This window comes from Pangasianodon hypophthalmus, chromosome 15 (genome assembly GCF_027358585.1).
Source record: "Pangasianodon hypophthalmus isolate fPanHyp1 chromosome 15, fPanHyp1.pri, whole genome shotgun sequence".
Lineage (NCBI taxonomy): Eukaryota > Metazoa > Chordata > Actinopteri > Siluriformes > Pangasiidae > Pangasianodon > Pangasianodon hypophthalmus.
This window is the reverse complement of record NC_069724.1, coordinates 1252308-1324396: the sequence shown is the minus strand read 5'-3', so window position 1 is coordinate 1324396 and position 72089 is coordinate 1252308. Positions and strand designations below refer to the sequence as shown.

Below are 72089 nucleotides of genomic sequence, written 5' to 3'. Positions count from 1 at the left end.
ACTACAAAAAATGTACAAAAAAAATCCCCAAAACTAAAACTTTTTATGGATCAGCCATACACTTTATGCTATACATTATTTTTAATACACTGTTCCACTATAAGCTGAAAAACTATCCTTTTCAAATTCAGTTAGCACCAAATTTTCCAATAATAAATATATATTTTTAAATTAATGCTAATACTATTAATGCAAATATGTTTTATTTTATTAATTCGAATGCTTCTAAGGTGAGCAGTTTTCCAAATATATTAAAGAGCATTGAAAAGTAATAATAAAACCAGAGGAATAGTTAAATTTACAGCACTGTGATAAAAAGTGTACCATGCATTTCTTAAGATGGTTATAATCCAATATAAGATACAAAAAAATAATAATAATAATAATAATAATAAAATAAAAAAAACAATGGTAATGCACAAAATTTACACCGCAAGCTCAAAGTCATTATGCGTTCAAAATGTGAAGTTTTATTATTTTTATTTTTATTATTTTTTTATTATTTTTTTTACAACTCTTTTGTTGGTGTAAATCACTACAATTGCTTGTGTGAGTAAAATGTTGAATAAAAGAACACAACATTTCCGTCCAGGCTTAACGCTTCTAAACCTACTTCACAGGTTAGTTTCAGAGCAAAAATTTGGAACTGATCTTAAATTTGTAAGAGAAAATTACATTTTATTGTAACAGAAAACACTGGATTTTAGTAAAAACATTATGTTATCAGCCTAATTCACAAATGTTGCCTTCTTGAAACGCCTCATTATATACGATGACAGGATTTTACGAGAAACCAAAAAAAACAACCAACAAAAAACACAAAAAACCAAACACAACAATGAAAAAAAGAATAACATCACAAATACTTTAGATTTAATTGGTCCAGGTTCCTACAATGTCCAGTTCATGTTGCTGAAATATTATATGCTTCAAACAAAAAAATATAATATTATAATTGCAATAATTTGATGAGAAATTACTCACCTACAATACTTAACAACATGACAATAGTCCCGAGTGGTGACATGTTTCGATGTTTTGAAGATGTTAAGAGCAGTTTTTTAGGGAAAAAAAAAACTGTAGGAAACTATTACGAACTCACAGGTTCCTCGCTCTGTAACAATGATTTTCTTTTTTGAAACAAACTTATCTTTCCAAGCCCTGAAAAGCCAACACCCTCAGAAACTCCAACGAACAAATCAACAGTTGCTGTTACTGTTTGAGTTTGCTTTCCCATTGCCCATGCACGCCTGCTGACGTTTGCCCTACTCGATTTTCTGTCTGACCAGAAAAAGATTAACGTCATTTTCCTTATTGTTTTAGACATTATTATTTACTTATTATTATTATTATTATTTACCCATGATGCTGACATGAATGTGACATGTGACAAACTCTGGTTAGAAGTGAATTAATTGCCAACTTTATGCAAAGTGTTTTTTTTTTCTTGTCAACATATCAATAGGAGTTTCTGCCACATCACTGTAGTAAGCATCTCCACACCGCTTCACTCATGAATTCATAAAAGATCTAAAATTTAGAGTTCTCTAAATAAAAAACAATGGATACATATACAATTTCAAATTACAATACTGAAAGAGGGAGAGATACAAACTCTTAATTTACATTATGAAAACTAGAAACACTTATCTAATTGTGAGTAATGACGCACGCCCAAATACACTCATTCTAATGTGGTGAGAGCTGATTAAACACACACACACCACCGGTTAATGGTTAACTCAGATCACTGAAGCAAATCTGAATCATTTCAGCAGCTGCATGTTACAACTTGGACATTGAAAACTAAACTATTATGTCTTACACGGTTTGCAAAAATGAAACGTGAAATGGAGAGAGCCGTTTAAAACCACTGAGTTCGTCTTATGCGCCAAGATAAAAAATATTTTTAGTGTAGGAATGCTTGATCTGGTTCTGGAGATCAGTACTGCTATAGCCATGCTCCTATACACTGCACACACAGTGTGTGCTTATCTCACTTTCCCAGTTTTCTGTGAAAAATAATTATAAAAGTATACCATTTCAAGGACATTCGCTTTTACCATGCTACATAAAGTCTGAATTAAGTGTTCATTAGTGCGTTGTTGAAAATACACTTCGAAAATGCTTTTTACTGGCAATTTTAAAACATAAGGGTGTAGAAGACATTTGGACATGGGGATGGGGGTCACTATTCATCTCCAGAAACTGCTTTATCCTGACGGTGGATCCGGAGCCAATCCCGGTCAAAATTCACCAACAAAAATGAAAATTAGTGAACACAGGAAGTATACATGGGGCTTGGGAATACCAGCTTCAGTGGAGACAGTAAGATGATCACAATAATGTTGTTAACGTGATTAAATAAATGGTCTTTTTTGCACAGTTTATACAGTTAGAATATTTCTATTTCTATTTTAATACTATAATGTCTCTATGTATATTTTTCCCAAATTTATTTATTGTTGTCTTCACTGTTTTTTTGTATTGTCTTGAGCATCTGGCACAAAAATTTCCTTCGGGATCAATATATCTTATCTTATCTTATCTTATCTTATCTTATCTTAAAACCCACTCTAAGTGAAATGTACATTTCAGTATTAATATGCATATACACACGGTCATTTTGTGCAAGAACAGGACAATTTGTGTGTTTTCAAGTAAGTGTTTCCTCCTAGATATAATCTCTTGAGCATTGCCTGACTCATGGTGAATCTTAGACAACAGAAAAACTCTCCCTCTGTGGAAAAAAACCCTAAAATAAGACTATAACCAACCTCAACAATATTTTAACCTGACTGAATAAAATACTGGAGCTCTTAGCCTTTGAATAATCTTTGCAGCTTGTTGTAGGAGTCTCTGATGGAAACCTTGCAGTGGTTTGGAGATTGTTCAGAGCAAATAACCCATCATCAGATTAAGATAACATGAGAGCTGACTCCGCCCAATCCCAAAATGGCGTCCTAAGCCCTGCAGTCCTCTTCTGTGTTTTCAATCAAATGTCTTAAGAATTCAAAAACAGCCATTTAAAACACAGTGTAAGTTTCCTGCTGCGGTAGAGATGGCATAGTTTGTTTTCCATACATGAGGATAAAAAAAAGAAGTGCTTCTTCCGGGTTTCCTTCCATCTAATCGCTTTTTAAGGAGTTCATGAAACATGCCTCAGTGGAGAGGGCGATGCTTTTCTAGAAAACTTTATGGCTTGCTAGAGACACGCCGGATTCATGAACAGTGCCATAGTAACTAAAGTAAAAAAAAAATTGTTAATTAATTGTTTGCAAGAAAAATCTGCCCATAATTCTGTTGAGAATAATGACAGGGCAGGACATTTGGCATGTAGAGTTTCTCCAAATCTTTCTCTCTCTCTCTCTGTCTCTCTCTCGCGCTCTCTCTAAGTGGGCATGAGGCATTTTTTCTCTTTGTCCAGTGACATAAAAAAAGGAAAAAATTCAGCAAGTTCTGTCTGTTAAAAGCTGGACTATTAAAGTTTAACATGCTGTTGTGAGACCAGAATTTTTGTTACCAAAAATAACCCAAAAATGAAACAAATAAACCAACTAAACTACTCAATATGTGTAATCCAGCAGCTGGATTAAAAAGAACAATTTAACGTCGCTGCTGATGAATTCAAGTGCTGGCCAATCTTCTGCTTTCTTCCTCTGACTATCCATAACACTTTTTAAATGTCTACAATAAAGTGAACGTGTGTATGTTTTAAGTTTACTTTTTATTCTTTTTGTTTCAACATGTCTATGGAATGAATGTATTCCTGCGTTACAGCTCGACACTCTCAGTGACTGTGCATTAGCAATCTACACCATCTGTAAATAAAGATAAATAAAGATAAAAAACTTCAATTATCACGTTGGCAGTTAGATATTTGCTGAACTGCATGTCACCTGGTACTTCCAGTTCTTCTCAGTTCCACCTTGTCCCTGCGTCTATTCTGTCTCAGTTCTGTAGTTATACTGTTGTTTAATCATGTCTTTGCTAGGTCTTGTGTGTGTTTATGTAATTCTAAGTGATGAATCTGATTTATTGTCACTTACTTTGCTGAGTTCCTAGTTTTCTACTTTTCTTTCCAAACCATCTTGTTGTTTTGATCATATCCTACATATGATTATGTGGATTTTAAAATATTTAACATATTTTAAAATATTTAACATACCCAAATATTCAAGATTCAAGACAAAACCAGTAAATATGCCTAATGTGTGCTACTGGAATAAATTTATTTCACTACTATGCAAATGTACCAAGAGTGAATAATGTAGATTTTACCCTCCAACCTACATGAACCTTGCAGTGCTGATCTTTTGTTTTGCTACCAGGGTGTGTCCAGTGCTACTACAAGTAAATAAAGCCTAGTGTGTTTCAGTAAGATGTGAGTTTGGCCAGGAAGTAGGGAATGGTAGCGGAAATTCTGCAATAATTCTGTAGTGATACACTGCAAAATCTCTGTCTGAAACTGTGATAATACATACAAGGAGCTGGCACATATAGTTACTGTAAAGAAGACTTCACTGTGATGTTTCGACTGCAGGCTCTGATACGAATTTTCACCACGTTCAACCCTGTTTGTCGACCAAAACGCCGCTCTAGAGGTGATTATTCAAAAAGTTTAACGAGGACAGGATGAGCTGTTGAGCAGATTTGTTGTAGGCTGTAACTTAGAAAGCTATGCTCTCAAAGTAACAGTAAAACAGACATAAAATACACTCAGCAACCACTTTATTAGGAACACCTGTACACCTGCTCAACAGCCAATCATGTGGCAGCAGCGCAACGCAACGCAACGCATAAAAACAGATCAAGAGCTTCAGTTAATGTTCACGTCAAACATCAGAATGAGGAGAAATGTGATCTCAGTGACTGAGCGTGGCATGGTTGTTCATGTCAGACGGCCTGGTTTAAATATTTCGGAAACTGCTGATCTCCTGAGAGACAAAAGTACACAAAGGTTGCAAGAATTACCACAGAATGGTGAGAAAAACAAAAAACATTCAGCAGAGGTCAGAGGAGAATCGCCAAACTCAACTGAGCTTACAGGAAGTCGATGGTAACTCAAATAACCACTCTTTACAATCATGGTGAGCAGAAAACCATCTCAAAACATGCAACATGTCAAACCTTGAGGCAGATCACAGCAGACAACAACATCAGGAATCTGAGGTTGGAGTGGGAACAGACTGGACAGGTGAAGATTGGAAAATAGATCATCAGGTGCCAGATGATTATTTCATCTGTATCTTAAATACATGAGAGTTCTAAGCAGCTACATGATGTTAAATCACAATTCACTTAGAAATCATGAATACCATCACATTTTTTTGTTGTCAGTCAGTTGCAATAATTTAATGTAGCTTAAAAGAAAGAAGGTTTAGACCTCATAATCTGTATAATATACAAATGAGAAAAAGGCAAGTAATAGAATAAACACTCATTATTAGCCTAATGATTGCAAATAACACAATCATAAAGAAATCTCGCATGCTTCTAGCCGAGGAGTCGTGTTTGGAAGCTCACAACGCCAACTTAAACCGCTGCATCTCTCGTTCTGTTTGCAGATTTGCGTGCATTTTTCAAACTACTGTCCCTCCTACAGTGTGGAACTTCATGATCCAACACTGTTGAGTAAATATTGGCCAGAACACATGCTGGGTTAGTTTAACCTGACTGGTTAGGTTACACAATTGAACCATTCTGCTGAGTTATTACAACACAACGTCCTATTTTACACACATTTACTATAATAGATGAATATAGGGGTCAGGTAACAGGCATGCAATGGACAGCTTTAGCTCTTTGGAATGAAACCTGGCTTTGGGAACGTGGAATGTCACTTCGCTGGAGAGAAAAGAGAGCGTTAGTGTATGAGATGGAAATTTATGGACTAGATATAGTCAGCACACACGGATCAGTGGTGGCCTCTTTCCTACTCTGGAGTTCCCGCAGGAGATAGACCTCAGATGGGTGTGAGAATACTCACCAGAGTTTTTCCCAGGGGACAACACAGTTACTGCTATGAGATTTCAAGTCTCAGGAAGGAAAACTCAGATTGTTTTTGCATATGCAATCTTGGAGAAGGTGGAGCAGGCACTTGAAACGGTACCTGCTACTGACTTCAGTGCAAAGCTGTCTCAAACCTCATAAATATGCATTACGTAGTACGGGAAAAGATTAATGACACCAACAGCCAACTGACAAAATGGCCCAAATATTTACGACTCTATTAGTATTTAGTACCCAAGCTGTTGTTGTTTGTGTATTTTATTATCTAATCTATGTTTTTTTCTTCAGAAATCCTTTCAAAAATCAGCCAGAATGAGCTGGATAATGTTGCCACAGAAGAAAGCAAAAGGAGAAAGATCAGTGAAAAATATATACACAGAGGGCGAGCAGACACACTGACTGATCTCACCTGATAGATCGTCTCATATAATACAGAAAACCTTAGCAGCTACTAACATTAGCCTATATTCCCGACTAGCATTCTCTAGCTTCCCATCAAATTAGAGAACAAACAAATTCATTACCTGTTCAGCAAGAAAAATAAATAAATAAATAAAAACTCCATCACTCCTGGATCGCTTTTCCTCTTATACTATAATATTGGACTCTCTCACTCTCTTGCTCCATGTGTTGTCGTTTATTCAGACTTCTTTTAGGATATACTGGATTTTGTCCTCATTTCCCAATGAGATCTATGAGTCAGCCCCTGAACCTAAATTCACCCAAATAAATCCGACTTTATCGCAAATGAAACATCATTATCTTGCACTAGCATTTAACTTCTAACCTAAGAAGCTTTGGATGGGGATGTGTTTTGGGCATGAACACTGAAGACGCAGAATGTCATTTATTTTGAATTTCAAAACACCTAGCTTGAACTAGCGTCTGTTAAAAATGCTGACTGTGGCGCAACAGGAAGCTGCTTGCACTATTGCTGGTAGATTGCGAGTTTGAATCCTGAAGATGCCACAGCCATCTGTGGCCAGGAGCCCATAGTGGACATTTGTGAGTTTGTGTATGCAAAAGAGGGCAAATAGCGCTTTCCTCTGTGTGCATTACTCTGCCCTGTGACGGAGCACGAGTTGGTTGGCTTCATGAGTCTTGGAGAAAGCGTGTATCAGCCTTTACCCTCCCCAGTTTTAGCTGCTGTATGATAGAGAAGAGCTGTACACTGTTATGTGACCAAATAGAGAAGAAAATGGGAAAAGAATTGCTGACTATACCTTCAAGTTCTCTTTGTGTGCTCAATTTTGTGCCCTTGAGTCTACAGTGTGCAGCGACCATGCCTCTGAAATATACGAACTTTTCGAGGATGGAATAGAGACAATGAGCAGTTTATAACCAAATTTCACAATCATATGTCTAATTTGTTATTCTCTTCTGTGGCCCTGATAGTCAACCTGTTTTCAACAGTGAGTACCCTGTCTATTTCTTGAATCTAGAGCACTGGACACTGAATCACGATTGTCATGGAAATGCGCTTGACCTTTCCACTGTCCATCCTTAGAAAGCCTTTGATATCTCTGATCTTTGTGAAGCTGTTCAAAAAAAAAAAAAAGCTCCTACACTAGATATTTTCTCATTCCTCTTTCTAGGATTCACAGGAAAATGAATTCGACAGATTTCACAGCCCTGCACCCGCCTTCAGTTTCAGGTATTGTCTTCAATTTCAGATATTGTCTTCAATTTCAGGTACTGAAATTGCAGCTAACAAGTAATAAAAGCCCACAGCTACCAGACGAGCACAGTGCAAATCATCACACACTCATGTCAAAAGGTATACTTTGATTCAGCTTTAACCATTTTAGCCATGCTTTATAGATAACAGTGTGTCATACAGTGTGAGGAACCACATGAACAAGATTTTTGAGATAACTCAACAGCTTGCACAAGCACAATGTCAAACCAGTAGCTATAAGCTATAAGTTTCTCCTAATTATTAACAACATTATCCTTGGAGATGGAGTGCAAAAATCCAAAGGCAAACTTACGACGCTGGGTTAAGTTTTTCCCCTTTTTTAAATGCAATTTTATTTCTAGGCTTTTATTACTTGTTTCCTACAAACACCAAACATATTGTTTTGGCTCATTAGTTACATTCATGGAAAGGGGAAGATTGTATTAATTTTATTTTTTTTTTTACTAAACTGCCATAGTTTCTTGCAATACTGCAATAGTTAGCTTTACATTTCACAAGTACATGAGTTGGTCTTTTCATATCATGACATTTCTGCAGTTTGAACTGCATCTTACACCTGCGTAACATAGACTCGAGTCCAGTCTCAAGACGTTTTCTTCATCGACTTGGACTTAGAATTATTGGTATGTGTACTTGGTTCTTATAACCTTTTAAAATATAACCTGATCATTAGCGCAATGTACGATGAAGCTAACTAGTGGAAGTAAAAGCTCAGCCTTGAACGTGATCTGATGATGAATGATTTCAGTCCTGATCTCAATTTCATTTGGACTCGATCTTAACTTGGCCTCGATCCCCTTAAGACTCGGCTAGTCCTGGTATTGGACTTGTCTTGTACTTGACAATTGGCGATCTCGACTGTAGCCCTAGTGTGTTGTGTTACATAAGTGTAACTTAAAATGCTTAAACAACGGTTGAACAGTGACTCTTTTGGCTTTGAAAAAACTTGAGGCCATATAACCTTTCCTTGTGAAGCATGTAGAGCATTGGGAAGACCACTTTTTTAATGAAACTAGCTCACTGTTTAAAAAAAAAAATCTGATATTTCCTGTTTTATTCTGCTCCAGTGAGACAATGAAACCCTTTCCCCACGTCAAAATAAAATTACAGTACAGAAATTTTGGATCATCTCTCGACCGGCTCAGAATAACCCTGCACCCTCAGACCTTGGAGCAGACTTTTACCCTCACTGGAACTACTGCCATCTTAGGAGGCAGCTGATGAAATAGCGGCACCTGCTGGCGAAGGAGAAAAAGGAGATCGTGTCTTCCTTGAAGCTACATGCTGCTTATCAAGATAAATGCACTTACAGATCTGTATCAGTGAGATTAGAACTAATTAATGATAATGAAGTCAAAGATATTAACTGAAAAGAGCCTGATAATCAGAAAACTTGCACAAAAATATAAAAGAAGAGATTTATCTCCATTTTGAAAGGTTTTATGTTGCCGTGATTTTCAGTAGAAGCTAATAGGGGAATGGCTCTTGGAAACTGTCAAAGTATTTCAGTTTTTTCATATATGTGATATATATACATACACGTCACATTGAATCTATGGTGTATTTAATAAATCTACATTTTATTTACCAATTTATATTCTTTGTTTTGAACTAGCTAGGGATCAGACTTGCCTTTAGAAATGTATCATTTAAAATTATGAGTTAGAGATTTTAGCTGTAGATTTTTTTTTGGTTGACATTTTAAAAAAATTCAGAAAAAATAATTCAGATATTAAAAAAAATACACATTTTATGTAAATTCGGCCTACAGTGAAGCATCCGAGATTCCCAGGAAAAAGTAGACGCTTTCCAAGTTGTCCAACATATAAATAAATAAACTTTATGTTCTACTCAGATATCTAGTTTTCTACAGTGATGTTAAACACTCAATGCTAAAGTTCTAGCTATGTATTTAGGCTATGCTAACATTAGCTGGCTGTCACTCATTAGCCGCTAACAGCCGTATTTAGCTGCATAACAGGCATTTAGCTATTTCAGTAGAATGTAAAGCTTTAGTAGAAATTTAGATGCGCTTAGCTCATTACGGTTCATATCTTCAGTTTTGATTCCACTTAACTCTACTCCGTGTCACTTCACTTCACTTCATGGGCACGAGCGTGAGAGACGACTGCGATCTTTCCTGGGAAGAGATTGAAATTTTTGAGATTTCTCTTTAGGGTTCTGATATTTTAAAATCATCCTGATAATTTATCAGATCTACACAAATCTATCCATAAGTCTCTCAAGTAAAGATGATGGCAGTAAATGTGCCGTGACCAAATAGAGCATGAATTTCTTCCCCTAAATGATTTTTACACTCTCTTTAAATTATCATGTCGAGCACTAGCAACAATATATAAATGCACACTTTCTTTTGCCTTAAGAAAGATGCAAATTTCACCACTTCCATATAGACCATTAAATAATAAGGACAGTAAATTGCCTAATGAGATGAGAACACATTTTCTTGGCTCAGTTTAAAAAAAAAAAAAAATCATGCTAATAGATTTCAGTGGTTATTATTGCTTATTTTAGCCACAGTGCTGACCCGTGTCCCAGCAGAGGGCAGTGTTGTCTAAAGGAAACCATCCATCCTTCTTTTCTGAAACTGCAGGAAGCTGGAGGCAAAAGCTGACAACAAAGATGAGTGTGTCTCTGTTAAGAACATGGCTCAGATCTCTCATCCTCCTGAGGAAATAGGCCAGTTTCCTTCCACCTCCCAAAAACAGGCTGGTAGGTGGATTGACTACTCTAAATTGCCCCTAAGTGAAGATGAATGAATAAATGAACGATTTGCTATGATTATATTCCCAACCTTTCACATTACGTCCTCTCATGCTACAGCAAAGACAGAAACCATGGACTATCTTCTGGACATTGCTTCGAACCAAGGTTCTTTTACAGAAAATAGATACTGACATCAAGCAGAGTGAGAATGGGACCCAAGCAGCCATTTTAGTTCTGTATAATAAACGGAAAGAAATATGTCTGAGAAAGAGAGAGACAGAACTGGATTGAAGTGGTCATGTGGTATCAGGAAACACAATATTATCAGATGCATTGCTGTTTTCTTCAGAGATAGAAGGAGAGTCACACTAAAGGCTTGTCACATCATTGACAGTAGTTAAACACAACGATCTAAAGTCTGGATGCATTGTCACCTCATGCGGTTTTGCTGAAAGGTCTCCTTTAACCTGTGAAATCAAAATCAAGGTTTCAGAGATCTTCTCATAGTTCCTCACTTCTGGGAAAACAATAAAAAAAATGATGATTCATATTGAAACAAAACCGTGATTGTCCAATTAAATGTTCTCCAGAACTGTATATGTCCTGCCCCCTGGAGGCGTGACTCGCTCTACAGTAGCAGCTCGTTAGCAGTAAACATTAGTTCATCAGTGTTTTTCTTGCCACACACAATTCCCTTTTCTAACCTTCGCTTAGAAAAAGTGGTTGTTATTTATTTCATTTTGAAGAGGAAGGAATTCGTATGAGGTGGTGGTTGTGTGACTGGAGATTTTCTGAGGTGTTTTAACTCCTCAGAATGAGTGCGTGATTCCGTCTTTATACACGTTATACAGAGTCAGTTTCAGACTCTTGTAAATCTCGTCACTGTTCTCCATATTTAGCTAGCTCACTAAGCTACTGTCAGGTTTGTTTAGATTGGAAGGAGCTTGCCGTATCTCGAATGCTATCCGGCATTGTGACTTCAGTCAAGCACTTCAACATGACGTCACTCTGACTTCCTGTTTAAGAAGGAAATACACCAACATACAGAATAAAATCACAGCTATGATGCCATTTCATGGGGTCTTTAAAGTGATTTAACCTCAACCCTGTAGGAATTCATTTAACTCCGGTTATATGCCATCATTGATTGCCATCATGACGGCATATAACTGCTGACTGCAAGCAACACACTGTGTCTTGTGAGTCTTATGGCTACTTCTGATCAAGACCACTCATAAAATAAATATTATATAGACATAATAAAAACCTTCTGCAGAGAAATACTTTCATGTTCATGGCCACAAGATGACACTTCACAGTTTTCACATATTTTCATGGCACTGCTATTAACCTTCTTTTTTTAAAAAAAAAAAAAATGATAAGTACATTATGAGATATCCGACTCACTGCTAGGGTTTTATTGAATTATTTCTGAAAACTTTGCACAGCAAACGTCACCATTGGGGATAAGTAAGGAATAACACATTACATGAAAATAATCCACGCCAGGGTGGAGTGATACGGCCTGACACGAAGTTGATTGTTCTTGTATAAAAGCATGGCCTGAAATATGTTATTCCTCTTACACCACAGTTTTCTGCCAATGATTAACATTTTTAAATTATCAACGAACCACACATCATGCTTTTTAACCATTTACCATGTTATAGCAGCTATAATCATCATTCGGTCACCAGACTTTCCTGAAATTATAGAAACGCTAACGTATTAGAATTAGTGCTTTGCTGTAATGTTTCATCCTTGTTAAAACAGAAAAACCGAACTCTACACATGTAAACCAGGGTTGTTGTGGAGATCTCACAGATCAAATCGTGAGCTTAAAATGGACTGAAATAGACCAGAAACCTTTTAAGCTACAAGCAGCGTAATGAAATATTAACGATGGAGTTTTCAGCTTATTCTCCAGCTCGGAATTTTCTTGAAAGAATGCTTTTCATTTGGCAATCTGGCCAGGAGACCCAATGTTGGAGTCCCAATGTTGGAAGGGGTGCACCATAAAATCTGTCTTTAAAGAATAAAATATTTCTTGAAGAGGCCATGGCTATCTGCTTTCATTATTGCCCACTCTAAGACACACACACACACACACACACGCACAGTAGAAAAGCCATCAATTTCTGGCCCATGTTAATGCACCCTTTCAATATTTGATGTTTCTTTATGGAGTGCTGACAATAGAACAAGAAAATGGCAGGCACATTTTGCTGATCTAGTTCAATGGCTTCTGCATCCATCTTCCTAACAGAGCTCTAAGTATGCGTCTCCTCTGCTGGGAGCTTTTTCAAAGTTCACCAAGGCAAGACAGGGGAAAAACAAGAACGGTTTTCTTGTTTGTCGTCACCGACTTTTACTTTTCCAGCGCCACACCAATCTAACATTGAACACATGACTGTTTCTGCAAGTTTTCTATTCTGTTCTTATCACCTGAAATATTTGACCTTGGGTCAGGACAGTAGTTTGACTTTAGGGTAAATAAAATCACTACCTATTCATATACTACTGCTTATCCATGTATGAACCAGTTTCCTTCTTTTATGGGTTTATCTCAACAAATAATGAAACAGCACACCAAAAATACACATGTATATTATTTATACAGATGACATTCAGAGTAGAAAAAGTACTGAGAAATTCTAGTTAAGTGAAAGTATATATATAGTGTGTCAAATTTTACTCAGTTCATTGTAGAGGTATCCAGTCAAAAATGTATTCAAATGTATTTAAGTAAAAAAATTGCTCCTTTTAAATGTGCTCAAGTAAAAAGAAAATATTTTTAACTGATGAAATGAAGCTAATGTCATACTTTTATGTGAAAAGTAACTTTAATTGATGAAGTTTGCATACATGACTAGTGCTAATAGTTTGCTAACAAATTAATCAGAAGTAAAATAACCAAAATTTACCATTAGCTAGAATTTGACTTAGACAATTTACGTTAGGAATCGATGCTAATCTACGCTGGCATTAGCAAAGGAAACAGGCTAATTTAGTTCAATATATAGTCATTGTTAGCAAATGAATGAAACTTACCTCAATATGCTTTTAGATGGAGTTCATGCCTTCTAGGGAGGTTAAAGGAGACGCCTCATTTTATACGAGTCTTTGTTTACTCCAGCGTACTGAAATATTTTACTGAGGTAGGGCCTGGACGCTCATCCTCAACTCCCACACTGCAGTGCGGTGGATTATCCACTGTCTTCAGACGCACACGGATAGCTATAGCGCTAACTACACTGTGTAGCATGAGAAGGTGGAACGATTCTTGATAGTTCTTATGTTGGTGAAAATGTGTGGATGCGAGACTAAGCCCATGTAAATGATGTGTATCGTACAGTTATTGACTGAATGAGAGAAGAAGAGACTTTGAGATTTGTATAAGATTGAGATTTTGAGATTAACTAAGAGTCTTCAATTTCAATAACACGATCAAGTAAAGTATAAATACGCCAAAATAATACTTAAGTATAGTAATGAAGTACATTTACTCAAGCATTTTCCACCCATTTTGGTTTTCATATCACACTGTGTCATGTCATGAGGAAAATGGCCAGAATTCAGTACAGGGCAAAGATAACACTCTTCCAGCAGGGATTCTGTTGGTTCTTTATTCAGGACCAAGGGTTGGGAGGGAGGTATATCCTTATTAATGTATCATGACTTTAATCAAATTCAGATTAATTATACAAGACAATGCTATGGCCGTTTCTTGCTTCTGCTCCTTTTCTTAGTTTTTAACATATTAAATTATTTTTCCTTGCTTCCCAGCAGCCATTACAAAAAAACAAAACAAAACAAAAGAAAACAAAGAAAATTAAAGAGATGCATCAGAGTGTTTCATAGTCCATGTCAAAAAGAGTCACTCCTTATAACGTTTTCTAATAAAGTTTATGATTTACCATTTGAGGACTAATCAGTTCAAAGGAGTACATCAAGCTTAAAGAAATCAAACGGAACCATTAGTCCACAAATGGCAAATGAAAAGACGTCTGCGTTATGGTTCTTTACTGTATAAGCCTTTATTTGTAAAAAGTCAGTCGGTTAAGTATAACCCTTTTTTTTGTACCACATACTGTTACAGTTTGTATTAGTAAAAAACACATTTTGCTCAAACACCTAGAAAAGCTGACGGACACCATTACATTAAATTGGCACTGACAAAAGAAATGGAAATACAACTTTATATTGTACAAATGTTGATTTCATGAAGACAAATCATACCCAAAAATGAATCATAACACCTATATATTAACAGAATAAATAATAATAATAATTTAAAAAAAAAAAAGTGAACTGAACCAGTACAACACAAAACGCATTTTTTTTACTCTCAGGGCATAATGTAAAGTAGAAATATATTTCCTTTTCTATGAGAAAAACAACAGCAACAATAAGAATTAACGACTTGTTTAAAATACAACAAATACAGGCAATTAGAAAGGAAACAAAACGATACTGAAGAAGGATTTAATTTTAGATCAGTGAAGGATTGGTTTCTTTAAAAATAATAATAATAAATTTGGAATCATAATTTTCTGCGTGGTTGTAATTTTTTGGGATAATTGAAATATCCTTCTGAGCCAGACTTTTTTTTTTTTTTTTTTTTTTTTACACAAACTCAGATGGCCTCTAATCTAGAGAGGCGTGTCATCCGGCAAAGGCAAAAAGTTCCTCAGAGCAGTCTTGCATTCATAAAGCGCTCAAGTTCTGTTGCGAAATCTAGGAGATGTTCGTTAGCCAAAAAATTCTTTCTTGATCTCTCATGCTTTCTCCAGTTTACTGGGTGCGTCTATTTATCTATCTATCTATCTCTCAATCTATCTATCCATAATTAAATGTGATATACAAAAATCAAGAAAGGATGAAGATGTGCGTATTCCTTAATTTTATTATTTTAATATTTTAGCGATTAATTACTTTCCTCTCATAAAATCGACTCTTTTGTTAATAACTCTAGAGTGTTAAGTTAGATCTCTCCCAATAAGGAGTGCAATTAAAAGCACCTCAAAAGCAAGTAATTTCTGTCTTTGAGTATAAGGGTGAAGATATGAACAGTTTAAAATAAAAAACAAAACAAAAAAACAAAAAAGAGAAAATAACCCTTTCAGAAAAAAACGTAAGTCATGCAAAACAAAACCGGTATTTTTTTTCCTGTAATTTTTTTCCTTTGACGTTTTTTCAGAGGTTTCGTTTGCAGAAGTTATGCAGGTGCTGCAAAAGCTGTCCATGCCAGTCGCAGTGAGGCTAGCTGTTACTACCAACTGCCCTGTTTTAGTTCATGCATTAAGAAATATAGATGAAAGATATCATATTTACAATACAATTCACATGTAATTACACATATACACAAGAGGCAAGAAAAATTCACATTGAAATCAGTTCAACAGTTTTTTGTACTTCCTTTTCTGATGTTTTGTGGCAAAAAAACAAATAAAAAAAAAGCAATTTGCTCAATTAAAACAATCTGTGATGATTTATCGAGATGGTAATGGATATATCGAGATGATTGTGAGTGAATGAAGTGCATGATAAGATATGACATGTCGTCCGTTGTCATTTTTTGGCCCCGCCCCCTTCCCCTCCCATCCCTGATATTATATAAAGCTCTCCCTCTTAAACATATACAATATATATGATATAAGATCAACAAAGAAATTGAACAAATTTTACTCCGAAACCATTAAGACACAGAACAATTCAGTGAGTCATACGCTGTGACATTCTCCAAAGAAGGCCGGCTCGGCGTGGTCATCATTGCAGATGGACGGTGTGTGTGTGTGCGACGCTATCTACTGCTAACCTCCGCACACGATGATTATTCTAAAAAGACCGCCGCCATCGTAAAGATTCTATAGTCATAGTATAAAAATTGACTTCATAGAATGGATGGGTTAGGATTTATACGTAAACCATATTCTCCTCTTTAACTCACAGTTTTTAAGGTACAGAACGTGACCGAACTCCCAGATACTAGGAGCGATTTACGGTCGGAGATGCTAACAGGGTTAATATCTCCCTGCCCAACCTGATCTCATGCAAAAAATGTCTAAGGAAGTCTAATAAGCAAGAATGAGTAAATTCATATAAACAAACCTATGAATCGCTAATTCTTGATTTTTTTTTTTTTATCCCCAGGAGTCAGCTCCTGAAAATTCGTACACCACCATCTTGCTCTCAGTGAAGAGCAGCACGACTGACGAAATCTCTCAAACTCTCCACGACGCACGGAAAATTGAAGGGGATTCTGTTAATTCAAGATTTTTATGATGACCATACACGTGACAAAGATGCTACGAGAGTGGATATAAAATCAGGTCATCACGATGAACGAACAAAAAGATAACTATTTGTTTTTAATCTTAAGCTGAAGTTTTATCACATGTTCACGTGGAAATGTTCTTTTTTTTTCCAGTTGTGAATATACTACATTTTATTGTTTAAAACCAAAGCAAAATATGACTGCAGTGGTTAGCAAGAAGTGTCACAAGACAAACACCACCTTTCCCCCCACCCAGTGCTGCTACATATATTTAAGTATTTAAGTATTTTGGCCAGTTAACAACTGTAAACTAGCATATCGGTCTTAGATAAGCTAATAATGATGAAATAAAGACTTAGCGATGAAACAATGCATTTGGATTCTCCTGTTTTTAAGACAGATTTTGACTACTGTATTGTTGAGTAGTGCCTTTTGAAATAAACTGCCATAATAGTCTGCAAATTGAGTATTTATTTCACGTGGCTCATTTTGGTCGTGTTAGCAACAGTGCTGCGCTAGGTCTCGAACAGGAATTTGGATCATACTTATTATTATGATACAGGTACAAGTACAAGTACAGGATAGGATTAAAGCAGATTTAATCAAATCTAACCAAATGTTTTCTTTAATTTATCTGAATCTACAACTAAGCATGATTATAATGACGTTTATGACCGTTAAGGCTTCAAATCGACTCGCTGTGTGGTGTTTGCATTGTATTGCTGCGATAAAGTCCGTGTGTACAAATGCTTTTGTGATCTGATTAAGGCAAATCTCGCAGGGAGCCGATGGCGCCCACAACAAATCACTGTTCCACCCAAAATTTCACCGAAGTTTAAGATGAATTAGCCGAGTGCTGCTGGTGCTACAAGTACACGCTGATCGTCAACGTAATTCATGGAGATGACAAGATGACTGACTTGACGGAGCCAAAACATTTATTTTCAGTACGGGAAGGGAAGCGCAAATCTAGTAGGAAATGAATAAAAGTTAGGTTGTTAATTCATCAGATTATTAATTATTAATCTAATATATAAACCACAGAGTGAGGGCCTTTGCTTTGACAAATGAAGCCGAGTAACTTTTACATAAAACCTTCTCGTTGGATAATTCATCTTAGGCTTTGTTTAGGCTTATACTTATTTACTTACAAATTATTAATATTATACCTTGAAAAATGATTAAGGACAACTATTAGTTCTAGTGTCGATTAAAAGATAAATACAGTACCTTAAATAATTTGATAGCTGTTTGATAAACCATATTTCTCCACATATTTGTCAGGATGTGCAAACAGGGGCAATAAAATGGGCAATAAAATGAAAAATGATGGCTACCATTCAAGCATTCAAGCAATATTCACTTTTGCGAAAATCATGCGACCTCATGAGCAAAGTAAAACCTCCTCTGAAAGGCTTTCACTTCCATGAACACGGCAGTTACGTCAAGTCCCTTTTCTTTCTCTGTTGAGTAAACATGAAGGAACCGCCATTCTCCAGCTACCTGATGTTAAATCTACGTGGATTCAGGTAATGCTAGAGTAACCAGTTTATCCTTATGTGAATTATATGATATGAATAAAACCGAATTATTCATATTTTCATATTTAAACATTTAATTGCAGGAAACCTCATCTCTGTTTTCCTTCACGCATTCGGTGCTGGTTCATGGAATATACACGCAACATTGCTACACTTGATATAAAGGTATTTTGCAACCAAATCCTGCACTTCAGTCAGCAGACTGGTGTCAATGATGAGCATCTTTAACCTCTTCCATGTTTCCTTTAAGTATACCATACTAACTGTGTAATGGTTCGTTTTTCCCCTCTTTCTCTATTAGTCCTGCTTGACCCATGTTCTTGTATGGAATGGTGGATGCGGTGTGATGAGAGCGAGCCGAGAGCCAGAGGAATCTACTTGGCTCTGAGAACTGAGACCTGCTCAGAACGTCCTCCACCTCCGGACCGCAGAAGATTTCAGGGCTCTCAAGCTCCACTGGCCCTGATGTCTACTCAAAGACAAACCCCTTGCAATATCTGCTTCCATCCTTTACCTCCTGAAGGACTGACCCAACCTTGCTGACCGTTTGGAACATGGCGACTTTGAGAGACTGGGCAGCTTTGAATGGAGCTAGATGGATCTTGTAAGAACCGGTGTCGGTGGTTACATACACGAGGTTTGCTGCATGACACGATGAGTGGATTTTACACTGAAATTCATAAGAATGACATAAGGATGGGTTTATAGGCCTTTTTGGTTGTCACGTCAGTTCATGGCTTTTATCGTACATCTTATTTTGCCCCATTAAGACTCAGAAGCTCTTTTTTTTTTTCCTGATCATGCTGATGTCATCAGTCTTTGGGATTGAATCCTAAGATGTGTAACATCAGGGCTGTGGGTGGGTCTGCAGGTCAAAGATTGAGCGCCATTTAGCCCTCTTTTACTTCAGTGATCGATTGAGGACACCTACTTCAGGTTGCAGACAGGCACATTTTAGAGGAACCAAAAAAAAAAAAAAAAAAAGAAAAAAAAAAACCTAAAACATAATGAATTGTTCTCGGAATGGGTCATTAAAGATGAGTGCGTTATCACATACAATATCAGGTCACACAATGGGCTGATCACTTAAATATTTAGCAGATTTTAAAACAATGACCATCTGTTCTGTTTTAATACACATTATTCTTTTCTTTTTTAAATACAACTTCATATAGTGGATGGACTAACTTCAAAACCAAGCTCAGACAAACAACTGTAGCTCACCACGGTCCCTTTTTCACATCCTCACACAACACAAAGTCGATGATGATGATGAGTACTTTATCTACAAAACAGATGAATATCACTAGGAACAAGAATAAAGTATGAGTACAGTTATACTACCTAACCATATTCGATGAGGATATTGAGTAAATGTACACTTGATGCTGTTTTCCTTTTTCTCAAAACAGAACAAAACAAAAACAAAAGTGAACAATGCATATAGGTGGCTCATTATCTAGCAATGCGCTAACTCTATAACTCTATGCTTAATTAACTGCTCTCCCCAGAACATATTATTTTTCCAAAGACAAAATAATAGCAACCAGAGTAGTCAGAATCCTTACAACCAAAATGAAAGTAATTCCCAAGGCTCACGAAAATGGAATTAAGAGGAAAAACGAAAAAGAAGACTCTGGACGGGGCTTGTGGGTTTTTTTTTAAACGCGGGATGGCCGTCCAGTGTAAACCAATGACCAGAGCTTTATACCTAGGAAAGAGAAAGGTCTCTCACAAAAAAATCAAGGAAACAACACATAATCCAAAGGAGGAGGTTGCTGTACAGCATAGAATCAGAGGGGGGAGAAATTGTGTGTCCCTTCCATGAGGGACTGGAGGAAAGGAGGCGCACTGTATGGAGGATTGAGGACTGAGGGAATGTGTTCTGCCTGGTCTGTGCCCGAAAGCATACGAGCCATGACTGATTTCATGAGCTGCAGTTGGGAAAGTCTGATTGCAGTATGTATCAATAAAAAGCCAAATGAGGATGCTCTGGCGTATCCTTTTCTGTATATCTTGCAATCTTTCTTTTAGCAAAAATATCATGCAGTCCTTAGTTCCAAACCCTCAGGAGGATTTTTTTTCTTGTTCGTATGTTTGTTAGTTTTCAGAAGTAAAAGAAATATTTGTCTCACATGATTCTTAAACATTCAAGTCAATCTATATAATACTTTTTTTTTTACATCAGAAAAGTCCTTTCCGCATTGTGTGTATAGAAATATAAGATATAGAAATATGCATATACATATGTATGAACTTTTCCTATATGTGTATACATATTTTCCAATTGTATCAAAGCCAATTCAGTGTGTGCTCTCAAAATATGGCCCATGTTTCCTGGGAGGACGTGTGTGTCAATTCACGTAGTACAACCAGTAGATGAGGTTGAAGAATCCAAACGTGATGGGGAAAATCACGCGCGACCACTTGTCAATGGTGCTTACATCCGTCAGGTTGGGGATTTTGAGCTTGAGCTTGGACGAGCGCCTCCGCAGACGGCAGTTGGCGCGGCTGCGCATGGCACCGCGCTCCAGTGAGTGATGGCCAAAGCCGTCGCGTGAGGAACCAACAGGCTTACGAAATTGCACGCCCGAGCTGTCAAACGACATGACGGAGTTGCGCGAGTCACTTACGCTGCTGCCCACGTCTGACGGCATCACCTCATTGTTCATCTCCAGGGTGGTGAGCAGGATGTTGCCATAAGCGTCCACCTTGATAAGAAATAAATGACAAAGAGAGAGACAGTCACTAGGAAAATCCAGAAATCATCAGTCCTAAAGTATCAGAGAGAGCTAAGTACTTCTCATGCAAATGTAATGATAATGTGATGTCACATTTACAACAAACACTACTTGGAAGAATTAGAGAACTTTACAGAGCTTTGTCTTAGAATGTGATGGCTGACACATGGCATTATTTATTAACGGCATGGCATGATCTACTGCACATCTGCAGTCTTGCGGCTATGATGAGGTCTAAGTTTATGTACCCCAACTTTTCTTTGTTCTTCGAGATACAGATTTCTTCGCTGTGTGTATGACCTGAGGGTGTTGGTTTGAAACGGCGCTGAAATGGAGTCCTTGCGACGTGAAAGAAGAGATGAAGAGAACATTAAAACGCCCATAAAAAACTTTGACAATCCATAAACATTGTTTTTCCTCTAAAAAATACAACAAATGCATCAACATGATGGTCAACAAAGAAACTCTGCATGAAGCATGGTACATTGGCTTTCATACATGGACAACTGGCTTCGTTATCGGCTCTTGTTATTGTTGCGTTCCTCCAAAATCATGATTTGTAGGAGAAAAAATTATTCATTTAAAAAGATACCACACTTCATGCATGGTACAATTCCAATCTATTCCTAAGATACAAACATAACCTGATAGCTTTCTAGGAAGGAAGCAACAAAATCATCAGATCATGGATTAATAGCATGGTATAATTACTGTAATATCCACCATCATTATTATATTATAGGTAAATAAATAAGTAAATAAGTAAATTGCTGCAGTTAGACAGAAACAGGCATGCAGCATTAATCTAGACAAGAACCTGATAGAATAATGGCAATATAATCTTGTATATGTTCAAAATGAGCCTCTACAGGAGCTTTCATTAAATGAAAGAAACCACTGGTTAAGAAAAAGCAATGGACAATGGGGCCTCTGAATGTTTCAGGTGGTGGAGTTAAACGAATTGTCGAAATCAAAGAGTCAAAATCTTACAAAACCTTGATGCTTACACAAAGTACGAATCTAAAATAATCCAATCCACATTAATAGTGAATGATATTTGTTTAATTTGGTTCCATTTGAACATTAGAATTAGATGGATATGAACACAACGACAGTGATAGATGGTCAAGTCAACCTGTTCTCGCAGGCGTTTGTCCTCATAACGCGGGCGTTCGTTGTTAGCTTTGTTGAGGCGCTCGTTGATTTTCTTTTGCTGCTGGGGTCCTCGTCCGAAAAACACGTAGTTGACGAAGGCATATTCAAGAAGGGCCAGGAACACGAAAACGAAGCAGCCCATGAGGTAGACATCAATGGCTTTCACATAGGGGATCTTTGGGAGGGTCTCCCGCAGGTGGGTGTTAATGGTTGTCATAGTGAGTACCGTAGTGACCCCTGCAAGAAAGCAAGAATACACATCATGCATTCACCTGGGATGCGACGTGGATTTAACGTAACGAATTCAAGCAGCCCTTCTGGACACGTGAAGAACATGCACAAGAACTCGTGTGACCTGAGCTCAGAATTGAACCCAGGACCTTGGAGGGTGAAGGCTAACACATGCTTCCTCTGAGATGTACGTGAAACCAGCCAACCATATCTTGCTCATGCTGCATCACAGGGCAGTGTAACACACTCGCAAGAAAGCGCTATCTGCCCTCTTCCGCATACATGTGCTCAGAGACACCCACAATTGGCTAGTGTTACTGTGATTGACAGGAGAGAGAGAGAGATTTTTCCTGTCTTGGACTCTTGGCCATCGATGGCATCATCGAGATTTGAACTCACAATCTCTGGATGATAGGATGAATGCTTTTATAATATATTTTACACATTTTTTGCCTTTTTTTTCAAATCAATGTCATGTTTCTTGCATTTACACAATACCAGAGTCCTTACCGAGTGCCACCCTAGCAGCAGAGGCGTCATAGTTGATCCAAAAGGACACCCAGGAAAGGATGGTGATGAGGATCGAGGGCATGTAGGTCTGCAGGATGAAGTAGCCTATATTCCTCTTGATGCGAAAACTCAGCGACAGCCGAGGATACGAGCCTGGAAGAAGGAGCAAAGGGAATGCAGAAAAGACCTTAATGGAAAAGCAGGGAGTTTTAAAAAAAAAAGCATACTTTGATGACACACAGGATGTCTATTTCTCCTGCTCATATGGGGCGTTTCATTTCTCCTACACAATGTACTCCTTTCTAGGGACAGATTTGATTCCAGTTAAACATGGCTGGAAGTTGCCAGCGCGGCAGATTTTTCTCTGAGCCTCCTCTCAGCAGGCAGCTCCTGTGTCCCTCGGAGAATTGTCAGATAAAACTGCAGTGCCTTTTTTTTTTCTTTTTTAGGGGAATCTGAGAAAAAGGAAAATATCCATTGAATTGTCTAGTGTGCTGTATGAAATAAGACAGTCCTGATCTTCCTGAAATGTGAAGTATGAATCAAGTATGTACTTTATGTTGTATATACACTATTACAATTCTTTTAAGTGAAGGTAATAATAGAAGATTTACTATTCACATTATTTACAGTGAATTGCAGACAATATAATTCATAAAGCTTACTTAGGACAACATGACAAACAAACAAAATTATTTAAAAAAATACTCCAGTCATCTCTAACTACAGACAGGTGACAAATTAAAGGAAAAAGGTAGTTCTGTTCATATTTCTGTCATGGTTTGCATTTAGATTCACTGTAAACCAATACAGAATTAATCTGACTAATTTCCTTTATCTTATGAGGACACATGTCAATCCTGATGGGCGTGGTCTCTTCCAGGATGACCCTGCCCCCATCCACACTGGCGTACTGAATGGTTTAATGATTATAAAAATGATCAAATCATATGCTACAGCCTTCACAGTCACCAGATCTCAACCCTGGTGAACTCTTATGGAAGATCATGGCTTGTGTGACCCAGCAGCTTACTAACACACTTCATGTTGGTTTTTTCTTTTAATTTTTCACTAACACTATGTCCACTATAACAGTAAAGCTAGTAAAGCTGTAATAGTAGCTTGCAAAAACAAGCAATATATTTAAAAATAATATAATCTATTACTACACAAATATAATAAAAAGCTATATACGGCTGCACAAATAATGAACAAAATGTATGAGAATGTGAAGAATGGAGCTTTTTCTCAACACAGGATCCAAATAAGCAGGATAAATTTCAGGTGTAAAAAAGAGTGCATTTCATTAGATGATTGTCCAGGATGATTTCCTTTTAATTAAAAAGGAAAATGATGTTTTAAGAATAAAAAAAATTGTGTTTTTTTTGTCAAAGTAATGAAATGATTTTTGGAAACCCCAGCAGAAATGCGTGCGCACCACCGTAAACTTGGTTCCCAAGCAAAGAGCGAGAAAAGGAAGAAAAATCTGTCTCACTTTTCCAATGCTTGATCATTGTGGGCTAATTTCAAGTCTCTTGTGTGGTTTTTGGGAATTCCGCTGAAACCTGGCAACCCCGTGCACCTCATGCTTGCACGACTTTTTTGTTTCGCCCTGCAGGAACCCAGTCATTGCAAAAAACTAATAGTACACTTACTATTCATATCTGTATTTGTATTTGTTTTTGATCACGTTATCTGTTCAGTGACATATTTTTATCCGGTTACATCCCAAATAAATTTAACAGGATACAGTATTAGGCTTAGATTAGATTCACGCAGCTGCTTCTATGGTTCAAGGAATCAACAACTGAAAGGTTCCAGGCCAGCTTACTGATTGATTGAAGTGAGGCCACTCACACAGAATTCTCATGAGCTGAGAAAAAATATACTTGGAAAAAAAACATATTGTATCATAAGAATATTTTTTGGATAGATGTATTTGTCTGTTGTTAATGGAATACACAAAATGAAACTGTAACTGACATTGGCATCAAGCAATAAACTATAACCAATAATCTTTAAAACTTATACTTTATGAACACTTCCTCTGTAGCATCCCTGGGAAGCATAAATAAACAAGAGCACACAAGGGCAAGAACACTTAAAAATAGCTGCATTTCCTAAATTAATTTAAGGCAATAGCCCTAAATCTTCATTGTCAGAGTGGCTTCAAGGACGAACTTAGTCGCAGTGCTCTCACCTCAAAAGTCACCCTTAAACAGTAATACAATGTCTATGTCTGCTGGAACTTCAGTTCCTAACACGGGCGTAGCATGGGGTGGCCAGGGGTTGCCAGTGCCACCCTAGCGTAAAGAATGGCCACCCCCTCACCTGTTGTTGTTACTATTATTGTCATTGCAGTTACCAGTGTAATATGATGTGAAAATGAATGACTTGGCAACACTTGTTGTCATAGGCCACATTGAATAATACAGCAAGGACTGTAAACGAGTGTACTAACATGCAGAAACACACAAGTTTAGCTAGCTAACACAGGAGCAAACTATTCCCTGGCATGATTTTATTATTTTTATGATTAAAAATATTCATTATTCATCATTAGAGGCATAACATTGGATTTCATCAGTTCGTTATTAGCTGTCTTTATCTAATGATAGTGCTTTCATAATGCTAACATTCTTTATAAGATGTAGCCTAATGTTATGCTAGCTAGGAATTTCTTGTAGCATGCGAGACGACAAATAAACCTTGCTTAGCTGTGTGCCTTTCATGTCTGATAGGCGGAGCCATATTATATTATTTTCTATGGATGGAGATTAGTATTTCGTACAATCCTAGAGTGACAACCCAATAATGTCATTGGGGCTGTTCAAGTTCTGGCTTGTTTAGGAATAGATGTCTAGTGTTTTTGGTACAATTTCTAGAGTATCCTTGAAATGATCAGAGTTATGAATATTGTCTTGCTTACCTGTTGTGAACCTCACTTCTCTGGACACAAGACGCAGCTCCACGATGGAGAATTGTGGCAGCTCCAGTTTGTCCACTCCCGTCACAGCATTGTCCCCTCCTTGCCAGAAGAACACGATGTCGTCTGTGGTGTATCCGTCTACATGGAATACAGGGAATGAGATGTTATAACAAGCTCAGTGTTATGGTATATAGCAGTATCAATGACTTTTCTTTATCATATGAAGTAAACAGTGAGCCATAGCGATAATCCCAATGAGGCTAACGATGAACCGCTTTGGCTTCGTTATATATTTATAGGCAATTATGGAATATAAGGATGAAGATACAGTAGTCTCTGGAATATTCTTATGTGATCCCTGTTTGGAGAAGTGATCTTACCTGATTTCTGACATTTTACATCAATCCATGTCAAACTGTGAAGTTGCACAATTTTATTACTCACCAATATGGAGGATAGGAATCCTGAACTAAATGATTAAATAAAATTTTGAATATTTTGTCAGGACATGGTGTTTTAACAGAGCCAAACCTAAAACAGTTCTACAGCAGTTTGTGCAGAACATTAAAACTTAAGAAACACCCCCAAACTGTGCAAAAGTCCCACAGGCCTCTTGATACTTCATTGAAGCATTTATGATGTGCTCTTGGAGATCCCAGAAACCATATATGTCTTGGCTCCAGGTTGGCAAGGCTATATTTCATATTTTAATTATGCCTCGCACCCTCTGAGTATTCCAGCGCTCTGTCAAGGGTCATATCATTTCCCTGCCTGGATTAGAATTCATCCCTTTTTAATCATTTTGCCTTAATGCCAAGGGTTGAGTGTCTACAGGCCAACTCGTTTTCCTGACCTGAGATCCTTCTTAAGCATCCTAGCATCAAATGAACTTCTTTTAGGGAATTACTACAATATGGGTGTCCAGAAAATCTGTCATTTGAAGCTGAGAAAACCAAGAGTGTGTTTTTTTTTTTTTTTACAGTATCATGTTTTAATTTTGTATTGGCTTTACATTAAAGTTGAAACAAAAAGTGTAGTTGTGGATGGAGGTCCATCATTTGTTCAATAGTGGTTCAGTACATTAACTCCTTCATCCTGAGCGACCACTTTATCCTGGTCAGGTTCACGGTGGATCCAGAACCTATCCCAGGAACGCAAATTGGGAGCACACACACACATTCACACATCATTCCCACCTAGGGCCAATTTAGTGTAGCCAGTCCAATAATTTCCTGATAACCTGGAAAATATATAGAACATGCTAAAAAATAATTGTTTAAGCCATCAGAACATGTAGCTGAGATAATTTGGAAACCTGCTCCTTCACTATAACCCATTTTATTACCTCTGTTTTTTTTGACAGTGGGAAGAAACTGGAGGACCCTGAAGAAACCGATGCAAATGTGGGGAGAACATAAAGAAAAACACTACACAGAGAGTAAGCCTAGCTCAGGATGGAACGGAGACCCTGGAGCTGTGAGCTACCCCCTGTGCTGCCATGAGGCTCAGTTTTTTAATTCAATAATTTGTGTTTTAAAAAGGCAGCAAGCACATTTATGCATCATTGCTGCATTGGTAATAGACAACAACTACAGGGGTGCTGGTCAATAGTGTAGCGCCCCTCATTGATAGACAGAGAAAGCACATTCAGTATTACTTCAGTATACCAGTGCTGTCACTTTGCCCCTGAGTGAAAAGCCTTTCCAAGCATTTATCACCACTGGCTATGTAGGCAACACTGCACTTATGTTGTGACTAGTGTAAATGAACGTAATGATCATACTTGCTGACACCGGGTCTCTCTGGACTGTGGTGTGCCATCAAATAGATGAGGCGGACGAGTTGCAACTTGCCATCTGCTATCTTTTTTAGGGAAGGAAACTGAAGCACTCAGAGAGGAGACTTAAAGCCCTCATTTGGGGATTTGGGAAGCCATTTTTATTGACATTAATTTGAAGGTACATTCCCACTGATTCTGGAAAATGACCCTGTTTAGGTGTCCTATTTCCAGACGGACTGATTCCAGTGTGAATCAAAAATGATTGCCTATACACACAGTCTGTATGCTCTTTACTTAAAGGTGCAAAAGTTATTTTTTAAATTCTTGCTACAAATAACTTGAAAAATATTTGGAATATGATCATAATAATTGTTTAAGCCATGGCATCAGAACATGTAACTGAGAAAATCCCATTTGAAATAAAACCTGTGGCCAGGCCTGACTGCTTGTCTGTGTTTACATGTCAGTCTTTTTATAGAAACACCTCCAATGCCCCTTTACGCTGCCCCATTTCAGCAAAACTTGGTGGAATCTGGTATGCTTCCAAAAACACATAATGACAGGAAAGGTAAAAATAGAATAAACACTTTTCCAACATGTTGAAAGGGACAATGCTGGATGCAGAAATTAGTGACTTTCCTTCTGGACATGGACGTAAATACAATCTTTAATTGTTCACTTGTTGGAATTGCAGCTTCTCATAACAAAGTAATTTTTTTTCATTTATGCTTTGGATGAAACACCTTCATAGAAATGTATGTAATGCTAGCAAAGTTAATCCCGTGCAGTTAATGACGCTATCTAGATAACACCGTTAGTGACGGTCATCTGAAAAACCCATGGGAGCTCATTACAAGGATAAACTGGATAGTGTTATAGTGTTATAATGCATCTGTAAAGCAGCTGGACAGATTGGGGGGGCAAATTTTCGTGTCAGGGTAAACCGGTCACACCATCTCACACCCGCAGGCCACTGTAGTTTCTGGGGCGTGGCTTTGTGTACATGGGCAAGAATGGAAGGCTGATTAAAAAAAAAAATCTTCCAGTGTTGTTGTACTTCACCTACTTAACCAATATAGCTACCATATTGACTAATCTTGACTAATGCACCTTTAATTACCCCTGTGAACTATATGTGAGTTTAGGGAGTAAAACAAAAAATCTCTCCAACCTCACTTTCTGCACTTTTGCACCTCCAATAGTCTGTTTTTTTAATGACTGATGATTGCTTGGCAGACTTTTGTACACGCTGAACTGCTGTCGAGGCTAAATGCTGTCACAGCTATTTCTTTTGGTATCACACAGAAATCTGTGCAACAGTACAGATATCTTATAATCTCCATTTTTTTTAATTTTTAAGATCACTTGCAGTATTCCATAGATGTAGCAAGCATGGATGCCAAAAAGGATGCCTATTTTGAAGGGATCTGTCATCGACATATGGCTGAGAATGGAGTGAAAATGAGGAGGTGCCAGTACATGCTGAAGATATATTCAATATGAGGCAACAGCATGTATCTGTGTATTTGTGTCCACTTACAGCTCTCAATCTCCAGGGTACAGTTCTGTTCGTCCAGGGGGTATCTCCTCAGGTCCATCATGCATGCAGCCGTTGTGGTTATTCTGGGTGAAAAAAAAGCAGGAGCACAAGGAGGAGGAGTGGGAGTGAGGGAGGGAGGGGCAGGAAGAGAGACAGAGAGAGAGAGAGAGAGAGAGAGAGAGAAAAAGAGAGAAAGAGACCGTTACCTTGGTAACCTTTAGGAAATCGTAGCTTAGCCTTGACTGTGCCATTTGAATCTCTGAGTGATGTTTGGCAGCCAAGAGAAAGAAAAAGGGAGGAGGGGAAGGAGGGGGATGCAGTCCTTGGTTGACGAGTGCTGTATGGAGTCTGATGGGAAAGCGAGAGAAAATGATCGCGAGAACGACAGAAGGAGAGAGAGAGAGAGAGAGAGAGCGAACGGATGCTGTTCACTGCAAACCTGGCTTGTTTAGCAGCATGTTGTCTCTGCAGTAACATCTTGTGCTGTTTAGTGCTTTCCTTTAAGGACATTTTGTAATCATCAGTTCTTCTACTGCGCTCTTTACATATCATACATTCTCTGTTACACAGGAATAGCTTTATGAGTATGCAATATCACCATATAGGTTGGATATACTATAAAATTATTTGTACTAAATACTTTTTAAAGACACGACCTCTGTGATAGGGCTGTAATAACCGGCCTTATTGCATGCACTTTCGTACAAACCCTCATTAAAGGAGAACACAACCACAGTAAATAGGAATTACACCAAAGCTACTGTAAAGACAGTAAAATGGTATTTTTTTTAACACTGAACATTTTGTCACAAAGGACACACTCCTGCCATGTTTTACGTCACTCATGCACACAAGAGAGCAGCTGGAGGAAGTGCAGCGGCCCGGGCGGAGCAGCGGCGTCACGCTTTGCTAATGAGCTGCGTGGGAGTCGATGGCGCTTCACAGAGATATTTACTGCCGCGGCGCATTTTCCTAATTACATTGGCGATGTTAAATCATGGCAGCTCCTGCTGTTTTCGAGGGGAGGAAAAAAGTAATTCAGTTTCAACTCATCGCTTTGCTTTGTCACACGCGTAAATATGTTCTCAGGGAACTTTTTGGATAGGTACAGTGAGATTGTATGTGTGAGGAGGAGCATATAACTGTGAATAATCAAACATAGCACTGTCACAACCACAATCCAGTCTCTGCTACCAAGACAGAAAAGATAAATGAACCGCCAGCATTATCTTTAGCTTAACACTGAGCTAGTAAATGCAGAAATGCATTAGTCTGGGTGAATCTGGATATAAATGAACCCTAGTCCCGGCCTAAAAGGTTCCCATTGATTGTAATTTAGTTGAGCGCTGGGTTAATCTGTGTCTGGATGGGCTGAAATGTCCTAGCGCTAATCTAATAAGAGGCTAAACAAATAAGTGTCCTAGGAGTCTTGTTGATCAAAGATAATCAAGGCAGCATATCTATGGAAAAAATACCTTTAAACTCTTGTTTTTGGTTCCTTTCTGTTCTAAATGTATCTGCTAATCTTCTGAAAATGGATTGGATTGGAACAACGAGGTTGTGCGATTCTGTTTTGTCTTAGTTAACTTGTTTCATCTAAAGAATCCAAACTTAATCTGTTTGTTTGTAGGTTTGACTTTAGCTAAGGGCCAAAGATCAGAAGTGGGTCTGCAGCTCCTCGGAGGGAAATCTGAGAGACGTAGAATGCTTGTGGCTCTGGGCCTCGTGTTTGGCTTGCGTTGTCTGAGACGGCTGAACGGCCCTCGAGCCATTTTGGGTCAGTCCCTGAGTGGTGCTCCAGTAAAGAGCTGGTGTTATATCAGCGATGAGAAAATCTGGGACGTTCTGGAGACACGAGGTTCTGGAGACAAGTCAATTTTCACATCACTCAAATCAACTTTTAAATATGCTTCCCTTTGCAAATTTGTTTTGATTGAAAGTATGATGTGCATTACTGTACCTCTAAAGGTTTCTACCTTGTACCATCTCTGGAGATATTTCCTCGCCTGATCATTAGCAGTTCTCTCAAACTGCAAGTGACAATGCCTGTAGTTAAAAGTGGTATATAAATAAAATAAAATTTGGAAAACTACATTGAAAGTCTTCCCCACATCCATGTTTAGCTCGCTTCACAACTGCTCTTAGACACCTTGAGATTAATCTGGAAGCTTGGCAGCAGCCGACTGGTAAACCCGTCCTCAGCCTGCTCCGTCAGGAGACATATTAAGTCAGCATTTAACACTCCATTAATTCCTCCACTTGCTCCGAGATATCATCATGTTTGTCCATTAATATTGCAGCTGGAGACCCCAGTCTCATCAGCCTCTCCATCTCTGTCTCCCCAGTCTGGACGTTCGGTGTCGTCTCAGATCCTGATGCTGAAATGGTGGGAACCATGATGTGTCTTCAAAATCCTCTGCCACATTCAGCTTGTTTAGAGTCTGCAAATTTCTAGAGACGTGTGTCTGGTACTTGTTAATACTGACGCTGATACCAAAATGAGCAGCTTGCTTAGTATTAAGCAATCAGGGATGTCAAGGAACATTTTACTTTGTTTCTGCTGATTGCTGTTGTGTGCTCCTCATACTGAGAACGGTATCTTTAATAGAGAGTGTACAGAGCAGTATCAGTGAGCGTGGGCATTAAAAATGACATGAATTGCATCTTGACTCATGAACAAAGTGTAGATGCTGGTGAAAGGATGCTCAGTGTGTTATATCATGTCATATCAGCTGTTGCAAAGTTCTCAGTTTGGTTTTCTGTTTTTTTTTTTTCTTTTCATAAATCCTGACAAACACTTAATCTGGTTATTTGTATTTCTATTATTTTGCACGGGAAATCTCGTGTGGTCTGTCAGCTTTAGTGAAAACATATTTAAGAACGTGTAGCTATGTTTAGTCCTTACAGACAACAAGGATGACTGTGACAAGTGCAAATACCATACTTGCCGATTGTGGATTTAAATTAGGTAATGGAGCATAGGCGTAACGTAGTAACGTAGCCATTACAGTAGCTTCTGTGCATTTATCTGTGAGCGTACTATAATTAACATTTCCAGTTGCATTTGTTTTTAGCTCTGAAACATTTCTAAATGTGACTGCTCCGTGTAACCAAGGAACAAACAACATTAGTAAAAGCCCATAATTTTTTTTTTATATAACTCTGGCATGAGCAGCCTGTTTTCTCTTCCTTTCTGCTTTCATATGTTCCTTTTTCCTCTTAAATCCTGCTATGAATTCTTTAAAATACAAACAAAGGAGCACTTCCACCATTTAAGACATACAGTCTATAAATATTCCGCATCTGATACAGTGATCAGTGTTCTCGGAAATCATCATATATTTGGAAATTCCACCAATGGGGCACTAATTGAAAATGCACATTTATAAGCTGTGCCCAGAATATCTCATAAAATCTCCTTACAAATTCCAGCATGGCATTACGTATTAATAGACACTTCTATTTGCATTTAATAAATAATACACCGTCTCCATAATGCATCAGGAATGCTGGTCCTGTCGCTAGGGCAAACAGTGTTTTCGCTCCCATCCATCCCCTAACGCACGCTTGTATTTTCATCCATTTACTGAGACCTTGGTGAGAGAAAAAAATCATAGCCTCATTCCTCCTCCTTCATGAAAGCACCTGTGCCAGAGTCTCACGGAAAGAGGAAATAGTTTGTCATCTTTCATTATTGATAGCTCGATTGAGTGGGATGCTTACAGTGTCCTAGCTCGGCTGAGATCGAGGCGGCTCCGCGTTAATGCATGGCCGAATGCACTCTAAGCACCCTGTTCTGGATTTTTTTCACCTCTCTATCTTTTTTGTCTGTGGAGGAACAACACTGGATCCAGCTAATATTTGGGCTTCAGTAGTGGTGCTGGTGTGAGGTACATTTTCATCGAAATGTTTCGGAAATATTAAGCTGGCAAAAGCAAATCTGACTTAATGTGTGATTCCTTCAGCTACTGTCATGGCGAAATATTCTGAAGAGAGCGATAAGATAATATAATCAAGATTGCAAGAAAAGTCATGGAGCGACTAACAGTGAAATACTACAGCTATCTAATGGTGATAATCGGGGCGGTAGGTAACGAGCTACATGTACTATTGTTATAGTATGTGAACAATATGGCAAAGGCGTTTTAAAAATACAATATTCTACTTCACTATATTTATTTTTGATCACCATTACAGAGTAAAAAAATGCATTTAACTCCAGAAGACTGTAAGCCAATTAAAAGACAGGGTGTGCAAATTTTAAATCAAAATAAAGCAGAAAGTCTACACTTCAGACACCAAATGTTTATTCAGCAGCAGCAGTGTCTGAGACAGTGAAGACAGATGAGCATCGCTGACCCAGATCTTTTGACATTTCACAGTTTGAAAGCTCTGTATTATAATTTTCAGCAGCGATGACATGTTGTATATCGAAGTTCTCCTACAGCTTATAGGTAATGCTCAGGATAATGTGTAAGGGGCGTCTTAGCTAGATAGAACATTTATGAATTAACATGAGCTAGCTAGCTAGATATCAAACCTAGCAAGCTACTGGAAAACCCAAGAGCATTTGGTTAAGTTATCTAGCCAGCTAACGTTACCTTTCTGTTAATAATGGAGGCGCTGTTCACTTCAGCATAGATCACTTGGATAGTTAACATCATTGTTCAAAACTGTGTTCGTCAGATGTAGAGCATTTTCAGATTAGTTGTGTCAAACATAAAAAAAAAAGTAAGTAATTACTAATTACTTAGTAATTACTAAAGTAATTACTAATTACTTAAGAATTTTTTCATCAGATGACTTATTTACTCTTAGTGCTGATGCGATGCTTTTTTTAAGTCCTGTGATGTCTCTGGTTTATGACATCAAAACTCAAAAGGACAGTCTAAGCATACGATCACTCTCTCCTTCTCCACCTAATGCCATTATCACCTTCTTTTCAACAAGTCCTGGCTGTGCTGTGAACTGCTCACAGATCCCAAATAACTCAGCCCAAAATGGAAAGCTTTCCACAGACATGGCAACCTGTCACTCGTAACTGTGAACTGTGAAATGTACTGGGGTGCCAGAAAGGAACCTTCAGCTTGTGCTCGTGACCAGAAGTTTCTGAAGCCTATAAAAAGGATCTGAAGCCATAAAAGTTCTACAAGCTGTCTGTAAAAAAAAAAAAAAAAAAAGCTGTACATTTACAGAATTTTTTTTACAGCAGCATGTTTTTTGTTTTATTATTTTTACAGGATTGTACTGGAAACCACTGAGTGATTAGAGCAGTGCATTGGTTTGCAATGAAATATGAGAAAAAAACAATGCATGCATAATGATATCTAACATTTTAGGCTGGAGTGAGAAATAAATATTCTCTAAAAAAAAATAGTGGATTGTTTTTGTGCCTTTTATTTTAGGCGAACAAAAAAAAAAACTTGATATATACCTGATGTAAGTTTATATGCTAGTAAAAACCTCGGGTTAGTAAAGCACTACCACTACTACACTGCCATGGTTGGATCCTTGATCAAGACCCTTAACCTTTAACTGCTCAGTTGCACCCTGTTTTGATTGTAAGTCACTTTAGACAGAAACATCACCTAAATGAGCAAATGAAGTGGATTATATTTTAAATTTGCAGTAAATTACATACAGAGTTATGCTGTAAAAAGTATCATAATTACCTGTATATATGTTACACTACTTTACTGGCAACAGTGATTAAATCTCAAATGCAGATTTGTGAAATATGTTCGTTATCTCGCTACCTTAAATTCTTATAAACTACAGTATGTAATTTTTCTGCAGGATACAATACGATACGTATTGGACATGATTTTTACAATATTTCTGAATCTAAGAAGCATATTACAGACTTCAGTTTTTAAATATGTTTAAAGAAAAAAAGAAAGAATGAATGAAAGAAGGTTCACATGGTATAAATGATAGTGAAATGCTCGGTATAAATGATTAATGATTTCAAATGATGTGAAATTTACCTCAGTCCGTAGAGCACCGTGCCATCAGGGTGGAGCCGGATCATGCGGTTCTTGACGGTCACCCCGTGCAGGAAGGACTTCTTGTCGTTCAGGAAATAGGTGTCAGGTAGCCATAGCTGATCAGCCACGCGGTTGTCGAGGGTCAGATTGAGTGCCATCTCTGCGTACGCCAGCCGCTTGTCCCGCCAGCTCTGCTGGAAATACATCGTGATGGTGTAGTCCTGGGGAGAGAGCACAGGAAGAACAAATGTCCCATGTTAAAACACTTCGCATCATGGATCCAGGCTACAAAAGAGTACAGCAGAGTTTTGAAAAATCTGTTCATCTTCTATCTGAGGCATATAATCCTAAATAAAATCATGTGCACAAAGCAAACATCTTAAAAGGCTAAGGCCAACATTTCATTTCATATCAATCAAAACAAGCCACTGCAATGTTTTATTTGACACTGACTACTTCTGATGCAATAGGTTATAATCACAAACTTGTTTCTAATTTGCCTTTAATGAAAACAGCAATGTTTAATTTTCAATCCCCTATAACTCATGATCAAGCATTTGCTTCAGTAAGCATGTATGTTTCTGAATTCAACTTAATATCACCAAAACAGAGATGCGTAATGACTTTTAATTTATCTGCTTCTACACTGGCTCGTGTATTTGTTCCATTTGAATGCAAATGTAATTTTAATCCGTTTAATAAAGTTTACAAGACTCCACTTGGGAGTGTGGCGATGTCCCACTGAGACTTTGGTTAATAAGTTAAATGATCAATTAAACAAGAACTTGAGGATCTCATTATTTCATATCAACACTAATTAAGACAATACTTTGAATGAATTTGAGGAAAATGAGGAAGAGAAGGGAATCTGGGAGTACCACTGGAGCCTACTAGGCATTCAGGAAGTGGTATGGGATCGTATTTCTTCTTCTTTCTTGGTTATCTTAGGATCCGAAAAACACTGGTTTTAGATCAGTGTCCCTACTCTGAAAGGATGTTTGGATACAGAGACATAATAAAAACAGAACATTTCATTTTTAACTGAATCAAACCCACTGTAACTTAATTGCGTCCAAAATCTGCTTGTGTGGGATGCATGGTGGCACAGCAGGTAGCGTTTGTGCCTCAGAGCTCCAGAGTCCAGGATTCTGTCCAGGATTCAGTCTGGATCTCATGTTACTGTCTGTGCAGAGTTTTACAGGTTCTCCCCATGTCTATATGGGTTTCTTCCAGCTACTTCCACCTCCCAAAAACATGCCGGTAGCTTCTCTTAATTGTCTCCATGTGTGAATATGTGTGTGTGTGTGTGTGTGTGATGCCCATCCCTGCCTTGTGCCCAGTGTTCCATTGTGACCCTGACCAGAATAAAGAAGATGAATAAATGAATCTACTCATGTACTAATTAGCTGTGTTTTATCTACAAGTTAAAGGACACCATCCATGCAGATGTACTAATAGCGTAACACACCGCTAAATAGACACAGACACTGACTTGAAAACCTGAATTAACATATTTTATAAAACAGCATAAGCATGCTGAAAATGTGGGGCTTGGCTAATGAAACAAGTCTAGGCTAAGTCATGTAATAAGTCATGCTTCACTGTATAAAAAGTAGCGATATAAACAAATACGAATATATTATTTGGACTGAACGGATAATGTGTTCTAAATGAATATAAACACAGATATGAACAGGAGGTGAAAGTTTCACATGGTGTCTTGTTCAGGCTAGAGGTGTGCATCAGGACTGGAATCCCACTGGACGAAAAGTCGTGCAAGTGTGAGATTCTTACTTTCATACTCGCTGATGGTGCAAGACAAAGACAGCGCTCATTTACGAATCGGAGGCACATGATGCTCTTTTACTTGTCTATCATCGGTGCTTTGCTCTAAACACTGCACTCCAAAATAAAACCACATTTCTACCATATTTCAATGGCCTGAAATTCACAAACAAAATATCCATAGAGCCCATGTACTGTCTACAGGGCAGCAGCATATCTCTGCTGGAGTCTCGTTCATTGTGTGTGTTTTTAGTCATTCATAAATGATCATTCTTCATCGTTATTAAAAGAAAATCTTCCTGGAAAATCTTACAGGACTCCATTTTGACTCGCAGCACCACTGTGTCCCAGCTTCATAGTAGATTCTGACAGTGTGATTTACTGTAAATTAGTAAATCTGATAAAATATTATTAAGTGATTATCGTTGTCAACTATGATCAACAGTTTATCTTATTTGGGAAAGATATTGCTGTTTTCTGAAAGATAGCTCCCTAGCTTACTCAGTCACGTTAGATAGAAAGCTTTCCAGAAAGTTCCACGCGGCGTCAGGTTCAGAGTGATGATGAACTCGAGTGATGTAGCTGAGGTTGAGGAACGGTAGAAGTTCAGGAGCTGAATAATCTGCAAATTACTATTCATGGTTAGAATTTGTGACTGATTATTCACACCTTCTAATTCCAGTAGCCATGGGTTTGAAGCCAATGGCACAGTGGTGAGTTCACACCTTTGGGTTACACCTGTGGTGGGTTACACCTCTAATAATAACACACTGGGATTCTATACTAATGCTCCTAGTGCTCAGAGAGAGAGGAGTCTCGCTTAGCATTCAGTACAGGTATCACGGCAATGGATTGGTCTGATATGATCCGGTCTGAACATCCTGCCACAACAACAGTGCTAAGCAGATAAAAGGAGCCCCAGAGTGACAAGATGGCTATTTATACACAACAGCTAATGGGAGCCAAATGATGTGCTTTGTGTAATGCTAACAAACTGCGAGCTGGAAATATTGGCATATTAAGACAAAGCATTCGTTTAACTTTCATACATGTTTTTCTGCGAAATAGAACATATGCGGTTTATTTTAATTAATAGGTTCTAAAAATTCAACAGTTTTATTATTGGTATATCAGGAGAATGCCTATTGCTTTTTATGTATGAGGATATTATTATAACACACAACTGCTAGGCCTGTAACTCAGGCTTCCACATGAAACGATATGACATGATTTCAATTCATAAGGCAACGATTTGATACCTGACGAGAGCACTGAATCTGGTACGGTGCGATATGATTTAATTTAAAAGCCTTCGATCGATATACAGTATGAGCAACTTTGTTCAGAATCTGGAGCAATCCTACCGTTAATGAAGATGATGTAGATAAGGGTTATGTTATAACAAACAGATGATTTACAGTTTATCTAAAGAAGTTTTACCCAGAAGTTGTTTGATTTACGGTTGTTGAATCGATTCATTTCAATCGTTGCCAAAGCATGAGATTGTTCCAGCCCTAATAAATACTGTTCTGTTTATTCATTTGAAAATGTTCAGACAGTTTTTACAAATTTTAAAATATTTTTGTAATGTTTTCTGAAATCATATAGTAGGATGTGATCTTCAACTAAAATGGTTCAAAATGGTTGGCCTATTACTTATTTTCCAGGCAAAAGGCATTTTCTGTAATGCATTGGTGCATTATGCAGTAAAATTATATATTTAATAAATATACAGTATGCAGTAATATGCAATAAATCTACTCGAAACAGCAGCACATTGCTCGTCAGGTTCATGGTTAAAAAGGAGATAAATTTGTGAAATCTAAAGCAGGGGTCATGATTGGCTCACGTCTCTTCCATTAACTGTGTTTTTTCAGCTACACTGTGAGTGTGGCCCATTAGCAAAATAAAAAAAAAAAGCATCTAACTGTCTTAAAGCACAAATGAAGCAGAATGTACAGTACATCATGTTTCATAAGTGGACGGGATGGCAGATTGGAGTGGTCACTCAGCTGGATCTTAAATGACCTACATTCCTGACGAGGGGGGAATTCCACTTTTCTGTTAAAAAAAAAAAACAGCATTTATTTGTTGCATGGAATAAGGGATGAAATATTAACACTCAGGTAGCTTTTTATTCTGCATGCTACTTTGGGAAATTTTGAGGTTATTCCTTGCAAGAACACTTTATGGCCAAGAGCTTTTGTAGTCCCAGCAACAATAAATGCACCTTGGAGAAATTATATGCTTATATTCAAATTTTCTTTCAAAAAAAAGCATCATTAAAACTTTAAAACAAGTCTTCTGAGTCTGACTGGAGAGTAAAAACAGAGCGAGTAAACATGTCACAGAGGATCCAGCTGTACTTCATGAAAAAGTAGATGAAAACAGTTCCTGGTGCAATAAATGCCTTAACCTTGTAGTTGCAAAGTCAGGTAATACATCAAACCTGAGGAAACGTTTGATTAATTACAGGATTAATCTCCGTCAAGAAAATTGCAGAGTTTTCGATTGCACGAAGACTGGCGGAGATTAAAAAAATTAGAAAAAGGAAGGAGGGGAAGAAAAATTTGCAGGTTCGGTAACAGTTTTACAAATCAGCTTTTTGATTTTTTGCAAGAAAAAGTTAGCGAATATTGTGTTTGTCAGTGTGCAAACGTTTGGATGCATCAGCTAGCACATGAACTAGCATTTATTAGCTATCTAGTTGGTTGGCATTCAGCCACCGTTTCGAGCTGTATTCATATATATTCATTTATTTTCATAAATGTCATAAAACTACGATGTTATGACTTGATGTTGTAGGTGGGAGTTGTGACAGTTCTAGGGCTGGTTCTTCTCGAGCTTATTGAGCACCTTTCACTACAGCAGAGAAGGATGTCAGCTGAGAGGACGGACGAATGTCGTCGAATCATAGAGCATAAGATTACAGCCATTTTTAACTGCTGATACTTTAGTCTAACACCTAAACACACAGCTAGTTATATGATACATAAGCAGGCTATATGATCAGCAGGGGTTATAATAACATGTGCTTTGTTTATCTTAAGATAAGATTATGACTTTTATTGTAATTGCACAGGCAACAAAATAGAGTTCATGCTAACATGGTGTTACAACACAATACCACATATAATACAAAATAATACTGTATATAATATGAAAGAAAGTATGCAAGTGTGTAAATACAGTCTTAGATAATAATTAGAGCGTTTGAAATAAAAGGATTTTTTTTGTATCTGTATCAAATTCAAGGTATGAGATGAATATTATTTTTTCTCAGATGATACTCAGCCCTTTTCATTATATTCTGAAAAATCTGAAGTTGTAAAAATGCCAGTTATATTTGCTAATGCTGTAAAGGGCTGAATAGTCTGCTCCGTTTCTCTCTCTCTCTCTCTCTCTCTCTCTCTCTCTCTCTTGCTCTCGCACCCTTGTGTTGCTCTGATTTACTGCGGCCCTTTTTTTCAACACTTCTCAAATATACACGGAAGCAAAAAATATCACAGAACATCAGATGGAACTTCATCAAAACATCCGAGTATGAAAAAATATGCAGCAGTAACTCCATTATAAATAAATTAAAAGGCACACTCACTCTTGTAAAAAGAGAAGGAATAGTAGGAAGAAAACAACTTTATACTTGAGTGTCTGCTTCCAACAAATTAAAATAAAATCTGCTGCCAGAGACCGAGTGAAAAAGCCTCTAGTGGCCCTAAATGGAAGGGCTTCAGGGGGAAAACAAAGCAGGATATCATGCCTTCTCCTTGATTCTGAATCTCTCTCATTCCTGTTTTATCTGCTCTCATTCTTTTATTTCCTGTTGTCTTGCTCAGTCTTTTTTTTTATAACCAAATCTCTCTCTCGCTCTCTCTCATCATGAGTAAGGACATAGTGATAGTATAATGTTATCAGTCAGATATTCGGACATTCCTCATACCGCTTCGCATGATCAGGACGTAAAGCTGCACACAGCTGTTACATAACGTTTTGAACTGACATCAGTTTTATCTAGTGGCATGTCTTCTCAAAACATTCATACTTATCACACAGACGGCGCCGATCATTACACACTTGGTTTGAATACTCGAGTCTGCGCTCAGGGCTGATTTTGGGCTCGTTCATAATCGCAGATTTGTGTTCACATAAAAGAATTCCTTCCGAACTGTGGATCGACTGTGCAGTTCCATGCATTATGTTTGTGCATGGAGGTTTACACTATCGATGGTAGGCACTAGGTTAATCTATTTTCATTTTCAAATTACTTTCCTGTGGTACCAACACTCAAACCGTGAAGGAAAATGCTTTCTGGATACATGGGCTGCCATCATGCAGGAATACCTGCAAATGAAATGCAGATCTCATACAAGAAGATTTTTAGACATACAGGACTGCACATGAGACCTGTTCTTTTTTATGATGCTGTCAGTGCAAATTCTCATAACACAAAAGTGCTCCATTCCTGTGAAAGTCTGGTTTTTATACATCAATAACCATAATAATTCATAAGGTCTCTACTGCACTCCAATTTTCACAAGATGGCGACTCCCACTCCCATTTCAACCAAAAAAAATCTTTGCACAATAGGAGTAAATGGCACCACTTATATATACAGTTATTGTTCCACACAAGATGATGACCACACCACAGTTAGCTTGAAGCAAACCCCAGACTGCCATTTTCAACAGGACTAGGGATTGGTTCTCTGGACTGCTCCCAGGTTCGAAAACAGTGTTTAACTTCATCAAACGCACCAAATCCGGGGCTCAAACAGCTCAGAGTCTGGAAAGGAACATGATGTCATTCATTTACAACAATGTCGCACGCTTGAGTTGACTTCAATGTGGTTTTCAGAGACCATGCAGACACGGAGATATAGTAAGTTAAATTTCATATCAACTGTTTGTTTTGATTGATTGTCAAACTGAATGCCATTTATTAGTATATCTCCCAATTTTTGCTGTATAAACAAACAGAAAACAAATCATAATCATAATTTTCTAAATCTGTTTTTTGGGGGTTCAGTGTGTTGATATAGTACAGTATGTTTAAATGAAAAAAGATACGAGACACTGGTAAAAATGGCCAATCCTGCTTTAAGCGGCTGATTGTCATTTGCTTAGAGTAGTAAAGCACAACTTCTTCTCCACTTTTTAGTTTCCTGTCTCTTTAAATATACTGCATTAAAGAATGTTGGTGGGTTTCAGTGGGATTTATTTGAATATTTTATTTCATCAGCAACTCTGCAATGTTGCAATGGAGGCGAATTCATACACCTGCAGTACAATTCAGCAGTTTTCTGTGTGCTCTGAATACGACAATGTACTCATGTTTGCTTTTGAGGATTCGTGATTCAATAATGACAATTGATTATAAAATTGTTATGCGTATTACGCGTATAGTTTTTTACATAATGTGATGGGAATGGTCAATATTGTGCAATATTGTGTACGGGTTGGTTGATTTCATCCTGGGAATACTTTTGACTATTCTAATGATCTTAATTCATCATCTTTTCTCAGGCAAAACTGCACAGTGAGAAACGTCATCTTCATAACACCTTTGAATCGAAAATGGTCTCGTCAGGATTTACTGAAAGTTTAGAAAAGAAGTGTAAGGAACTGCTTAAGCTGAGTTGAGCTTTTGTATTCTGAGCTCAGCCTCATCCTCACACATCTGTTAGACGGGAGTTTATTTTAGTCGTGTGAAGACTGCTGTCTCAAAGAGTCTCGACTGCAATCTGATGACTGGGACAGGAGGCATGCCAGAACTTTCTCTGATGATGAGGCCACAGCTCGCCTCAGGGGCTTGTGGGGAACTGAAGGTCCCCAGTGGGATAGTATCTCCAACTCTTTGCCTGATGACAGGCCGCGTAAAGTGCTCCTATCCGAAAAAGGCTGAGCATGCATTTAGAAACGATCACAGCAAAACGCTGACCTGAAAGCAATTCCCCATCGTACAGGCTGGTCTTAGTTTCAACAGATTCAGAAGAAAAGCTGATCCAGAGACTGTGGTCCTCCTCAGAGGCGTTTTATGAATGCAGACGCTGGTCGCTCAGGCTGAGTCTCTCATAAAATCTAAAAGATCCCTGACTTGGCATAGGGGAAATGATGAATGCAATAACTCAGCATGGGGTCTACATGGTAGAAGTCTAGGGAGTGTTGTCAGCATAAATGTAGAGTGCTGCTCTTAAAATCCTCTCTTAAAGGCTCCTGGGTGATGCTTAACATAAGGTGGTTAACTTGAGCAAAAAAGGTCTATGAGCCCTACATAACTGGTCATGACCTCTGTTCTGCATAATTACAAATGCACATTATGGGTACATAAAGAGCAGAGGAAACAGAAATGTACTTTTTAATGATCCTTGGTGGCTCTTAGCAAATGGTGAATCATAGTATTTGAAGGAGTTGGTCATTTGCATGGTGAGAGAAATATGCCATCCTATTCACGTTAGTACCCTTACCACAGTACTCTATGGCGTTCCGGTTTGTGTGTGTTTCTGGTTCTTTCACTACACTCCCAATGGTGGCATTTTACACTCGGTGTCTGCGAGAGCTCTAGCCGATCAACATCAATGACTTTCTTCAGATACTATTGTAAGAATACTTGCAAAGCCCTATCTAGCAAGCTGGAGAAAGGCTTTAAACTGCACGCTTGTGATACATACACAACAGCGATGGCTAAAAAGAAAACCCTATTTTATATAAATATAAGAATGGTAGTTAGAGAAACCTGAAGGACAAGTTGCTCTTTCACTATGCTGATGATTCTAAACAATTCCCGTCAGAAGCTGAAGATTTGCCGCACTATTTCAAAATGGAAGTGTGTCATAATACTGAATGTAAATAGTCTTCCAGAGTAAGATGCACTATAATATAACTTACCATGTTGACTTCTGAGATGGAGTCAATGCTGGCGATATTTATGCTCATTCCCACAATGACTGGGGGACCTGAAAGAAAAAAAAAACATCAGAGTCAGGTTAGTTGTTGAGCTGCAAGTAAACCAAGTAATGCAGTTCTCTTTCAGTACAGGATGCTTTCTGTGCCAGCGGTCAGCTATAATGACACTGACACAAGGTCAGGAAGCATTTACAGTAAACCTGCTCCCACCAAATGATGGCAATTCTTTCAGGTGCACATTACTTGCTCACAGAGAACAGAAAGATTCCAGAAAGCCATTCTGGGAACTGCTCGTTCTGATCAATACTGCTTTTTCCAAACTGATCAGTGCCAGTGCAAGGAGAAACGTATGCTTTTGCCCATTCCGAACCATTATCTGTAATATATTCAGCTTTGATTTAGATTAGATTAGTTTAGATTTAGATTGCAATAATAATATAACCTTTATTCATTTGTTTGCTGATCAGGCGTTTTGCAGTTTCATAATACCATCCTACAGCCGTCACAGAGTCTGTATGTAAATTAGGCTTGTGCGATATTGATTTGTCCCTGTTTGTGATTTACCGCTTTAAAAAAATCATGATTAATGATTTAATCATCTAGAACCAGTAGCCTAAAAAAGACAGGAAAATGAGCATTTCCACCATTTCAGGTTTAAGGAGAGTAGGAGAGGCGTAATAATATTACCAGCTGTGCAGTCAGGAACTGCTTACCAGGCAGAGACAATCATGAAAAAGCCTCAGCTGGATGGTGGATGTTTAGGTGATTCTGCAGTAATGCGCAGTAAATAGTTTAAAAAAAAAAAACATAATAAAAACATTTTCAATATAATCTCTTTATAAATCAGTTCTGTAATGTCCACATGGCTGACATTGTTTTCATTGTCGATGTGCTTTTTCTTTTCTTTCAACCATTTAGCTAGGTCAAACATTGATAGATTTTATTTCAGTTAACAAACTCAAAACATTCTCCATTTATCGTGACAGAAAGCAAGAGCGCGCCGCGAGTCCAGTCGAGAGCATGTGAGATGGGGGAAGGGGGCGGGGCTTCCAGGTGGGGTGAGTTAATCGGAGAGTTCAAAACATCTGCGCAAATCATTCCAGATCTTTTGGTCTTTTGGTGTTTTTTTTTTTTTTTTATGATAGTGATAGCATACTCTGATGTTAAATTGCGGAGCTCCTATGCAAAATGTGTAAAGGTTGGCAGGTCTGGAAATATAATATAATCAGAGTAAATATCATTGGACATCATGATTGTGGCAGTGTAATATCGTGCATTAAAATAAACTGTTATATGGCATAAGCCTAATGTAAATGCAGATTCTATTTGGGGTTGTCTCTGTGTGAACCTCGAGAATGAAGTGGAAACTAAGTGTTAAATGATCTTGGAAGCGGTAGCTCTCGTCTGCTGTGTTCTTGCTCCATATGGTTTTCAGAGCTGTGCTTCATTACAAGTCACTTTGTTTTCCGATAGTGATCGGCCTTGTCCCTGGCGGCCTCCTGAGTGAAAAAGCTTTTTATACAGGAGTGGAGAATCAGAGTTCCTGATTATCAATTGTGCAAAGCTCTGAATATCAGCAGCTGACAGTGAAGGACTGAAGAAAAAACATTTAAACATCGTTCCATGGCCAGGAGTATTCCCTGAGTATTAGAGCTTATACTGCATCGATTCAGGGGAATACAAACTTCATCACACATGTTCTGTGGTCTTCACTGAGGAAAATCTCCAGAACCTTTAGATGAGGTTATGGACGAGGTAGGGATATCATAATTACGAATCAACACAGACGTCTGAGTTAATATACAGAAATACACTACTGAAGTGGTATTCTGATAAGGTGATACATCACACACCAGTCATACTAATATCCAGTAAAAGCAGGCTTAAGATATAGTTAAAAATATACTTCCTTTAAGTAATAATCGATATGACTAATTCATTAAATTTGCCAGACTGGTGAGGAGACAGACTGCTTCACGTCACTGAAGAGCATTAACACACATTAAAATCAGTAGATTTAATCACACAGGACTTTTGTTCTCATAAAAAGCTTCAGTTCCTGGGAATGGTGGAGTGGGAAAACTGCCAGCTATAAACAACACATCTCAGTAAAAGCACCTTACGCAACGGGTCACTGAAATGATTTCTCTTATGAGCTCGTGAGAGATATATATATATATAGTTGGATATTTGAGATAAAAAAATATATATATATCATTTTAGATTGTATGATGAGTGTATACAACACCTGAGTGCCAGGTATATTGTTTTTAGTAATGTTTGGGAAGAAATCTGATGCCTCACCATAAACATGTGAAAATGAACACATACACTTCAGGTATCATCGCACACTGGCTCTGTAAAAACATTCAAAGATCTTTTCACCTTATAAACAGGTGGCGATAATTTAGGCAGTTGTAAGTTTTGTCTCAACTTTGTGCCTTCATTTGTGCTAGAGTGATGTGGTCACTCTAAAAATTCACTACACAGGAGCCTATAGCATAAGTCAAGTGTGATAGCAGTGTGACTTCATTTTATTCGATAGTCAGTATTCCATTACCTTTGTTTTGTACACGTTACTGTTCAGATAACCCATAAAAGCCATCCATGCCCCCTGGGGAAGATCCGAAACATACTCCATGAATTCTGAAATATTAACCTGACTGAAAGTGCTTCTGTTTAATTATGGCACTGCGTTCTCTTCACCATCTCCTCTCAGCACCTGTGCTGACTTGTTGACATGGCAGCCCACCTCCATCCTAAACACCCTGCAGCTCAGTCATTCCCAAAGCCATCTCTACCTCATAAAAGTGAGAAAATGAAGGCAATGCAAAAAAAAAAGTGGGGGCATTTTCATGACGCTGTATAGGCAACCCGCAACAATTTTCCCAGGAGAATGTCAAAGTACATTCATCAGCTATTTACAAACCCTGAGATCTCTCGCCGTGCTTTTCCTTCCTCAGCTGAACTGCTATGAGAGAGAGGCAGGGAAATGCTTTTCCATGACTGTTGATGATTTTAGCTCAAAATAAGTCCACTTACCTGCACCCAAGTCTCTCCTATCCCACTAAAAGCTTGTTTGGGCCTTGCTCTATAAATTCCTTCCTCTCAAAAACACTTTGACGTTGAGTTTGCCGAGTGTGTTGCCCATAGTCTTTCCTGATTATCTTTATAATTGTATCATGGGTGGTGTCATATTCCACGTGGGTGAGAATTCTTGGCAACCTGAGCTGGGCCAAAGTGGCCGAGTTGATTCGGGAGTCATCAGCATTGCAGCAAACGATCTCCATTTGCTGATGTTCTAAACTCAGCTAAACTCATTCTAAACATGAGCAGGAAACACATGACTTAATCTAAAGCTGAAGTGTCTCTATCGGGTGAACTTCACCTGATGCATTCATTAGCGCTAAATGGTAAAAAAAAAAACTAGAAAAACGTTTCGGTGCAGTTTAGAACTCACTGTTTGCCTATTTATTATTTCTGGAATGTCCCAAAGTTGAAGGTTATCATTTCTTTGAATTCTTGAATCAGGTGTTGATTATTTTTCTATAACAGCAGCTCTGACAACAATTCCAGCTGCAACACGCTCATACTAATATCGTTATTGTTTCTATAGCAACAGCTCATTCACCGGGACCTATACGGTGGACGCACCATATAATTATAAGGCTTATAATAATTAAAAAAGGAATAAAAATGAGTTGTTTAACAAAGAAAAACTTACAATCGACAATGTGGTGAAGCTTACTGTTAGGAGACGTTTATGTAAGATTTATGGAAGGAGTCTCCAGTGTCAGTACTTTGTAACAGTCTGTAAGTTTCCTGATGTTTGCAGAACAGAAAAATTTGTGCTTTGTGGTTTCTCCGTAACATGACAAGCAGTATTTTTTTTTATTATTAACTTCAAGATAGAGACAAATAGTGATCTTATCTGGGATTTTTCCCCCATGAACATCACTTATACTAAATCAGCTTTTGCCTCTACCTTTCCCTTCAGCCCTGTGTCGCATATAAACTGTACTGTCACAGAGGTTTAATGGTTTACTTCCTGGTTCCTGCCTTCTGCTCTCTACATCCTGGTTCTCCACTTCCTATTTCCTGTCTTTCCACCTCCTCTCAATACCTGCCTCTTGTAGTGTTTGTGTCTTTTGTGAGCTGTTGTATGTTTTAAAAGCTGTCTTGTTTTGCCAAAGGTGTCACTGAGCCTTTCTTTGTCCTTAGCAGATAATTGGCACCTAGTTCTCCATATTGTTTTTTGGTGTTTTCTGGTTTTAATATTTTAATTGAAGTATAAGTATGGATTCACTATCCATCTAATAAATATACCTTTGGCTGCAGGTATGAAATTACAAGGGTTAAGGTCAATTTAAGAATTAAACTTATTCTTCATTCATATAAAAGTGAAAAAAGAAATCCAACCAGTTTATCTTTATTTTTAAAATTCATACAAATTATTCATAAAGGTGTTTTTAACAAACTCTGTCTTGAACTTGGAGAATAGTGTGAGTAATTGTAAGTGTGAGTAATCTATAATAACTATCCAAATCCTGAGACATAGGTGTAGTCTAAAAACAGAAAGTGGTCACTAGAACTAGCAAACAGATAAATGCAGGAAAACCCGGATTCAAACAGGGAAGCACGGACAGAAACGAAGCCAGAGAATCCAGCTGCTTGGAATTAAAATCAGGAAAAGACCTTCCAAATGACAAAATAAAGTGAACTGAAAGAGATGCTTAAATACATGGAGTAATTAGCAGAAAACAAGAAACAGGTGGAAATAAGGGTCAGATGTGGAGACAGAATCCAGGAAGTAAAAATGCATGTCAAAATAAAAGGTGTGAAAAATGAGAGAGGCGATTTTGCTAACAATACAGACAAGTCAAAATAAATTCTGTAAGTGTGCGTAATCTGTAATAACTATCCGAATCATGAGACAACGGCGTAGACTAAAAACAGACACTGGTCACTAGAACTAACAAACAGCTGTTACTATAGAAACGATAACGATATTAGTACGTGCGCATTCATATAAACCTGTGATTTAGGTTGCAACTGGAATTACTGTCACAGGCTGCTGTTATAGAAGATTAATCAACACCTGATTCAAGAATTCAGAGAAATGATAACCTTGTACTTTGGGACTACAATAAAAATAGGCAAACAGCATGCAGCTCAGACCTGCTCGAACTTCCAGCATTCCTGAGATAGCTGACTAAGACAAATGGTAATGCACCAAGCACCAAATGTGAGATTATTCCTTCTACCTTTCTTTTCTCCTTCTGCATATATCTTGTATTTGTCGAGTGCTTTGGGACACCTGAAATCTTCTGATCTACAATCCTGTGTGTTCACACCCATTTCTTTTCCCTTCTCTGCCTCTCTGCAGACAGATGGCACTATAATCTATGTACATATTTAAATGACAAATGTATGGCAGGTGGCATCTCTGGAGGTGCTGACTATGTTCAGACTACCGGCTTGTTTCCCCCTGATGCCGTTGTTTTCCTAAACAGTGGGTGAATCACCAGGAGCTCGGCTTGACTGAGAGAGTCCAACATGATGAGGGGAAGAAAAAAGAAAGGGAGGAAAAATAGCAAAAATGCCGCATTTGTAAAGATGAATGATGCTCCGTCATAGAGCCCTGATCCTCACAGGTCAGTGGCTCCTCCCTGAGACGTCACGTGTCTCCGCAACAGGTAATGATGACGATAATGACTTGTGTCTCTTTGTTGTGCCTCTTAGCTTTGGGGTGGAGCTCTACATGCTTTATTAATACAGGACAAGCAGAATGTATAGCATCCATCTGTGTGATGTATAGCTGCAGACCCTCGGGCCTAACAGTGTATTGCCAAAGATTTATTACCTCAATTAGTTGAGGGGGTTGATGAGCTATCATTGTGTTGGGAAGTGTAACATGAGTATGTCTGAGTCTACATTAAGCAAAATCAGAATCATGCGTTACTGGCCAAGTACGCTACAGTATACAAGGATTTTTTTGAGCTCTTATTGTGATTTTGGACATTAAACATTACAATAACAAAAAGACAACATGTAGATATAATTCACAGATGCTGAAGGTGATATAACACACGGTTGCTATGAAGTGGATGCTATATATACATATATATCTATAGCACAAGAATACAGCATGTAAGAAATAATACATGACAGTGGTGTGGTACAGAGTAATAATCCAAAGCGGATTATTTTTGTATAGCAATACTGTCTGAAGTGTGTTATTGCGCTCATACCACAGCAATTTGCCAACAATTGCAATGTTTAATTTATTAATGAATGACACATCACTCTTTTTTAGAGATTGTTACATTTAATATTATTGAATGTCCATGAGGTAAGTTACTGTAGTTCCTTTTCTCACTTACGTTATAGCAGCTATAAACAGTCGTCTCATCACCAGCCTCTCTTTTTTCTTTTTCGACGTTAATAAGGAAAAAAAACAAAAAAACAAAAAATATAGCTTGTCATGTTAGCACGAAATTGCAAAGCGTAAACTCGTCTGTCCTGACGGTTTCAGAATACTTACTGACTGTGACAAAGTGCTGACACTGGAGACTCCTTCCATAAATGTTCCACAAACATGTTTTTTAATCCGTTTATTATTAGCCTTCGATTATGTAGAGCATCCGCTGTACAACTCCCTGTGAATGAGCTGTTGCTATAGAAACAATAATGCATTAAACCAAGTGCATTGATGTAAACCTGTCATTTATGTTACTACTCTCAGAGCCGTGCTGTTGCAGAAAATCAATCCCCACCTTCTGATTTGCGAACAGAAAACTATCAGTGACATCGTGTTTGTGATGCAGATCATAAGTCACACCGTGAGCGCAGTAGGCCCCGTCTCCATTGATGATGTACATACACTGCCCTCTTCTGCCACTCAAGGATCATTACTACACTTTACATGGATTTAAAATCCATCCCTAAACCTCTCTAAAGCCATTCTAAACATTCTGTACATATTTAGATCCAGAGCCAAATAAATGATTTACTTCTTGATAAAGTGCAGATGGAAATAAAAGCTGGTGCTGAAATCCATTACTGCGTCCCATACAATATTACTGCCATTAAGGATGTATATTATCATTCAGTGCTTCAGCAGCATAATTGCACTGAACGGATCGGGATTAGACGAGAGTAACACGCATTCCACTAAAGCAGCCATGCACAGCGAGAGCAACAAAAGCAACTCCTGGCAGAACGACGGAAAGAAAATACCACTCTTCCTCTGGATTCGGAATTCTAATCATCAACTCATTGCTTAGCAACAGAGGGGTTACATAGCAACAGGGCAGCATTGTCATTTTAGCATTGCGAAGGGAGACACAGTGCTTTTCGTACGTTGTGTTCAATCTGCCTCTCATTTTATCTTCCTCTTTTTTTTTTCAATGGCCACATGTTTACACCATTTTTGTTTGTTTGTTTGTTTGTTTGTTTAAGCAAAGCAGCATCTACATCCATGTATGAAGATACTTGATTAGCACAGGTGGTGGATGGAGGGATGGAGGGAGAGAGGGAGAGACAGAGGGATATCTTCACATAATGTTTCTATTAGAAAAATGCTGCGAAGAAAACATTCCGTCTTTAAAATATGATGCTGAAATCAATATATTCATCCATTCCTTTACCTGACATTCGTAGTTATTAACACAGTGTTGACATTTAAAAAACGTGGTGCTGGAAGGAGGTGAGTCAGAACGAACAGCCTATTTATTATGCTTTAATGGTCAATGGGAACACCTACACTAACCACAGCCTTCTAATGAAGCAGACAAATAATCAAGAGCCACGTCATCATCCAAGAAACAAAAAAAAAAAAAAAAGAAAAAAAAAGAAATCTGCATTATTACATAATTAAGGTCACATGTGCCATCACATCTTTTCATCTTTTTATGGCATTAAATGCAGGCTTGAGTGTTTACTTTTAAAAGATTTGAAGCTTGTATTGTATATGATGACAATTTAAACACAAAACACAAATTCTTGTGAAGAATAACATGACCAGAAGCATGTTGCTTAATGAACCTGATCTATTTATTGAATGAGATACTGAGTCTAAACTGACTAGATGTGCCTTTTGTTATTTAAGTCATTTTCTTCTTCTTGGCAATAAATAAAAGCATTGCTCAAGAGAATGCCAATCAGCTTTGGAGCACCAAAGGAATAGAAGAATTTACATTTTGGATGAATTATATTTTGGATGAATAAATCCATCTGACAGCCACAATGAACGAAGATGATTATAACTGTTATAAGTCATAGGACACAGCAGAAAGCCTGTGCATGTGTCTGTGCCTGTGTCCAACCTAAACCATTTTCCATATGGTTCAGATCCGAAACCTGGTCCTCCAAAAAGCAATTTCTAACCAAAACCAAGCCATTAAATTGTCCTCCTGAGGTGCGATAAAGAGATATGCTTTTAATCCTGCATTCTGCCAGTGCCACCAGTCTGAATCCATCTCACATCTTGCAGTAATTGACCCTGTAATAATCTAACCCTGTCTTTATTTATCTGAGAGATTTGCACAGCACCATCACACCCTTGGCAGGTGCCTCCTGGTTTCCAAGGATACGCCAATGCATCAATCACTTACATTCCACTTTATTAGGAACACCTGTACACCTGCCCATTCAGGCTCACTGAACCGGGTCAGCTCGGGTGAGTCTGTTCCCACTGTAGCCTCAAATTCCTGTTCTTGGCTGACAGGAGCGGAACCTGATGTGGTCTTCTGCTGTTGTAGCCCATTTGTAGCCCAAGTTTTGACATGGTGAGATGCTTTTCTACTCACTATGGTTGTACAGAGTGGTGATTTGAGTTACCGTAGCCTTCCCGTGAGCTCGAACCAGTCTGGCCGTTCTCCTCCGACCTTTCTCATTAACGTGCTGCTGACCTGGATGGTATTTTTGTTTTTCGCACCTTCTAAAGACATGTGCAGGAAAATCCCAGGAGATCAGCAGTTTCTTAAATACTCCAACCAGCCCGTCTGGCACCAACAACCATCTTCCCCATTCTGATGACTGATGTGACCATTAACTGAAATTCCTGACCTGTATCACACACAAGATTGACCGATTGGAAAACTGCATGAATGTATGTGTGTGTAGGTTTTCCTAATAAAGTGGATGGTGAGTGTATTGCTTATATCACAGTTTGTTGCTTCTTTCTCATGTCTGATTCTGCTGATAAGTACAGTGTTCACAATGCGAATGATGTAGGCTGTGTTCCCCGGTTCTGTGCGCACTAAATAGGCCTCCTTATTTTGCCTTTCTGTACATATCACTCTCACACACTCCTACACATGAGTACACTGCCAGGAAAGGAAAGTGCAAGAGAATCCTTAAGTAAAGACTACCTCCTCAAGCATTTCCAGCCATAAATCAGAGGGATTTCTCTCCTTGTTAGGATATAGATCATTCCCACGTCACTCGTTATCTATCCTCTGTTATGACGTACCTGAGCTTTTGTGCTGAAGATTTATGGGTTGTGCATACAAACACGCAAAAAACCACATTTTTCATGGAGACACATGTGAGGGCCCCGACTAACAAGCCTCCTGGTTGACTGGATTCATTTATTATTAACAAAGACACTTTATGTAGACTGGGAGAACTGGTGCGGAAAGATGACGCATCCTTATTTCATGGAAAGTATACTGTAGGAGCCGCTGTGTATTCTGGGAAACGTACAGGCTGTGAGATTGCTTTTTTAATAATGCACACAGGGATGTTATAGACCTCAAACCTGGGTAGATTAGTAAGTGCTATTTAATATAAATATAAAATACAATCTTGTATTTTTCAGTCTTGCCAAATAATTGGTTTTGCAGAGCATGATTTATTTCTCCTCTCTACTTCCCCATCTAGTCCTTCCGGTATTTTCAATTCCAGCTGCAGCTGCCTCTGGTTTGATCTGATCATCTTACATGTCTTTTAGGTGGTGCGTGTTAGCTGCTAGCGCCTGTGCCAAAGGTATTTGGAGAAAGCGCTGGTGTCCATGACAACCTAAAGCTCAGGTGGGAGGTGACTGCAGCAACATGATGTAATCTGGTACACATCAAAGAGGTTGATTCTGTCTCTCATTTTCTTTCTCTCCATTCTTGTTTTTTGTGATCTTCTCTGTAGCCTTTTTTTTGGATAGGTTTACGTCTACGTCTATAGACGATTGACCACCAGTCAGGTGACCTTCAACCAGCGTATCAACAAATTTTAAACAAAATGCCCACAGTTGTTGATGTTTAGTATATAAACGCTATAGACCGTCAACTTGCCTCTAGTATTTTCACAATTTCCCACCACAGTGCAGTTGAATTCTCAAGTTATGGATTAATTTTCTACAACAGTACGGCTCTGACGATAGTTCTGACTGTAACATAAATAACAGGTTTATATTAATACACTTGTTCTGACAGAGTAACAGCTCATATATAGGGTTTAAATAAAGATGGGTTGTTGTTTAACAAGGAAAACTGATGTGCTGAAGCTTTCTGTTAGGAGATATTTATGTAACATTTATGTAAGGAGTCTCCAGTGTCAGTGCTTTGTAACAGTTCCCCGACAGAGGAGGACAGAAGAGTTTATGCTTTCCCGTCTCACAATCACATAACACGACGCAGTTTTATGTCTCATTTATTTGTCTCAAGCTTAAAGAGAGAGAGAAAAAAGGAGGCCGGTGAGTTAACGAATGTTTATAGCTGCTATAATGTAAGTGAGAACAGGAACTAACTTGTCTTGTCGACGTTCCACAACATTAAATATAACAATAAACTGTTAAATAGTGCAGTGTGTTGTTCATCAATAAATTGAAAATTGTAACTGTTGGCAAATCTGCATGGTATAAGTGGAAAAACACACTTTGGAGGAACGTGCTGTTATACGAAAATAATCCGCAGTAACTCGGCTTTGTGTCAGGCCGTATCACGTGTGGATTATTTTTCTATAACAGCATGATCTGAAGTGTGTTACTCTTTACTTATAACATAGATAATAGGCCACTTCATGACAGTCTATAGATGGTTTGTAGTTTGTGTACATTGCACTATCTAAAGAAAGTGTTACTCCATTCTTTTCTTTTTTCTGCTTATTGAAAGTGTGACAGTCTTGCAGGCTACAGAACATTAAAAATGCTTATAATGCACAAGCATATATGGACTCCTTACACGTAAAGACACACAGGGCTAGACACTGTAATGTAGTGGTTCAGAAAAAAAAAAAAAACAACAGTGTCAGTCCAAATAACAGCGCTATAAATATTTATCTAGCACATGCCACAATTGTTAGTCTATCAAACACACCAGAATAGTTGTTTTTAATCTTCGGAGGTAGATGTTGTAGTTTTACAGTACCATCTTCCTCTAGTGGAACCAGCAGGTCCCTATGGTGAGATGGGAGGTGTGACTAGCAGCCTACAGAGCAAAAAGGGGCCAGTGTTCACAGTCCCTCAGACATAACAGCCAAGAGCCAAAGCAATAAAAACCACACACCCCTGCTGATGACAGCTACATTTAAAATGTGGCCTCTAGGGTGTGGTGTGAAAGAATGATGGGTTTGGGGAGAGTACCAGTGGGTTTTTTTTTTATCTCTCTCACTCTCTCTGCCATGTTCTGCCAACTTCATTATACAGCGATCACCCCACTCACAAGGGTTTGGGAGCTCCATGAGTCACTCAGTGCTCCCACTTGCCTTCCCAAACTGATGACAGGGTACACACTTTCACCTCGTCTCTCACTTGCTGCATCCCTCATTCCCTCTACATAGCCCACAGGAGCCCGAGGAAAACACCACGGCACACGCCCACTCAAAACGGACCTACTTCTTTCTATTTATTAGTGACTTGCTGACTGTTTTAGTAAAACACTGTAAAACCCTTTTGCAGTTTTCTCTTCTTTAAAGATGTATAGAACCAGCGTTGAATCAATGACAATCAATAGGTAAGGGTTATACATGTCTCATGGGCTTATAATAATTAATAACTGCTAACCAAGGGTGTTTCCACACTTGGCCTGAATACTCCAGTTCGCACTCAGGGATGATTCTGGGCTCATTTATAGGCGGAGCTCATAACCGTGTCTCAAAATGGTTGGCACTAGATTCATTCGTTATGTTTTTTTTTCCTTTGGCACCAACACTGTGAAGAACAGTGTTTTTTAGATGTACAGCATGTCATCATGCAGGAATACCTGCAAACGAAGAGCTGTTCTTGTATATGAAAATTTTTATCCATGTAGACTGAGATGAGACGTGCGTTCATCACGATGCACGACGAGTGCAATCACTCGCACCACAAAGGTGAACTGATTACAGTGCTCCAGTCCTGTGAACGTCTGGTTTTATATATCAATAACCATAACAAACCTTTCCCTGGAATTGTTAAAGCTGAAACAGGAAGTAACATGACAAGTTGAATCAATCATGTTACTTGGCATGTTAGTGCAGAATGCGGATGGCTGATGCGGACCGCACCACTGTTTAGTAGAAGTGAACCACAAAAGGAGCAGGGATCGGATCTCTGGAGTTCTCCTAAGCTCAAAAACAATCATAGTGAATTCTGGGGCCCCAAACAGCAAAGTGTGAAGATTGTGTTTCCTTAATTATTTGATTTCTTATTTCTATAAAAAAAATCTGCCCCAAATGAGTATAAACAGTATATATGAAGAACAGAAAGCCTTCCAAATATATATATATATAAATCCCATATTATATATATAATGCTTTATAGGCATCACAGCATACTGTTAATACGCGTCTGTTACACAGCTGAGATCTGATCTCTAATCTCAAACTTAATATGTTCACTTTTCCTTTAACAAAGCTTTTAAAGGTACTGACATTGTAAGAGAAGGGCGGAGAGCGTGAACACTTACTGATACAATTTACCGGCCACTGGAGTTTTTATTAGATTTCCCTGAAGTCCACAGGGGCCACTTACAACGTGGATGGAATGGTGGGCTCCTCAAAGATAATGTAATTTGTGGCTTTTGGTTCATGGTTTTAATTCTATGGGGATTTCTGGTGTTTCTCCTTTCAGACCAAAGAAATCAGTATCTGATACTTCATGGGTATGTACCCTGAGGGTAGACAATCTGGCATGAGCAGCGTAAAACAACAGGATTGTAACCGGATACGAATACAATATTCAGATTGGGCTGAACGGACACAAAGACAGACATGAATAAGAGGAGCACTATTTGTTTTGTGGAAATGTTCACAGGGATCTGTATCTAGATGAGACCAGAGATGTGCATCAAGACAGGGATTCTGCAGGACTTGACAAAAAAAAAAACGTGTGACCTTCATGATATGAAGCTCGTGGAACAATGAAGACAACGTTCATGAACGGATTTACAGCATTCTTAGTAACGGCCTGGTCTGGGTCAAAGTGGTTTAAATTAGGCTACTAATAAAATCAACTAAATTTGTTAGAAAATATCACAAATGAGTACAAACAAAAAATAGGAATTGAACGAGTAGGATTAAAATGAGATTATGAAATCGTGTCTTCCAGAATTTTCCAGTATTTCCTGAGGCACAGTGGTAGGGTTCATATTAAATTTTTAAAAAATAATCATTCTCACTTCAGATTTAAATCCAAATACAATTATTTGGAGCATTAAACAGATAAAAAGAGTGGCATTGCTATTCCATCAGTACTCACATCTCCACATTAAAACAAGAGTCACTGTACTAATCACTTATTATGTGGAATTTTGTATGATGGCCTGCTGAGTGGCATTCTCTAATTTGAAATCTGTCTTCAGCGATAGACATCTCACTGAAACGAACACGTGATGCTGAGCGTTAATGCAGTTCTAGGAGAGGAACAGCTCTATGCAGTGAAATCGTGCTGAACTTAAAACAAACTGCAGTCTTTCCACATCACAGCAAAAAAAAATCACTCTGCATATTTCTCATTATCGTACATACATCAACAAATCATATGAAAAAAAAGTAATACAAAAAATACATTTTCAAAAAAAGGTCCTGTCTTGTAGCACTGAGTCGTGATGATTCATGGCCTCAGGTGTGACAGTCGCAGATCCCGTTCCATTCTGTTAATTAAAATTGCAGCATTTTTTTTATATGCAGAACACAAGCAGTCTCAGGGACTCGCACGCTACGGAGGATGTATTCGGACACAGAGAGGTAGCTCTCACTGGGAGGAATGACTTTAAATGAGAAACCTCAATCTCGTAAAAATCATGGTCCTCGGAGGCTGACCTGATTATTGAGGTCATAAATAAGATCCTCGTGGGTGTAATTAGTCCAGTGTCTTCCTCACACACACACACACACACACACATTCTCCTGTTTCATTTACATGAACTGAAATAGCAGAGAGCTTCCTCACAGTTTGGGGAGAACAAAAAACATCAAGTGTTTAGAGGAAATGCTAGACTGTATGCTAGACGAATTTATGTTGTCGGCTCTCAACTTTGTATTAGTGGGTTACTCTAAAAATTCACTAGATCGTACCCTATAGCATAAATCAAGTGTGACAGCATCTCGAGTTCATTTTGTTGGAAGCTATGTCATTATTAATGTCGTCCTGCAACACTAAAGTCTGCACGATCCCCACAAGCCTCTCCTGGATAAAACCATTAAATTATAGTACAAAAAAGAAAATGAAAGACCAAGATGAACACTGAAAAGCTTAACAACTGGCTACTTGCAAAATAATGATTGGAGCCAGCGCAAAAAGATCGCAAAGCTGCTGTGTGAACTCTTTACAAGGTCACAAATTGGACTACGTGTCACTGTTTGCTTCTTAGAACTAAAATTACTTTGAAAACTTTTCAAGGTTTCTTACCCACTATTAAAAAAATCGTGAAATCCACAGGAGAAAAAACTCTGACATATTCATATGACATATGAATATATAAATGAAATTCCTGATCTATAATTTTATACTCTTTTGAATGTTGATCATTTAAAATATACGACAATGTTAGAAACAGACTTGCATGTGAATATCATTGTAAAAAAATCCAAATTAAATTGTATGATTTTTTTTAAATCAAGCTGATTGAGCAAAAAAAAAAAGGCATAAGAAAAGTCAGAGCAATTATACATTTTATGGTTCTTGAAACCTTTTAAACATTTAAACTGTCTTAAAGTCTTAAACTGAAGATGAACAATATCTAATGAGTTCATTTAAATTTTCATCTTGAGTTGAGTCCACTGTGTGCATTTTGTGGTGATGATGTAATTTATCTATTTGATTAAATAGATCCAATTTGGATTATTTTTTAGAATAATAAGAATAAATTCCTTGCAAAACATCATGCAAGGCATAATATACATTAAATCATCTACCTTCTTCCAAAAATCTGAGTCTCAAATAACAAAAGTCACCTAAAATTTATTTAACGAAAATGTCAAAAGTAAAATTAAACAGTGACATCATATTTTTAAGACATGTTCTATTAATGATAAGTAATAACTATATTAAAAATCACCTTTAATTAATCATAATTGTCCAAGTCCCTGATCAGTTCATTAACGCAATATTTTTACAGTTTGTCTAAGTCGGCTTACTACCTGGGAAATTATTGTGACATAATAGTAAGCTTCCATTTTGGGTAAAGATTATTTGCTGTAATATTTTTCAACACAGTAAATTACTTTAACGCATTTCTACTGGCACGACTTACAGGTGTCTTACAGGATTGTTTCCTATAACCTGAAGGAAGATGGCTGCTTAGATGCTTAAATGGCTGCCGCTACAATCCACCTGACTTCAGTATCAATTACGGTATGTCCGGTAAACAAAAAATAAAACAGTTGAAGCATTTCTCCCTGCTCAGATAATAATTTTCGTTAAAAAATTAGCTAGCTGAGGTGCAACAGCCCTTCCCCGGATCACATTTTACTTTCTTTATCTGGCGATGTCGCAGTGCTCCAACAACATGAACAAAGTAAAATACACTTGCAATAATTTACAAACTAAAATCCACCGAGCAAAACAGATTTCCCAACAGAGATGGGCTAAAATGATGCAAGAGCTGGAGAAGTGAAGCTGCAGGGACAATGTGCATGTTATTACCCTACCAGAGGGTACTTATGGCTCAAATGCTGCACGCTTTCTCTCTACATTTCACGCCGAATGGTTTCCTGAGCTAGCAGACAAACAAATTGAAATAATAAGAGTGCACAGAACACAATACAGAAAGACCTAGAACACTTATTTTCAGGTTACTACGGAACATGGATTAAGATTATGTCCTGAAATCCCACTGAAGCTGGACGTGAGCTTTTATACCATTACACATCGCCGTGCCTTTGCTCAGGTAATGGAAACATTTCTGGAAAAGGGATTTCTTGATCTGTTCTGCCAAATTCGAGTTATATAAAGACTCAGTTTGGTTTTTCTTCAACGCCTACGCAGAGTGTTTTCTCCAGTCACTGAGCACCGAACCGGAGGATACCACACCCTGCAAGATTATGTCTTATGCAAACAGAACATAATCATGGAGATTTAAGTGAAGTGAAGTGACTTGTGGCCTAGTATGGTGACCCATACTCGCAATAAATGCAGAGCACAAATTCGGAGTATAGATCACCATACTTGGCCACAAGTCACTTCACTTCACTTAAATCTCCATGATTATGTTCTGTTTGCATTAACTCATATCAGACTATATCATATTCCCCGAGCAGCACTCACTCTTTACCACATTATCATTCAGAAATTATTTAAAATATTAAATATTCAAAATGTGAACAAAAATGATAGAAACATGTAGAGTGATTCATATTTATTGAACTAATGAATTTAATTTTAAAGGAATTACTGCAGCGGGGAATCACCTGACAGCTGTTGCTGTGACACGCAAGATGATATTAGTAAATTCATTTAAAAATTTTTTTAGTACAAATAACATAGTTCAGCACTCTTTCACAAATTCACTCTAGAGAAAGCTTTTCCATAAAAGCTTAGCGACTGAAAGCATTGCCACTGACTAGCTCGCTCTGATAAACGCTGCTTCTGCCAGCTTAGCGTCCAGCTGCTTCAGTTTCTCTGCCTTCTCGTCCCCTGAATATTTATTGCAATGCCCATGATTTGTTTCATAATTATGCAATATTGCACGAGCAAGAGTGCTGTTGTACTAAATATTAGCACGGCTGTGATCTGGCCGCAGGTGCTGATATTCAGTACAGCAGCACGATTGTGAGTGTGATATTGCTTTTATACAACACTTCTATAAACAAGAAATTAATACCGAGCAACTTGCATTTTAGACACAATATGGCCAAAAGTTTTGTTTATTTTTACTCTGTCAATGAAAATAGCTCCCAAAGAAAGCACAGCCGGATTGCGTGCTGCATGTTGCCATGCCAACGCACAGACTGACTGACAGCCCGTACGTAATACATGTAGTAACAGTTTGAGCGTAACGAACTACTGTTAGAATTGGGACTTTATGTAACGAACTCGGAAATGTGGAGTGAAATGTCCCAGTGCTGTTATACTAAATATCGGCGCTCTCGGAACGTCGCTCGTCCAATCAAATTAGTGAGCTGAAACTAACAGTAGTACAATGTTTCTGGATATTAAATCCCTTAATTTAGCATAACACTCTGTTGACATACGTATTCTGATTTCCAGCTCTCTTGAAACCTCCTGTTCTCACTGTCAACTTTCAGCTTTTCAGCTGTAGCCATGACTAAACATCGTTTCGTAAATAAATTTGTAGGTCTAATCAGAGAAAAAGTTTGGGACCTTGCTTCTGGCACATGTGAGAAAAAATTTACGCAGATTCACAAAATGCACCGTAAAAAGTCAATTAAGAGATTATATTCCACAATTGCGACTTTTTACCTTGGAGTTGCACGATATTTTAATTTTTCCCAGCAATTAGTGATTTAATCCAAATCTGTTTCTGCTTATGAGGCTATGCCCTACCCTTAACCGAGCCAAACAACACATCAGGTGCTTTATATTCCTTGTATTGTTAGATTTCATGTCCTAAAATTTGCATTTGCATGAAAATAACTTCAATTACAAGATAAAAAGTCACAATTGCAAGATAAATCTGCACAATATTTTTCTCATATCTGGTGAAAACAAGCTTCCATAATAGACTCTGTGATGTGTAACTGTGGTGCAACACGAAGTTTATGGTACTACTGCCACCATCATGTGACAGCAATAACCGCAGTGAATTGATTGGTGGGCCACGCATCCTACAATCTTAGCGAGAAGCCAATTAAAATCTGTTCGTGGGCTGCATGTGGTCCGGGGGCCAGACTCTGGGCACTGCTGTATTAACTGAATGGAGTACTTGTCAATGTTTTTGACACTTAGCTCAATCTGTATTATTTCCCTACTTTTATCTTTCATTTCAGGAAATGGTTTATCTAATCTCTGGGCAAGTCACTAAACATACTAGCAAGTTCTCAGATCTTGTTTTTAGTTACAGGAGTAGAGAACCACGTCAATTTTCCTGATGGAATCAAAAACTATTTAATGGGGTTACATATGTTCTATAAATTTTAAAGTACTATTATTACACATAGTATTAAAACATTATACTGTAGAATGGATTATAGAATGGTTTGTGTTATTGTGTATATGTCCCTAAAAATTAACAGTGAATTGTCTGCCTTAGGTCAATTAATGCAACAGACACTGCTTATGCAATTAACAACTTAATTAAAGAGTTCACTGAAATTATGAAACACTAACTAGAAGCAAACGTTAACTCAATTAAACCTAAATCAATACATCACCTGTGTAACACAGTGTATAGTCACAAAGAAGAGCAAGCTTAACACCTTACTGCAACATAACATCACACGAAACACTATATGTTAAAACAGGTATTTTTATACCTGCACAGGTATACAGGTACAAGTATTGAATTCTGTCCCACCTACTGAAATGCATAACTATGTATATATAATACTCTCTCTCTCTCTCTCTCTCTCTCTCTCGTGTGTGTGTGTGTGTGTGTGTGTGTGTGGTTCATGTCATTAGAGCAAAAACATACACATAGCTATCAGACTGAAAACGATGAATGCTGTTTGGCCGAGTTTTGGAAAACAGAGCGAAGAGCGAGAACGTACATGAGGAATTATTGGTACAGAGAAGTGAAGACACTCTCTATAGTCACTTCGTTTTTAAACAAGATGACCGCCTCAGTCTCGAGTTTTGTGTACTACCAATCAGTAATCGCTTTTTACCGATTGTACTCACGAATGTAGATTTAACATCTTACTCGAGTAAATAAGTAAAGACAGAAATGTACTTTTAACGTCTTAAATTCAGATGTTTTTTCCTGTTTTTCTGTAGTTGAATATGAAATGGTCTACATGTAGTAAGGTGTACAAAGCAATTATGTTATACCCTAGGAGGAACACAAAAAACATTTCTAATATTCTTTATTAAAATTAAGGATTTCAATGAATTAATAATCTCCCGCGTTTTAAATACATTATTATTTTTTTGTGTTTTGACATCTGACCCGAACAATATTCGCTCCATGACAATTAACTGATGATATTAATCTTAAATTTCTTTTTTAATTCTAAATACTTCTGCATTTTATTCTACTAATAAATTAATAACAACACTATTAATGTCTTCCTGCAAGATCTTAATCTTTCCCAACGGTCTACACAGAACCTAAAAACACTTAGGGCATCTTTCATTCTAAATGAATTAAAACAAGCATCACTGAATATAAAAAAGTCGCCCTCTTTGAATGGAATCCCTCCAGAGTTTAATTCCCAATCAATTTTTAGGCAAACTAGCTGTTTATACCCTCACCATCCACTTTATTAGGAACACCCATACCCCTGCACATATCTAATCAGCCAATCATGTGGCAGCAGTGCAATGCATAAAATCCTGCAGCTGCAGGTCAAAAGCTTCAGTTAATGTTCACATCAAACATCAGAATGAAGAAAAAGTCTGATCTCTGTGACTTTAACCCTGACATGGTTGTTGGTATCAGATGGGGTGGTTTAAGGATTTCAGAAGCTGCTGATCTTCTGGGAATTTCACACACAACAGTCTCTAGAGTTTACACAGAGTGGTGCGAAAAACAAAAAACATCCTGTGAGCAGAGGATCTGCAGACGGAAACACTGTGTTGATGAGAAAGGAAAGAGAAAAATTGCCAGATTGGTCCGAGCTGCCAGGAAGGATACTCATATAATCACTCTTTACAACCGTGGTGAGCAGAAAAGCATCTCAACATGTGCAAAACATTGAGCTTTAAGGTGGATGAGCTACAACAGCAGAAGACCACATCAGGTTCCAGTCCTGTCAGGTAAGAACAGGAATCTGAGGCTATCATGGGCACAGACTTCCTGTCAGCTCAGACCAGTCTGATCATTCTCCTCTGATCTCTCTCATCAACAAGGTGCTTCAGCCTGCAGATCCTCTGCTCACAGGATGTTTTTTGTTTTTCGCACCATTCTGTGTAAACTCTAGAGACTGTTGAGTGTGAAATTCCCAGAAGATCAGCAGCTTCTGAAATCCTCAAACCAGCCCATCTGGAACCAACAACCATGTCAGGGTTAAAGTCACAGAGATCAGACTTTTTCTTCATTCTGATGTTTGACGTGAACATTAACTGAAGCTCTTGACCTGTATCTGCATGCATTGCGCTGCTGCCACGTGATTGGCTGCTTAGAAAACTGCATGAATGAGCAAGTTTACAGGTGTTCCTAATAAAATGGAGATAAAATGGATAAAATGGACGGTGCGTGTATGTTGACCATGACTTAAAAGTTTGTGGAGAAAAGTCGTTGCCATGGATAATGTGTGGTACAAAGCTGAATAAAGATCCTACACTGTACAATAGCGTTATATCCCTGGATGTATTTTTGGCTTTCTGTGTGTGTATACAGTACGTGTGCGTGTCTTTCTCTGTCCCTCTCTCTGTCTACTATGTGTTTAGGATTTCCCGGAAGAGACCCAGATCCGACGTGGGGATTAGCAGATCAGGAAGGACATCGTCGCTTCAGAAGGGTATCACTCCTGTTTATTCTTTTGTTTTATTTTGTATTTTGTATTATTTTGGCGTTACTTGGCACTTGGCTTTACTCCAGCACATTGCAGAGAATGATATCTTAGCAAGTAGTATTTCCTATTATAAAACAACACTAAACCAAATATAAGATATATAATATTATTAAACCTATTTCTAGGCATTTTAATAAATGTTCTTATTCTATTGGCAGATAATTTTGCTTCTTTCTAGAAATAAATGCTTTAAAATGTGCAAAATTATCTGGCAATAAAAATAATAGGACTGTTTCAAGCTTGAAATTAAAAATGTCTGGAAATAGGTTTAACAATGTAATAATATGTTTATTGCAATCTAATAATAGGAAGTACTTAAAAGTATACTACTTAAAAGTTATTTTCACTTGCTTAGATGTCATTTTTTTGCAATTCAGGAAGCTTCATTTCTAAACGTCTCAATAAATTTGCATCAAAACGACAAATCTGTAAGACAAGTGTCTTTGTTTTCTGTTACGACGCTCGTTTCCCTCTCACATGACAAGTCTGATGTTCTATTGTTTTATTTTTTCTTTACATGAACAAAAAGGGTTGTCGCAATAGTCACACACCCCTTTTTTTGTAAATGGAGAGGTTAAGGTTCTCGTTGTGCGTTTCACCATCTACATAACAAAGCTCATTCAGAATGACCAAACTGGCTAATTAAATCCTGATTAGCTGCTGATAACATTCTTGACCTGTTGCGTGTTATTTATGCATGGGCCGTTCAGCATGACTCAGGCTGTGCTTTAATGCTGTTGGATCCTGATCCTGAAAGACACTCGATTGGCGGAATAGCAAGATCTCAAGATCTCCGGACAGTGCTGTGACTTATCATACAGGTCATATCAAACATTAGTCCAGTTTATCTTAGACAGAATCTTAACATATAACCAGTTAGCTTTAAAAACACTTCATGACTTTGTATGCAGATGATATGCTTGTTTACGCTGACAATTCTGAACTGACAAAAAATTTTATCGTTACATCAACAGCCACTATAGTTAATATAAAGCTTTGCTTTTGGGGCAATGCTCATTGTTGGGCAAGGGAGTATGATTATGGTCTATATCTTGCGTTTTCCAACCAGGGGATTGCGAACTAAATTAATGAAAACAATCAATATTCTATCATTTTATTATTATATATTAAAAAGTGAATAGAAGTTGATTGATCATGTCATGTGATAATAGCCCTTAGTACATGAGAAGTTAAACAGAAATGACACGGTTAGCTAATAGCTAATTCATTCTTCATGGCTAAAAACGTCATCATCTTTACAAGTCTCTTAAAAAGGACAGATGTGTTGTCACAAGAGGAGGAACATCCAAGCACAAATCACACAACAATATTTCCAAAGCGGAAAGCTCTCTGTAAGTACAGCGAGAAGTATCTCAAATGTCAGATTTATGTCCTCGGGTATTGACAAGGCCAAACCCGCCTCCAGCTGTGTGATGTGCTTGGAGCAGCTTTCTTAAAAAGACATTTGAAAACAAAACATGAAAAAACCTGACCACAAAACCACTCCAATATTTCAAGGTGAAGTTGCATAGCTGAAAAACAGCAGCAAAAGCTGACGAGTAAAACCAAGCAACGAGCAAACGTTTCGCTTAACGTCGGCCTGCATGAAATCGCAGGAGGTATTTAAGGCAAATAATTATTGCTGAAGGGGTTCAAATGACACAAAAGCTTGGGACCCCTGGTTTAGATTAACAGTGTTAACTGTCTTACTTTGTAAAAGGAACCTAAAGCTACCTTTCATTAAAACGAGTCCTTCTAAAAGCTAAAGGCCGTCAGCAGTTGTAGAAGGAGAGCTTAGCTCCGACCATGAAGAATGTGACGCAGACCTTTGATCCGAACCAAGCAGCTGGATCTTCTCACATACTGCTGCCTTCCCAAACACATGTACATCAACCTCTAACGTTGTACGAAGCACCGAGAATGCATGGAATTAATGTGTTAAATGAACCGGTGCTAATAAACCAGTGTAATTCTGTAGAAGGACACTTCAAGGAACTAATAGATGCAACATCAACAAGAATAAACATATCGATCATACACGGAACACACAAAGAGGAATGTGCATCAGGTCGACTACAGTGTAAAAATATTTAATAAAATATTAGTTCTATTCATGAGTAATGCTAATAGGAATAATAGTTTACAGTACAGCAAAAAAAAAAAAAAAAAAAAAAAACTTGAATTGTTCTTTTAAACCCAACCTCTGGGTTACATGTATTATTATATTAGGTAGTTTAGTTGGGTTTGTTAGCGTTATGTCTCTTATCATCTTGTTGGCTGCTTTAAGTTAATTAATGCTCTACTCTTTAATGTTCATAAATAACTAAACTTAACCCAGTTACTTAAAGTTAGCAGATGTTACCATTGCCAGCTTATTAGCTCTGTTACTGTAAGTACAATGTGGAGTCATGTCCTGAGATATCCTGAAGTGTTACCCCATTAAGAACACTTAAAATAAGAATAACTTAAAAGCATCGAATAACGTTGGTGCAAATTTAATGGAGACAAACAGTGGTAATGCGTGAGAGAATGGATGGACAGATGGATGGATGGATGGATGGATAGATTCAATAGATTCAGCTTCCTCTAGAGAGTTTGATACTGTTGTGTGCTTTGCAATTCACGGCAAAGATTTGCTCCTTTGGTGAAATACAAGCTAATTTGCTGAGGCTGAGTTGAACGGTGGAAAGAAAAAGCACCTCCAATAGCAAATTTACTGCCTCTTTGCAACGTCAGGGGACAAAACCAAGACCTGTGATGAATGGTTGGACACATCGTCCTTCAAACAAAGCATTTTTGTGGGTGAGGCAAAGTTATTTTGTGTTTTGTGGATGAAGAAGCATCCCTGGGGTTCTTTAAAATTGTGAACGTGTGCATAACTATGAATCATGGGCAGCTGAAACAGTGTGCTCAGCCTTTAGAAGTCCTTCTGCTGTTTTTGCTTTTTTTTTTTTTCGAAGACACAGGCTATGGGTAAACGTAATCAGAAATGAAAATTAGTGACTAGAGAACAACCAAATATTCTATTGTCTTTCCTCCTAGACTGAAAATATTCCTTTTTTTCAGGTGTTCCTCTCTGTCTGGATCATCTACATCCTAACCCTGAAATTGGTTCTGCAGCTGTATGAATCCAGCAATACCTTCAACAATGTTAGTAACTTCCACGTATTATTGCCTCCTAGTACTTTTAATATTTTTTAGTGCTTCAGTATGATCTGTGAGTGAGCTTCAGGATGGCATGAGCTATTAATTTGGCTGAATTGTTTAGAAGTAGATGCTCGCAGAATTTTAAGCATTTTGACAGAGGAACTCTTTCACTTTACTTCACCAGTCACACAGGAAGAGGAACAGAAACAGAAAAGGAGGGGAAGGGGCAAAAGATGGACGTACCTCCAAAATCCGGCCGGAGACGGATGTCATACCCCCTCAACAGTTTGTCCACTGTCGATTTGGCCACAGATATTCCAGATCCAGCAGAATTGCTACGGGCAGACAGTTACAGTTATTAATAAATAGCGCGATGACGAATGACCATAATTATTCATTATAGATAGCTATGGACATTTTTACACTTTTGGAGAAAACCTCAACCTGTGAGCAGGGGTGGAAAATACTTCTACTTTGTTACTGTACTTTAGTGATATAACATTAATATAAATTAAATACCTGAATACTCTTACTCAAGTAAATTTCCAAGAGAAAAGAAAATTACTTTTTACGTCTTGCGGTTTCGTTTTATCCTTCAAAGTACTTGTATACTTTGTGTGTACATATATATATATATATATATATATATATATATATATATATATATACATTTTCCCCCATATTTTTATCCTATTCTGTTTTTTATTAATAAAATATTGTCTTTGCTGGAGTTACTGATTTATATTTATATTTATATTTCCTTAGCTTCCAAAGTAAAATGTTAAAATTCACCATCAAAACTAAAGAAGTATGTTGAATTAAGCTAAATTTAATTTTGTGAAATTAGCTAGTCCCGTTTTGTAATTCAGCTCAGTAAATTAACTAGCTAGTTATGTTTTTTACATTAGCTTGTTGAATTAACTAGCTAGTTAGGTTTTGTAAATTAGCTATTTCAGAAAAGGTTTTTAAACATTAGCTAACCAGGAAGCCGAAATCTAGGTTTGTATGAGTTAGCAGGATATTTTTCCTTATGACAGATTTCTAGCTCAGCTCTTGTTCATCAGTTAAGTATATTTACATTTTATTCTTGAATAATTGAGTGTTTGAATCTACATACTCGTCTCCACACTTCTACTTTTAATTGAGTATGATTTTGACACAGTACCCGTACTTTTACTTACAAGTACAGTTTCTTGGTACTTTTTCCACCCCTGCCTGTGAGGATAATATTTCATAAACATGCAGTAATATTTATCAGTTTCATGCAATTAAAATAATCAGTAATATTAATGACAATATGAGACGTAAATTATATGATTTACATTCAAATAGAATATTGTAGCCTATATTTCACCAGTCATCAAAGCTGCATCAAAGTGACAATGACAATGTCTATATCATCTCATGCAACATAATCTTGTGTAAATTCATAGCTCATTTGCTCAGCTTTTGTCATGATTGAGGACATATTCATCTCTAAGGAGCTTGAAAACCAACACTGCAACATGGCCTGATATTTAGTGCAGTTTTACAGCAAAAGAAAAAAAATTGGGATATTTTAAATCAGGGCTTGTAGCTCAAAAATTGATCCTGATATGATTTAGTTACAGTTTGGTGAATGGTGAAAGTCCAAACAGCATCGCTGCCAAGCAAATGTTAAACCAGAGAATATATATCCAGTCATTATTTCATGCCTAATGTGATCAGGGATATGCAGCACCACAGATTCAGTCGATTCATTCTGGAAATCCATTGCGTGTAAAGCTATGAGACCAAACGTCAACAGCAGAAGATGCTCAGTTTGGGGCCTGTGCTGTCTAAACGACGGAGATGTTCTGCCTTTAATAACCATATGGAGTTATGGAGTCCACTTGTTAGCGTCTCCATCCTTTCTGACATATAATGAGTGCATGATTATCGATGAGCTGCTTATCATGTACGCTTACAGGTGGCACAGATATCAGTACCATGAGACAGAAGCAGGTGAGCATCCAAACAGCACAAAAGAAGATCTACTTCTGATCTACTGGGGTTTTTTTGTGTTTTTTTTGAACTTTCATTAAACGAGCCATGATGAACCTGTACTAATAATCAGAAGGCATGATGGTAGTCTAGGGGTGGGGGTGGACTGAGATATAAACGCACTGATCAGATAAGTCTGCGGCAAAATGATAGCTATAGCTCTTTAGATTTAAGAGAGAGGGGAAAAAAACGTCTTGTGCGTTTAGACGCACGTTCACGTCAAAGGCTGGATGGAGACTGCGCTAGTCTCAGTGTCACGTCTCTCTAGGCCGAGCAGACGTGTGTGCACACTGACAAGACGTGTGGGCATACACATGAATAACACACATATACATATAAACTGATTTAATTTAAAAAAATGATATAGTGCCACTGTTATTGATAATGTACGCGTCTGGAGACGGACACGCGCATGTTGCCCGCGCACTCACTGACACACACACACACACACACCACACACACACACACACACCTCAAGTATTTATGCCATTGGATGGACAAGTATTCACTACACAGTGGCCCCTATCAGTGAATGATCAGCGATGGCCAATAGCAATAAGCAGCCTGGCGCAATTCATCCCAAACCCTGCGCTTCCAAAAACATCTCCCATCACCCAGCTTCTGGTTTTTCTTACCATTGTACAAAGCAGACAGACGACAACACTGTCAGAGCAGAGACAATTCCACATATTTTTTCTTGGTGAGGACCCAACATTTCCACAAATCCGTTTATATATATATATATATGTACACCTTCAGTAATCCAAGTGCCTGTGGTCCAAAACGAGAAGAGAAGAAAAAATCCAACCCAGAGAACGGAAAGGGAAAGAAAACGGGCCAAATCAATCGCTCAAATCAGACCCACTGGATCACATGTGTGTGTGTGATTGCTCTGCAAAAAAAAAAAAAAAAAGAAAAGAAAAAAAAAAAAAAAAGAGCAGAGAAGTGGGGTATTTAAAAAGCTCGTATTCGGTCCCAAAGTGTTTTCCCCGGTTATGGAAATCCGAACAGGTCACTGAGCCGCTCGACCAACAGCACATCACACACCATGATTACATCTGACTGGAATTCAGAAGTGACGAGAAAAGGTCTTCCTAAGCCGAAAAATAGCGAAAAATAAAAAAAGAAAGAAAGAATGAAAGAATGAAAGAAAGAAAGAAAGAAAGTGGCGTGTTGTGGTCACTCAGATGAATGAAATCCGGGTCCGAGTCTGCGGACGAGCCATGGTTCCGGTGATGCGCTCCACACTGTGAGGCTTCAGGGATGCTGTCTTTTCCTCCCTCAGCTCTGAAAGATGTTGGAGATTTAGGGGGTGCGGTGGATAAAAAACAAACAAACAAACAAACAAACAAAAAGCCCACGGAAATGTAGAGCAGCGTCTCCGCGTAATGGCTGCAGGAGGGACGGGGCTGGTTTGTGCGAGCGCGAGCGCGACTGCTGGAGAGAAGAAAAACAATATGCACATGAAAAAATCGCTGCTGCGGACGTCAGAGCGTGTAGTAGTCTATGGTTACCCCCTTTTATGAAGTTGAAGAAAGGAAACCCTTGTAGAGGGAAGGGAAAAAAAGCGTCTTATGTAGTGGATCAGAATAAAGAAAAGCGTGAACTAGTCCAGGTTGGCGTCCTGCTGGAGCCGCGGAGCGACGCCGGTCCTCGGGGCGTTATGTGTGTGCTGAGGAGCCCAGCATGCTCGGGGAGAAACGGCGGCCGACACACGATGACACACTTCAGCTTGAAGAACGCCTCCACGAGCCGACATGGAGAGAGAGAGAAAGAAAAAAAAAAGAAAAAGAAAGGAACTCAAGAGCGGAGAATAGTGCCCAGGCTGACGCTGAGATGGCTGGCTTGGAGAAAAATCGACATTGTGTTGTTGTGTTTTGTTTTGTGTGCGTGTGTGTGTGTGTGTGTGTGTGAGGTTTTTTGTCTCGGTGTGATCAGTGAGAAGGATTGTAAGGTTTGTCAGAAAAAGAAAGAAATAAAAAGCGAAAGATGGAAAGCAGTGTTTGCGCGCGCTGTATCACTGGGGAATGATGGTGTGCGCGCGCTGCTCGAGTCA

General features: G+C 38.1%; 2 protein-coding genes across 3 annotated transcripts in view; both read right to left on the bottom strand.

Annotated features, from left to right (window-relative positions):
• Positions 1 to 1138, bottom strand: part of LOC113541396 (V-set and immunoglobulin domain-containing protein 1) — a 9609-nt gene extending 8471 nt beyond the window's left edge. Inside the window, exon 1 of the mRNA XM_034311482.2 lies at positions 985 to 1138. Within this exon, the coding sequence (XP_034167373.1) occupies positions 985 to 1027 (43 nt within the window). The 5' untranslated portion in view covers positions 1028 to 1138. The remainder of the gene's footprint in view (positions 1 to 984) is intronic.
• Positions 1139 to 19008: 17870 nt separating this feature from the next.
• Positions 19009 to 71762, bottom strand: gabrb4 (gamma-aminobutyric acid type A receptor subunit beta4). Of its 2 annotated transcripts, XM_026938892.3 has the most exons (10): positions 70669 to 71762; positions 68255 to 68346; positions 43799 to 43866; positions 35130 to 35350; positions 29143 to 29225; positions 25823 to 25960; positions 22894 to 23046; positions 22133 to 22389; positions 21246 to 21335; positions 19009 to 20967 (listed from the first exon to the last, which is right to left on the bottom strand). In XM_026938892.3, exons 1-10 carry the CDS (start codon positions 70746 to 70748, stop codon positions 20611 to 20613), a joined length of 1539 nt encoding a protein of 512 aa, XP_026794693.1. In that variant the 5' UTR covers positions 70749 to 71762; the 3' UTR covers positions 19009 to 20610. The 2 variants fall into 2 exon arrangements, with proteins under 2 accessions (XP_026794693.1, XP_026794694.1); XM_026938893.3 differs by lacking the exon at positions 21246 to 21335.
• Positions 71763 to 72089: the final 327 nt, after the last annotated feature.

Coding starts and splice junctions, on each gene's coding strand:
- gabrb4 (XM_026938892.3), bottom strand. CDS start 70,748: ATGTTGGGTCCTCACCAAGAAAAAATATGTGGAATTGTCTCTGCTCTG. Junction 43,867..68,254: donor TCTCCGGCCGGATTTTGGAG/GTACGTCCATCT, acceptor TTTTTCTTTCAG/GTCCCCCAGTCATTGTGGGA. Junction 35,351..43,798: donor CCATCTCAGAAGTCAACATG/GTAAGTTATATT, acceptor CTCTCTCCCCAG/GACTACACCATCACGATGTA.